Source organism: Pholcus phalangioides, unplaced genomic scaffold (genome assembly GCF_987345545.1).
Source record: "Pholcus phalangioides strain wild (caught in Gottingen) unplaced genomic scaffold, Ppha-v1.0 ptg000007l_1, whole genome shotgun sequence".
Lineage (NCBI taxonomy): Eukaryota > Metazoa > Arthropoda > Arachnida > Araneae > Pholcidae > Pholcus > Pholcus phalangioides.
Genome location: NW_028301600.1, coordinates 24040892 through 24112980, shown reverse-complemented (window position 1 = coordinate 24112980; position 72089 = coordinate 24040892). Strand labels below are relative to the sequence as shown.

Sequence of the window (72089 nt, the reverse complement as noted above, 5' to 3'; positions counted from 1 at the left end):
ACGTCAAAAAAAGACAAAAATATCTCAATAAACTTTGAATGATTATATATGGTTGTTCATCTTTCGGCTGATTATTATACAGGGTAGAAAGGAAAGTGCCTTGCTCATATTTTACTGGTGAACGGTTTATCCTAGAGACTTACTTCCAATTAGAAAAAATATGCAAATAACGTGTTGACCTCAGATATATGTCATTCATATTGCAAGGGGTTGTATAGTAATTAAAGCAAAATAAAAATAGCTTTTTACAGAGACACCCCTGAACACAATGAGAAAGTTATTGCCCTGTCTCTTCTGATGCCAACAAAAAAATTGCTCGTTTCTCAGTACAACATTCACTGAAATATATGAATTAAAAAATTGGAGAAAAGTAGGGAAAAAACAGAATAAATGCGAGTAAAACGCTTTTTACCACCCTCCCCCCCCCCCCCAATCTCAGGCCTAGACGTTATTTTGGTGCTTTTTCTAACTGGAAGTATGCCTCTAGGATCAACGGTTCGCCAGTAAAATTGCGGCCAAGGGACTCTTTCCTTACTACCCTGTATAAGTAGTAACTAATTTCATCTATAAAGAATTTACCAAATCACGGCGTATGTGATGACATTAATCAAGACTTATAAGTAAAGTACCAGAGATCTAAATGCATTCGTTAATTAGTGAAAGTAATTAGAATGAACGAGCTGAATCATCCAAACATCACGCAAATTCTTTGTAAGCTGTCCCACAAAAAGCATCATTTTTCCTAATGTTAAGTTATGTCTTAAGAGGCGGGAGAGACATATGACGGGAGTTGTTCCCTTTCTTTTAAAACTTTTGCATTTCAAGGTCTAATGATGGGCGATGTCCAGATTCCAGTACAAATTCACACCAGCCAACTATTATGAAGGCTCCTTTAACAATTATGAATTATCCTTTCACGTCTATGATTTTTTTTTTTCTTGCATGATTTTCGTACACGAACAAGCGCTTTTACTGTTTACATTTTCTCTCGTACATTTGACATAAAATAAGATTATACGATAAAATATAATCAGGAGGAAAAAACAAATGCTAATCCAATATTCTGAAATTTCCCGAAAACATTGAGAATTATAAATAACTCAACTTAAAACCGCATCTTGAAAAATTGTTTTTGAGCATATTATTTTAAATTTTGAATACCTTAACTGGCTTATTGAGCCGTCACGGAAATAGATCACATACCAAATACTTAATACCTCAAGAAGTGTAATACAGAGATAAATTTTAATTGAATCTGCTAATAGATCTTATCATGAAAAATCCAGTGATGCCCTATTAATATAAACACGTCTTCAGATTCAAGTACCAAACGAGTAGTTCTGTATCATGACGATGAGTAAAAGATGTTCAAGTTCAATTTAAATTTGCGGTCATGCCCATGCGTATGTGTGAGAAAAACCGAGAGAGAGAGAGAGAGGACTTCTCATTTTTTTCTTTAAATTTCAGTAGTACCGCGTAAACGTAAACCTGAGCCTGGATTGCACCATTTTTTTAACAGATAAACTGACCTTAAAATGTAACAGCCTAGCTTGGTCATTTTATTACGTGTGTAAGGGAATGTGCTTAAAAAATGTAAAAACTGGTTCGTTTATAAGCATTTGAAGAACGCGTGGAGTAAAATAATGTGCATAAAGGAAAAAAAAAAACGAGCAAAGAAAAACTCACGTGTTGCTGCGCTCTCGTTCTCATGAAAAGCACACTGAGGTCTTTGTATAGAAACGCCTAAAAGATATTTTGTGTTTTTTGAACCACTTTCATCATTCAATGAAATGGCAAACAATGAAAAAAAATTCATGAATAAGTTACGCGTCTGTTTCTCTTTAAAAACTAAAAAAAAACACTTTTTAGTCTTCAAGTCTCTTTTAGAAAGGAGTTCATTGTCTTTTTCTCGTGAAATTAAAATTTCCCTTTTAATTATACACGTTTTTTTTCCTTTCTACATTATTTATCCATTATTCCCATTATTGGAAATCCATTATTTTCAATTATTCACGTATAATGAAGGATTCTACAATATGCAAAAAGCAAGTTACAAATACATATACCAAGTCTACAACAGGCAAAATGCTCAATGAGGTGACTGAAAAAGATACCCATAAAAATATAGATGCCAAATATATCTAAAATTCAGCATCTCAATATAAGAGCAGTTATCACGAAAAAACTAATAATTATGATAAAATATAATACACTACCCCATAAAAAAATTATGGTTGTCCTATTCTAAGTATGAATAGCTTCTAAACTCATACTATATATTTCTTTTTAAATGTGCCGATCGTGTTAGAAAAGTAATAATTTTAATTTTTATCGCGGACTAAAGAAATGGATGTATAAGGCCGAAATTTCGAATTGATCTGCTTTCATTGTTTATCAATTTCTTTGAGAGAATGTCAGCAGCAGAAACGCATTAGAGATTGCACAAAGTGATAGAAGCGAATGCCTTCACTGAGCAAAACATGTGAGTGCTCGCGTGTGTGTGTGGAGAATTGTTTCTACAATTCCAAGCATGTCGACAGGAATGCCACGGAGCATCTCGGAGATGATCTCAAAAGTGGATCTGAAAACTGAGACGTGGAAGGATAGGAGCCGCAAAAGAAGCTACACGTGGTGCAAGAGAGGTCACACACGAAATCACTTCAGAGCAGTTGACTGTACGTGTAGTTATTATTTAAGTGTGAAATTGTGAACCCGAACAACAAAAGAAGCCGTCTGGAACCGAGGCCGTCTTAAGAGCATCCTGGGCACCCGGGCAAAGTGATTTTTTGAACCCCCTACCCAGCGAGACATGTTTACTTTCGAAAATTTGAACTAGATTTCATTTTCATGGGGGCCCCCCTTCTGCACTTGAGGGCCCCAGACTACAGAAAAGATAATCATCAGTCCCAACGGAGCTGCTATTGTATGGTCGTGTGGTGATAGATAGTCAGTCATATTTATGGGTTTGTCGCCTGTGAGCGCTATATGAATTTTGCCGCCCTTCTCCCATTTTAGTCAAATTTTCTTGACTCGACCAAACCTCGACCACCCTTTACTATAGCCCGCTTAGCTTTCCCCACCACTCCTGCAAGTATGCATGCGTCTCTAAAATAGCGTTACCAGGCGTCCTCATTTTTGATGTCGTTTCAAGCGTCTTCCTACGTTTCGAAAAATTCTCCCTATTGGCTCTCCTTTTCCGGTTTTCGGAATTATTTTCCTTTTTTTTCTGAGGAAAATTTTTTTTCCACTCAAAAAACATTGATATGAGTGGTTTTATGTTTTTTTCCCCACGCATTGACCAATAGCCATCGAAGTTCCCAGATTTTTTTCTGTTTTTACTTTTTTTTAGCGTTTTTGTTGGGAAACCTATTGCTGTGTGTGTGGTTTTATTGATTGGTTTTGTAGCGCCATCTGTTGTGGAAATTGGGAAAAGTGGCATTATTAACCCATTAGCTGCCACGATCCCCATTTGGAGATTTTGGCATTTTACGTGCTTTACGTTTACAACTTTTTGTGCATGTATATAATTTATCCGGCCAAAAATTTCAAATAAAATTTGGCAGTTAATGGGTTAAGGGTGCGAGCACCTTTCTTTTCTTTCTTTTTTTTTTTTTCAAACCGAGCACAACTCAGGTCTATCGCCATAGGCAATTTACTACCTAGTGAGTTGTGCCGGAAGTGTAAGTGTGTGAACCTAACAGTTTGAGTGCGTGTCTAGTGTTGTGTATGATTTTTCAGTGCTGCCATCTATATCTCAGAAGTGAAGTGAGTGATGTGTAGTGACGGAATATTTGTACTGTTTGTAGGACTGTTGCTCTCTGTGGCGAGACTTTTTAACGGGGAGATCGGCTCACATTTGCGCCTCAAAATTGGGAACCACAGAAAACCAACTTCAGCCGACCACCACTGTGGTGATGGTGGGGCTCGAACCCGGGTCCCCGCGATGCGAGTCCGTCACTATGACCGCTCGACCACCACAGCGGCGGGTGCGAGCACCGGCGTCCTCCTTTCTCAGTTCTCGAATCTGGTAACCCTACACTAAAAATTCACTCTTTCAGTCATTCACATGCTTGTTCACGCTCTAAGTCACTCTTTTGCTCACTCACGTGCTTGCAAACTCTGTAGGTCACCGTTTTGGCCATTCACCGACTTAGCCCCTAGCTGTTTGAGGAGAGGTGGATATATTGAGGGTTATACAAATTTCACTACCCTTTCTCCCATACAAATTTTCTTGACCACTCATATATATATATATATTTAGCCCCCCCCCCTCCCATAAATACGCCCCTGATGATAGTGATGGACTCGCATTGCGAGGACCCGGGTTCGAACACGACCGGCGGCACACATAGTTAGTGGTCGGCTGAAGTTCATTTTCTGTGATTCCTAACTCTGAGGCGCAACATGCGAACCGATCTCCCCGTTAATAAGTTTCACCTCGAAGAGCGCAACAGGCCTACAAAGGTACAAATATTCAATCGTTACACTTCGCTCAAAGTTTGAAAAACAGATGGCGCAAACTAAAAATTCACGCACAACACTAGACACAAACTCAGACTGTTAGGTACACGTGCAGACTTCCTGCAATGGTTAATACGTATAAATTGCCCATGGCGATAGACCGTAGATGTGCTCAGTTTGAAAGACGTCCCATCAGTGCTGCTGATACAGCGTGGAAATGTGTTTAGAGTGTGCTGCCAATATTTTTTAAAAGTATTGTCATCACTATGGCAAATCTATTTCATGTGAAACCGGCTCGTATATGTTCGCAAGTTGCAAAACGGAGAAAACAAACCTCAGGCGAGAGGCGTCGCCTCCAACGAGCAAAGTTTCAGGTCTGGACACTGATAAGCCATCACATTGTGATTGATCACTGAGATCGAACCATGACTCCTCAGCGTGCGAAGCTCTCACGATAACATACACACAGCGGTACTATAAGGATACGCAAAATTACTTTTTGTAGTCGAAACCAGTTTGGTGTCCCCGGAAATGATTATTCGCATACAAGAGCGTTTCTCAACCTTTCTGAACCCAAGGACCAGTAAGATGACTGAAGCAATTTGTCGGACCACTTGTGTCCCGTATTACGGGATATTCCTGTATTTTTGGCTGTTCCGCCGTTTTCTACTCAATTGTCTTGATTTTTCAACGATGCTTATTTTAATTTGTAATATTTACTAAATTCGTGAACGAAGATAATTTTCATAACGTATAAATTATATTAAGATAATTATGGGTACAAATAGGAATATTCATCTCACGTATTTGTCAGGTAATGGAAGTTCAACATTTTTCCCTAGCACTAATATTCAATTTCCTGTGATTTCCAGTAGCTCAAAATTTCCTCTCTCATTTCAGAAATTTCAACAACAATTGGCAATTTTGATGACTTATGTCGACATTTTTGGGAACAATTGGCGATGTCCCTTATTTAAAGTGTTTAAGATCAAAGTTTCCATATTTTCCTCGAGTAATATGGTCATCCGTTCATTTGAATGGTATTTTTTTCGTGAAATAATATTTTTGGTTTCTGCGATTTGAAAAAAACTCCTCAGCAATTTTGGCAGTAATTATCAAATTTCGAGGATGATGTCACTCTCCGCTATCCATACGAAGGTTTTGAACAGTTGGCTGTAGCGGAGATATACTTTGGAAAGAGAAAATTCAACTGCCTTTGCGGGGAATCGAACCCACATCCTTTCACTTTCCGGGTAAACGCACTAGACTACGAAGGCGGCGAACATCTCAATATTTCTTTGGAGCTCGTGTGCACCGAACGGGGCCGTACATGAATGGTCGACCTAACCAGCGCCTCCTAGAGATAGATGACCTCCGCACGGGTTGCCAAGTTCATCTGAAACGTCATTAAGACTACCTAGCAAGTTTGCCACATTTTCAACCACAGCATCCTATTTCGTTTCTTCTTATTTTGGCGTAGAATCTTCCTGGTTGGTTCACAAATACTGCATGGTGATTGGATGTGGGGCATAGAAATTGCCAATGCTGAGCCCAATAATTTTTTTCCCACACAACGATAATATTGACACGAGCAGAAAATTTTTTCCTGAATATTCTGAGGGAAAATGGACTACTTGCTGACGTCACGAGCAGCGTGTGGAGGCAGCACCTACTAGAGATAGAAGGCCTCCGTAGTCTGCTTGTGACGTCAGTAAGTAGTCCAATTAAGGGCCGTCATTTCAACTTTTTTCCAGGGGGGGGGGGGCAAAGCACATGTACTCAATGTATGTATATAATATTTATATATATACCACTTTTAGTGTATTTTCAAAAACCGGGGGGGGGGGCAATGGCCCTGTCCAATTTCCCTTAGAATATTCAGGGGGGGGAAAAATTCCCTGCTCGTGCCAGAGGAAAAGAAATGATCGGGCTCAGAATTGGCGATTTCTATGCCCACATCCAATCACTAAGCGGTATTTGTGAGCCACAATCAGGAAGATTCTACGCCAAAATAAGAAGAAACGAAATAGAATGCTGTGTTTCAAAATGTGACCAACTTGCTAGACAGTCTGAATGACGTTTATGGCAAACAGTGCAGAGGCCTTTATCACTAGGAGATGCTGACCTAACTCAGGCCAAAGCTCACAAAATACTCTAAATGGAAATAATTTCCAAAATCTTGTACCTGTATATCTTCGCATCAGCCAGCTGTTAAAAACCTTCGTACGGATAGCAGAGTGGCATCATCCTCGGATAAGTCGCCATCTGGTGGCAGTGTCAGCAACTGTGTGCCCGAGTGGCATGGTGGTAAGATACTCGTCTACCATCGTGAAGGTTGTTGTCTGGGTCCCGGGTTCGAACCCAAGGGAGGATATAGATAAGATATTTTCCCTAACGAACTCGAGGCGACCACCGTTAGACAGCGCCTTCACTTCCAACCCATCTCACTAATGGCAGTAAATTGCAATATAGCGATATGGTCAGAGTTGGTGTTTGGGGAAGTAGTAGTAGTGTCAGCAACTGTGAGCTTTGACCCGAGTTAGGTCTGACCGTTCATGTACGGTCCCGTTCAGTGCTCAAGAGCTCCAAGGAAAGAGCACGATGCGATTTGCCTTTGTAGTCTAGTGGTCTAGGACGTTCATCCGTAAAGTGAAAGGACGTGGGTTCGATTCTCCGCAAGTGTAGTTGAATTTCCTCTCTTTCCGAAATATATCTTCGCATCAGCCAGCTGTTAAAAACCTTCGTATTATCAAATTTGTCGAAAATAGCATTTTCTGGCTACAATCAGTGATATCCCGTATTCAGGATGGCAATTTTCCGCATTTTTCTCGATGAGGTATGATAAACCGGGCATTTTGCCTGTTGTGGCCTTGTATTTGCATAATAGGTCAAAATCCAGAAATTATGAAAGATAATTTCAGAATCTCTAAAAGCTTTCAAGAATTTGAGGGCCCGGCTCAGCCCCTATTGGCGCAAATGTTAAGATGCCATTGACTAGTTTCACTGATTTCGAAACAATGTTTTAATCAGGAATATTCAGTGAGAGATTTTTCAAATATAAAAAAAAAGGGGGGTAGCGAAGTCGGTTGAATTGTTGATTTTAGGTCGCGGCTGAAAAAGGTTAAGAACCCCTGCAATAGATAATGGTTCCGCATGTAAAAAAAACGTAAAAAAGTATCATAATATTGTGGGTCATCTTGTACTTTTTTTTCCCATGTCCATGTCAGAATCCGTTACTCTATTCAAATCTGCAATAGTAACCAAATCAGAAAATTGCTACGCAATATATAGTAATTGAATCGTGTCAAACAAAAGCGATAGGTGAATATTCAAGTTTTTTTGTGACAACACTTTTCTGTCAGTTCATAGATTTTCTCTCGCGTATGTGACATGATTGTGACAACAATGGAGTTACCGTTTTCTTTTGATACAGGGATAGAGTGCGATTTATATCATGTAGCACTATGATTATTATTTATTATGTACTTTTTAAATAATAACGTGTCAATCAATTCTTTGTCTGATATTGAGGACAACGAAGCTTCATGCATTTTCGTCCTAATTAATCGTCAGATAATTACTCAACAGCAGCGGTTCTCACACTTTTACCACTCGCGGTTCTCTTGGTCTAATCCTCATTTAATCTCGACTCCTGGGTGCTCTAGAACAGCGTTTCTCAACCTATGGTCCACGGGTTAACTTGATAATTTAATTCTAACTGAAAGAAAAATTTCTGTAGTTGACATTAGTAATATTCATATGAGTTGAAATAAAATGACTTTATACTTAGGTTCATCATATCTCACCGAGAAAAATGCGGAGAATTGCTATCCTAAATATATTGCCCCATAGGCGGATATAGACTTGGAAGTCTGGGGGGGGGGCACGGTTATTATTGCTGGGGGGCACGATGATGTCAATTCATACATACATTAGATCAGTCGACTCCACCTTTGACGCTGGGGGAGGGGGGGAGGCATCAGCGTCATAGATGATTACCGAATCCCGAAATGACGATTATGCATAATAACTGACAAATATGGTGAATCTAGTTCCATTTATCATGTTTACAAGAGATGCTTGGATATTTATGCATAATCACAGGTAAAAGTGATAAATTTAGGGAAATTTATTAAACTTACAGAAATGGCCTGTGATTATGCATCAATATCGCGAGCTTTCTGCGAAGTCCCTTGTAGCCACGACGCAGACTTTGAGAACCATTTCATTGAATTTACTCTCTGGTCATAGCTTGGACGTCACTTTATCCCAGTATTTCTCAACCTTTCAACCTTAAAGACCAGTAAAATGTCTGAAACAATTTGACGGAAACAACTAACTTACAGTTTGAGTGGGGTGACCATATGACCACAATTTTACGGGTCATTCTTTTATATTTGGTAGTACCAACTTTTTTATACAATTGTTCCATTTTGGCAACATAAATCTTTTTTTCAATACGTAATCTTTACTAAAATCTTGAATAAAGATGGGTTTCATAATTTATTAATTATATTATGGTAATAATGACTATAAATATTCATCTCACGTATACCGTTTTTCTCGTAAACCACATTGCAATCCACCACGATTTCTCATGAAATTTTGTCTTTTCCACCTATATTAAATGCATTTTCAGCAGTTTTAGCAATAATTATTGATTTTTCCGACTTTATCCACATTTTATATTTTGCCTTTATTTAAGAGACAATTTTCAGTATTTCTCTCAATGAAATATGGTCACCCCGATTATGATAAACGTGTTTTTGGGTTTTTTTGTGTGAATTGCATTTTTGTTCGACTACGATTTGCAATAATTTTAATTTTGTTGGAAATTGACGGTTAGCAATATTCCGAATTGAGAACCATGATTCAGTATTTTTCTCGATCAAATATGGTCAAGTATGAAGGCCTAATTTACTTTCTTTGAACCCATAAGAAATTATTACTAATATCAGTTGCAAAAAAATTGAATAATGTTTTATTCAATTAAAGTGAAATTATCAACTCTTCCTGCGAACCACCTGTTTCATCTTCATAAATCAACCTATAGTCCGCGGATCATACCGTGAGAAACGCTGATTTATGTTGTTTTTGCGACATCAGGATGTTTTTAAGACGTCACTTCTAAATGTGTTGTTGTAAACATAATACTGTACAAAATAAAGAAATCTAGTGAAATTTCTGAAATATTTTATATAATGTTCTCAAAATTAGCTTATTTTCAGTACTTACGCCAAACATTCACACTCAAAACTACAGTATATATTCAGATAGTTTTGGTTTTGGATATTGCTATGACTTATCTGTGCAATGAACTGAAAATTTTAAGGTACGCAAAATATTATCTGAAATATAAGAGTTTTCGTGAAACAATACACACAAAAAATTCTATATTTTATTTTCAAATAGCTGTAAACTATTAAATTCTAAACGTATAGTTAGGATTCTACGTAGTTTGTTGTACAGCTGATTTTATTTGGAAAGTTCCTGAAAATTTTCATAAGAATATCTTGCATAATTTTTGAGAAATTTAGTTTTGTATGGAATGAAAAGTAGCGAGAACAAATGAATCGCCAAAAAAAAAAGTTTGAAAATTGCTTGTTACCTTTGAAACTATAGTTCAGATGATTTGAATCAGTCATAACTTTGTTTTTACTTAGTTCATAAATAAGAATAAAACATTTTTGGATTTTGTGTAAAAATATCTTTTAAATAAATTTATATAACCATTTTCGGCAATTTTCAAAAAAATTCGTTTGAAAAACAATTTGAACGTCGTTAGTTGCCTTAAGGGATGTCACGACCCTCGAAGTCGAATTTTCAAAAATGAATTCAAAAATATTTCATTCAATTGGAAATAAAATACTAAAAATTTCGTGACAATCGGTTAATTTGTGCTTTCAAAATGAAAGAAAGAAGTAATAAATTATAGTATAAATGTGTATACAAGAAAAACACTGAACGTGATTTCCTCAGATTTCAGTTTTTGAGCTCATCCGCGAGATTAAAAAAAACCACCACCCCAAAAATTCTGAAAATTTTGCAGAAATGTTGATTCGACATGTGTTAGCAAAATGAACCTCAAACTTGGCTATCTGATCATTAGTTAGAATTTTATGAATTTTTAAAAATATATAAATTTTCCAAAATCTAAAAATTCAACACTATTTAAAAAACACTTCCCATCAGTCAATTGCTAAATACGAGATCCATTTTACTAACACATGCCGAATAAGCATTTCTGCAAAATTTCAGAATTTTTGAGGCGGTTAGTTTTTTTTTAAATCTACGGATGTGAGCTCAAAAACTGCAATCTGAGAAAATCGAGTTCAGTTTTTCTTGTTTACGTTCACACTTTTTTCATTATTTCTTTCATTTATTATGAAAACAAATTAACTGATAGACACGAAAATTTTAGTATTTTATTTGCAAATTGAATGAAGTAGTTTTTGAAGTCATTTTTAAAATTCGACTTCAAGGGTCGTGACACCCTTTAAGAAACGCATATTCCCCTCTTCCCGAAAAAAACGTTTCCACAAATTTTAGATTAGAAATACGAGCAAAAAGAGCCAAAGCCGCTCTTGTTCCGACCGTTTTGATTCGTTTGGCAGATTCTATTTCGCGCTTCCATTATGTCAAGGCAATCCTGAAACTGTCACTCGTCGACCTCATCGTAACCCTGTCAAATCCAGGATTATCACTTGAGAAGTGAAGCAGCCTGTGATGGCCATCATCACCCCACAGTTGTTTTTCCAACATTTTTTTTTTATTCCTCTCTCTATCGCTTCAAATTTTATTTTTCTTTCGTTGATTAAGTCTACAATAATCATTTTTTGAAATTATATATTCTGCTGCAACCGATTTGTATATATAGTAGTGTTCTTTAGATTGATTATCATTAAATATTTCAGAATTCATTCTTCAGAACTTAAGGACATTTGTGTTGAGTGACCAAGTACTGTAATACCCCGAAGTTACGCAATAGGTGGGATCATCGATAACTGCTTAAGTCGAGTTAGTTTTCCATAGAATGGACAACATGAAATTCCAACGTGTAAATATTAGTTAATTGGGACTAAATTTTAGGATGAACACCTTTTTCTTTCTCACTATGACTATAATTACTATAACACTATAGTACTCTTCTATAAAGCCTCAAAAATTTAACTTTTGTTTTGACTGCAATCCGATCCGGTAAAAACTATTTAAATTAAATCTGTATTTGTGCACTCTCTAAAATCAATGGAAATGAAAGTCATGTGTTCATGTGCCACTATGAATGTTCTGATAACACCTTGCCCCATCGAAAGAAATTAGCTGCACGTGTTTGGAGGTAAGAAAACGAATTTCGGCAATGAGTTGAAGTTAATTGAAAATTGCAGACCAGGCGCATTGTCATCAAAGAGCAGTACATTGAACAAATTATTTTTTAAACAGGCATTGGACTTCAGGTATAAAATTCTGACCTCTGTGAAAATATGACATATCAAAAAAGCCTTAGGATTCCATCAGAGGCGTTGGATCCGCTGTGCAGTGCCGTCTTAATGGGCCTACCCGGGCCTCAAGAGAAGAGGGGCTTCACAAAAATAAGATCCGGTGGAAATTTTCCAGAGCAAGCATGTAAATGTATCTTGCAGGGCATCAGAAAAATCACTCGGCCCGTTGACCCATGATGCTCTTAAGACGGTCTAGTGCTGTGGGTGCTCGAGCATCCACAGAACTGAATTGATCAAAATTTCCTACATACATAAGGCTCAAGACGAGCACACAGGTTTGAAACACTTCCGACGATTTGGGATTCCATTTTTGAATCCCGGCAAAACGTTCATCTTTATATACTGTAGCCCAGGGGTTCTTAACCCATCGTCGTGACCCAGAGGCTTCCGACATTTTTGTAATTCAAGTATAATCACGGGATTGTTGCTGCGATAGTGGAAATCATTAAGTGATAATCAAGAGAAAAATGGTTTTATTCGATGAGAACATTATATGTAATGAAATTACACTGTTTTAGTGGCTACAAAGGAGTTATTAAGCGTAGAGCGAGCCAGATGGCTCGCTCAAATCCAGGCCATTTGAGCCCTCCCCCAATAAATTTTGTAAGGGGGGCTGAGGGCCCACCTCCAATAATTTCTGAAAAAAACCTGACACAATGCACCTTCCCTCTCTTGCGTACGTGCTTAAGTCCCGTATATAAGGGACGACCAACGACTTTCAGCCTCCCCAATATTTTCTTCGTGTTGGCACCTCTGACCACAGTCCTGTTATAAATACACTTAATGTACCACTGGTTTCACTAATTTCGAAAAATGAACAGTCCCATGTGTCGCGAAGCTGATCTTGTTGTTCATTTTGGGTCGCGGCTGAAAAAAGGTTAATAACTCCTTTGTAGCCTCTAAAACAGTGTTATTTCATTACATATAATGTTCTCATCGTATAAAACCATTTTTCTCTTGATTATCACTTGATGATATCCACTATCGCAGCAACAATCCCGTGATTATGCTTGAATTACAAAAATGCGCATTTTTCACAGAAAATCGCGTAACTTCGAAATCGTGCACCCCGGGGTAGCACAGCATAAGTCGGTGTATCACTGTACAACAATGGGTAACATTTTTAACTTCTGCAGTTGCAATAATAAGGAAAGGAGAGCTATTAACGAGTCAAGAGATGGGGGAACTACGATTCTTTCTCCCTATCTGGTTGGAAACATCCCTGGAAGTGACTAATCAGAGAAACTGCGTCGAGTTCCTTTCCTTCAAAGGGAAAGAAGGGGGGGCCAATTTCAGAAAGATGGCGACTCCTACACGTGGTAAAAATATAAGAACGCACGCGTCTGTCGATTGACGCCATTCACCCAAGATGATTTCCTGTTACTTCTTCTTGGTTTCATTTTCGTATGTATGGCGAGTAATTACTTGGAACATACTGCGCTAGGCTCCAGGAAAGTCCGTAGACTTGAGAAAGGAAGAAGCTCAGACAGGGATACAGAGACAAAATGCTTCCCAAAGAAACCCAAAAACTTCCAATTGTTCAACTTATATGCAAATAATCAATATGAAGTTTTCCAGAGCCTTGTGCAATGCACAGTATTTGTAAACTGGCCACGTGACACATATTTAATAACATTTTTGTGTATTTCAACTTTTTTCTCGACACTTTCATAAAAAAATGTCCCGTTTTTTTTCCTGTTTTTCAACGAAGCTTTCCTGATTTTTTTTAATTCTTTGTAAAATAATCATTACGATTATGACATAATATAACCATTTATCTCACATATTTGTCACGTCACATCCAAAACTTTTTCCCTTGAAATATACAAGGTGCATAGGGCGCATGGCATTTTACTGGTGAATCGTTAATTCTAGAGGCATGCTTCCAATTAGAAAAAATGTCCAAGTAACGTGTAGTACTCAGATATTCATGTTTCAAGGGGTTGTATAGTTATTTAAATAAAAAAAACCTTTTTATACAGTCCCCGTGTGCCCAAAAACTCAATTAGAAAGTCGCTGCCCTGACTCGCCTTTTGCCAACAAAAAAATTACCACTTTCTAAGTGCATTATATTCGCTGAGATATTCGAATTCGAAAAACAGTGTAGAGTTGGGGAAAAACAGCATTAAATACGGGTAAACCATTTTCCCTGCATTTAATGCTGTTTTTCCCAACTTTTCCTTCCGTGCATATATATTTTCATATTCACTGTGATCGACAATATTAGTCCTTTATTTCCCGCCATAGGAAATTTTTAAGCGATATCTACTTTTTAACTTTTCTCGCGTTTGGCTACTCTTCTGGAGAGCATTGGTGATGTCCAGTATTTTAGATCTTCATTACCCGTATTTTTCTTGATGGATATTGTCAGTCTTGGTTGGTGTATATGGCAAATAATGCATTGCCACCAGTGGCGTCGGAGCCGAGGGTGCAGTAGGTGCCTCCACAGTATTTTTAGCAGCGGTCTGAGCACCCCAGAATTAATTCATAAATCAAAATCACACACCTGTATAAAAATCAAGTCGAGCACCCTCAGGTCGAAAACACTTCCAACGCCTTCGATCTCCACATATTTTAGTTGGTTATTTTTTTGACAAAAAGGTCTGTATCTGCCCATAATAGCTAATTTATACGATTCTAGAGTTCTTTTGTGGAATATCCTCCACGGAGCGTAACAACTTCTCAGTGATAGACATGGAAGAAAAGTTATTCAAATCAGCCGTAAACTATGGGTTCTTGTCTAATTAGATCTCGTGTGCATAAAATAACAACAGTCGACGCTCGGTTTACGAGCGGCTTGGTTTGTGAACAATTCGTTTTATGAACAACGGAAAATGATTCGGTTCACGAACTAGTTTGGGTTTACGAATGTATGAAAAGGACCGAATATCTAGAGAAGGATATTATGAAGTCACGTGGCTATTTTTTAAAATTTATTTGAGAGAAGAGTTAGTTGAAGAATTTGATTTCATCAGCGTTCACGCCCGAAATAAGGCTCTTGTGACCTATGGATCAGCAGGTCATTTTAAACGTCAAGAAGCTCTACATCAGAGAACTTTTTCAAAAATGTTTTACAATAATTTTTGGCATAAAACTAACGGTCAGTGACTTCTCAAAACATTATTGTAATATTCTGCATTATATACTGCAAATTGCATATTTCATTTGCTATCATTTATACGCTATAGAGCTTATTATAGAGCTTAGCAACAAATATTTTACAGAACTATGAATTTGGCTTGGAGAATATTGTGGACAGATATTGTGTTGAGGGCAGAGATTTTGAGGTCTTTGACATTGTGATTATAGATGAGATTACCAGACGATAGATGATACCAGACAGGACCCTAGCACCGTTTTCATTTTGTCTCTTTCACACTATGGTTATTTCTTCAGTAACTTATTTTAATGATTTTCATTAGTTTCGCGTTATGCGCAGGAGTTGCTGCAAAAATTCCCACTAGAAAACTTAGGGGTGCCAGGAACGGATTAATTTATTTTGCATTGATTCTTATAGGAAAAAACTGTGTCGGTTTACGAACGATTCGACTTACGAACGGACTTCAGGAACGAATGAAGTTCGTAAACCGAGGGTTAACTGTAGATGCGAAACAAAAAAAAATCCTGGAAGTTTGTTTCTCCGTGAGCTTAAATGTGTTGACAAGAAACGCATGTTTTTTCGTTATTGTTTTATATATTTATTATAGTACAATGACCTCTCGTGATATTGCGCATGTCAGAAGACAAAAAATAAATAAAAATAGTAATAATAATAAACGCGATACACAACTGACGCGACGACTCTAAGTACGAATATATATCAATTTAATTTTCAATAGCGGTTCTAGCAAAAGCCTAAAAAATTCGAATGCGCATTATAACGAGGCCTATATAACTGCAGTACATTTTTCTTTTGCAACTAAAACTATATAGCGTAGATCAGTGTGGCCTTTAGGATTGAGTCGTGTCAGTAGGGCCGGCTTTGACATGTGTAGGCTCTAGACCAGGGGTTTTCACCGCATGATACGGAGCCACATGTGGCCTACAGCTAAAAACATTGAAAGGCGATTATGTTACAAAAACAATTTGATAAAGCGCGGTATGAGATGTTTTTCAAATTCAAGTTCAAAAAATTCTGGTTTTGCCAGAGATGTTTGGGGGTGGGGGGGCGAAGTGCTTAAGTTGCTTCATTCTACAGAGCCTGGGTGTCTCGCGCTTTCTCCAGATTCATCAATAACGTTGTGTATTTGGTAAATTAGTTTTATTATCATAAGAATGGGGTCCCGAGAACTTCCTGAGGGTCCCCGATTTCATATATTCTAGGAGAGAAAAGTCATCCTCCAAAAAAAAACCAAACATAGTTACAGAATCTAGAATTTCTGAAAAACGCGATAATAAAAGAAATGATTTCAGAATTTTCGAAAAAGATAATTTTATAAATATTATGAATTGATGGAAATTTATAATTGATGTAAAAAGTGATTTAATAATGAATGAAAAACTGATTTATTAGCTAGTGATAAATGTAATAATAATCACATAATTACCGAAAGAGATAATTTCAGAATCATTTGAAGTTATTCCAGAATAAATAAAAAATAATAATCAAAAACTATTTTTTCCGAATTATTGAAAGATATTATTTCGGAATTGATCAAAATTAAAATTAATTAAAGAAACAGTTCCTGCATAAATTGAAGTCCCCTTAATATTCTTGGGCAAAGTTGATCAACTCTTCTATAAATTGAAGTCTTCAGTCGTTTTGAACTCCCCGTTCCATTCTGGGTCCCGTTGACTTCTGTTAGAACGCCACTGTACATTACGTTCCTTTTGAATCTCAACTCCACCTTGGAATTTTGAATATGAGTTGGTAGCCCGCGGTCTTCTTGAAACGATGAAACGTTTCAATTTGGCCCGCAATGATTGAAAGGTTGAAGACCCCTGCTCTAGGCAATACAAGAGTTTGGGGTCCTCTACAACTAGAGACTTGGGTGGTGGTTTCTGTTTGCTTTCTGACGCCATAGAACAAGACCAGTTGCTCCATTGTACAGGGGAACTAAGGTCCAGTCTTTATAGATTACAGTAGGTAATTTGAAAGGTATTTTTGTAATTTGTAGGTATTTGAGTTTTTCTTCAAATTTAGCATTATTTCTCTATTTATATCAAGGAAAGTAACGTTGCTTTTTATAAATTCAACTTAATTACACTATCAAAAACAGCTTCGGTATTTCATTATCCATATAATAATTCATTTTTAAAAAATCTATATTTACAATAGGAATAAAGAAATGTAGTTATTAATTGGAAATTTAAAGAAAAATATTCAATACAGCTTGATATAAGATGCAAAATCATTATCAGTCTATATGAAAATATATCATTATCATTAAAATAATTATATATATTCAATTCTAATATCTCATAGGTATTGATATTCAATAAAATGGTTGTATTTTTACTATTATCTATTACTTGTTTTAATTAATAATATAACCTTGGAACGAGAGTTTTGATTAATCATTTTATTATTTACTGACGTCATTAATATTTCTTATTATTTCGATTCCTCCCATAATTAAAACAGATTTGAATTAAAAAAACAATATTTATTCATTATTAGAAAATGTGTTGCAGATACTGGGAATAAATTCAGTTTGAAAAATAGGATTTCATCAAAAAATAACGTGGCATAAATTACCGAAATAGCTTATATTAGCTTATATTACCGATTATACTCAACAAAGTCGAGTTTTTTTTAAAATTTGAAATTTTGAAATTAATTTAAGACAATCACATATTAAAATTCCAATTGAACTATGGGATATGATCCGTTCAATGAGTTGAGTTCTGTGATTATATGATCATCCTTACAGCATTGGCATTGATAAATAAACTATAAAGTGGCGTATTTATTAAGTTAATACAAGTTTAAGTTATAATATTATTTATTAACAATATCAAAATTTTCTGGGCATTTCTGATTTTATTTCTTGATTCAATTTTATATTCTTTGGTTGTACTATATTTCGATTATCCAATATTGAATTCTATACAGGGTGATTCTAAATTCATGAGACAAATTTTGAGAGGTGGTTAGGAAGACACCTAAACAAGCGTTTTTGATCATAGAATTTGTGGTCGAATCGCAATAGCAAAGACGGTAGAGGGTGTTTTTATCGAGGGAACAATAGCACTTCACAAAAAACAAATATATTTTTCCGATGGATTTGCGGCAATGTGTGTCATCAACCATTCGATAGTACATATGCACCTTCGGATTAGATTGGAGTTTGTATTTGGTGCAAGGACCAACAAGATTATGCTGCGCCAAACAATGATCAAGCGGTGAAATAGCTTGTGGTGGAATTTGCGATACCCAGGTAGCACCGTGAGAAAACCAACCACATTTCAATACACTGCATCCTCGAATAGTTGATTGCACTTATTGCAGCAAATCCGTCAAAAAACATGATATTAAGTGTTGTTGTGCACTCCACTCTCTAAAAATACCCTCTACCGCCTTTACTATTGCGATTCGACTGCGCATTCTATGACCAAAAATGCTTGTTTAGGAGTCTTATATCACCTCTTAAAGTTTGCCCCATGAATTTAGAATCATCCTGTATACTCTAATTTCTATCAGTTCGTGCTTTATTTTGAACCAGGTTTTTCGGAAAAATGAAAAATTTTCGAAAGGTAAAATTCACGAACGTTAAATGTATAAAATTATTGCAGTCTTGTGGAGCCTGTTTTAAAAAAACAACCTTTTTTTAATGTGTTTTTAGTCATTAATATTATAGTAATGACGTTTTATGACTGGAAAAATCCCGGCGGAATATATTGAGAGAGATAGGTGGCTTTTTTTTTGGGTTTTTCTCAGCCCAAGATATCAAGGAAACATTTATTTTCTGGATATTATGCTGAGGTGAACTCGGAAAGTCATCTTGCAAGAGGGCCTGGGTTCATGTCCCGGCGGAGACAAGATGACTTTTCTTTCCGAGTTCACCTCAGCATAATATCCAGAAAATAAACGTTCCCGGAAAATATATTGAATTATATATTTATATGATACCGAAATTTTTTTTAGGAAATTATGTGTTTTAAAAGCTACAAATATTCTTATTACGTATTCCAATCATTTTAGTTTTATTCATTTATGTATTTCAATTTATGAATTTTTCCACAGTTTGAGCAATTTGTTAAAAATAACGCCTAAATAATTCATTTCATTGGATTCTTATATCTGCTTACAGTTACAATAATTTAATTTTTTTATTCAAAAAAATACGTCTGGAAAAATCCAGTGAAATTTACCGAAAATGGTTAGGACCCCTTTCGCCCCGGTTTTATATATTTTGTGGGGGAGGGGAATTCACTATCTATTATTTCAGAATATACAGGGATGCTGAGATATATCCATAAAAAAAAATTTTAAACACAATTGAATGTAAATTTACCCTAAAATTGATGAAAATTCGGAATTGATGAAAGAAATAATTCCAAAATCGAATTAAAGTCACAATTTACAGAAAACAATTCTAGATTTGATGAAAATTCCGAATATTAACTGAAGTAATATATATATGTAATTTCAGAATTGATTAAAATACAGAATTAACTGAAGAAAAATATTCCAGAATTTATGAAAACTCAGAATTAATGCAAGTAATAATTTCAGAATACAAGAAAGCCTCCAATATTTTACCGTGAGTTCGGGGCCCAGTGCGACAGCACCTGTCGCCCACCCCTTAGGGTGGCTCTAATTATAGCATAATTTACTGCCTCTTACTCATGATAGAAGCTACGAAAGGGGGAGGATTCTTCTTTTATGCACCAAAAAGTAAGAATCTTTAAAACCATGTTTTATTATGAATTTATTTAAAATATTCAATAATAAATGAATAGTATCAGACTATTTCTTTCATAATAAATGAAAGAAATAGTTTCAGAATTGATGAAAATGGAAAATAAATTAACGAAATATAGTTTCAGAATTGATGAAAATTCAGAATTTATTTCAAAAAAAACAAAAACAAAACAATTCCAGATATGGCGTGAATTCAGAATTTTATGAAAGAAATATATAATTCCAGTATCCCTAGAGATGAAAATGCACAGTTCCAGAATTAATGAAAATTTAGAATTCATGAAAGAAAAATTATTGTTACGATAAACGCGGGGCCCGGTGCTACCGCACCTGTCGCACACCCCCCTAAGGGCGGCTCCGGTAATAATAATAATAATAATAATGCATTCCTTCTACTCGTGAAACAGCTTTCCTGTCTCATTTTATTATTGCTCGTATAAGTCTCGATCTCGTTTTCAATAAGATTCTTTTTTAAGAAGTATATATGGACGACATTTATATTTTATATATTTCAGTTTTGATTTTATAATTTCATTTTAATTTTGTATTTTTTCGTCGCCAAACCAGAAGCCGATGATTGTGGCCCGGATGTGCTAATTGCCAAAAGATGGCATCGCGCACGTGCGTCAGTTTCTCTCTTTTTTCTGTTGTGCTCGAATGCTAGACAGCAGTGCTCCGGCTCTTCTCAGCTCAAAGATAAGCTACATGTCACACGCGCTGCACATCTTTCTTGTGGTGGTGGATTTTCTGTGATTTTTCCTATCGTTTCTGGATCTATTTTTTTTGTAAAAAAGACTTTATTTTCGTTACCTCTTTCTTTATTTGTTAATCGCTCGCCGTATCTTTCCATCCCGCGAGACGCGTTTAAGAATATAAATATGAATTTCTGATGAACACGTGGTGGTGTTTCGTATTCGGTTAAACGAATGGATTAAACTTGACGGTGAGTTAGTTATTTGATCTTTCTTTCTTAATACGGTCGGATCCCGTTATAACGAAACCCGAGAGACCGGAGAAATTGCTTTTGTTGTAACGAAATTTCGTTATAAAGGAATTCCAGGTTTTTGCATTGTTCCTAACTTTTCTGGGGGATTAGAAAAGTTTTCGTTAAAATGAGATTTTTTTTTGCTATAATGGTATTCGTTAAAACGGGATTCGCTTGTATCGTCTTTTATTTACTAATTTTTCGTATTATATTGCATTTCTTCACTTGAATCGAAAAAAAGTTGTTCGAGAAAAGCACTCTGAATGTTTCCAGGATAAATTTAACTTTCATGTAATTACTGTTTTTTTTTATTCTGGGGATAAATTTTTTTTGTTGGAAAATAATTTGATTTTAACTATTCAAAATTTGTTCTGAATATTTAGCAAGCATTTTTCAACAAAAATGCATTATTTTTCATGGAATTTAAAAAAAAAAAAAACAGTAGTTACGCTGAACGACTTTTTTCGACTTTCGCCAATGATTGCAATATAATAGGAAAAATTAGTCTTTAATAAAAATTTATCAACATTTAAAGATCAACAAAAGTTTAATTGCATTCCAACTTTTCAAAGTTTGTTCTCAATAGTTAGTAATAAAATTTGTTGATCTTTAGATGTTGTATGATAATAGTCAATTTTACGGACTATTTAACCCTTTATATCCGACGTTGTGAAAAGTAGAATAAGAAGAAAAATACAAATAATTAAAATAAAAGTATAAATGTAATGATAGTAATAAATAGTTGTCATGTAAATTCTTTGGTAGGTAATTTTAGTTCTAATTAAAGACAAAAAAACAATGCTTTTGAAACACACACAGTTTAGTTGGTTCAAAACAAATTATCTAACCTGGTACTTTTTTAAAGTACCGTCCGGGTATAAAGTATAGACAATTTTGTAGTAAATTTTTAGGTTTTGTTTTTTTTTGAAAGAAAAATTAACGTATGCACCGTAAGCCTCTGAAATTATGGTTTTTAAAACGTATGAATAGGATAAGCAATACGCGACAAGTATTATTTTAAAAACGTCAGAATAAACCAAATTTTTAACAGTAAGCTTGTATAATATCATCCATTGATCTGTGATAACGCTTTGAAATTCATAGACTAACGTGAAATTCTGAAAATGTATGGATTGGCCAAGAAATACGGAAAGTATTATTTTGAAAACGTCAAAATATATTTACGATTTTAAACATACACATATAATATCATCAATTGATCGCTTTGCAAAACGTTGAAATTCATTCATGACAATATCAATTTTTTTTAAAATTTTACTCTGTGTGTGTGTGTGTGTGTGTGTGTGTGTGTGTGTGTGTGTGTGTGTGAGATTAATACCGGTTTTGAAATTGTTTCGTCAAAATTTATCGCTGAATGATTGTCAGAAAAAGTAATATAACCGCAATAAGTGTAATTTTTTTCCGTATTGATTGATGAGTTTGAATTTACTATGAGAGCTGCTTTGTACGAGCTCTCTAGTGATAAAGTTTGATTCGTTCCGAAGGTTAGTTTCATCGTGACACAGAAATTAATCTAATTGAGATACCGCAGTAATGAAAGAGATTTAGCGATTTATGGCTTGATTACAGCGCAGACCAATCTATTCATTCCGGAAATATTTGTCTCGCTCTTGTCAAAAATATCTGTCATTTCTAGGTTGATTAATATTGACGCGCTTGGAGAAGCATGCAGCCATAAATATAAATCTGTATATATATACATTAATTGGAATCAGTTTTTCCAGATTTTTTCTTATGAATTATGTATCTATTGTACTAATTAAAGATTATGATACTATTACTGGGATTGTGAATTTGCACAATAGTTACTTATAGTGAATTTCAACTATAGGCGTCGGAACTTGGGGGCTGAGTCCATTTGAGCTCCCCCAAAAATTTATGAATATACAATGGAACGTACCATTCCTCCTCTTGCATACGGGCAGGGAGTCCCATATATATACGGGACGAATAGCGATTTTCAGTTCCCTCAACGTTTTCTTTCTGTCAGCGCTTCCTATTCCAGCGTATGTTCTTTGATGGAAGTAGAGCTTATATGAATTTGTGTTATAGGGATAAAAAATAAAGTTTGTCTCTGGCATAAATAGTGCCAGAATCGGTTGAAATATTGTGTCCCTTATGGTGTGCTGTTAGTATTGTACTGTAATTTATGTAGCAAATAATATGGAAAAAGGTTTATCAACAAATAGGTTCTCACGATTATTTTCAAGTGAAATCGGTGTATTTTGATAACTGTAAATATCAAAGAGAAATATTCATATAAAATAGTAGCAGGGGCGGCATTTTTGCGCGAATGCGCAAATAAGCGCATTCCCACCTAAACAAAACTTAAAAAAACATCGTTGCAGAGGGATTTATCGGTATATCTAGTATCGTTGTGTAGCTAGGTTTTACTGTATAATACTTTTGAAATACTATTCAACTCTTTGCTATTCAAAGCAGTGGCACCGAAATAAAGAAAACATTGAGGGGGGGGCTGGAAGTTGTCCAGTACAAAAGGGGCACAAGCCCTTATGCCAGAGAAATTTGTACTTTGCATTGTACCAATTGGTGTATTCCTTAATTATTGGGGGGAGGACTCAGCCCCCAGCAAATTTTATTGGGTTGGGGGCTCAAACAGCCTCAGACCCCAGGATTGTTGCCTACGATTCAATGCTCAATACACCTCCTTTCCCGCACTTCCAAAAAATTCCGCCGGTCTTCTACAGATAGACCGGACATAACCGGATTACATCTTTTCTAGTTACATCCATCCTTCGGAAAGGTTCGAAATCGCATGGTTTCTCTTCTTTGTAAAGGATCTTTTCACTCTTTATCAACATTTTTTCAGTTGACTTTTCTTTCGGCCGAATACCTCAGCGACTTCGGATTCCTTCTTGTTCATGTTCCAATAAATGCTCCTTTCGGCCAACACCGTGCTAAACATAATCATATTCTAGCGTGGTGCTGTTTCGGCTCAGGAATGTTTTGACTGGTCGTTTCTGTATACTAGTGGTTCTCAAAATGCGCATTGTGGCTCCTAGGGTCGTCACGGTGATCTTGGATATTTATATGTGTGTGTTCGTTGCTTCAAAGTGGTTCTTTATTAGGCTGCTTTGGAGAGCCTTGGATGAACGTTGACTAGGGCAAGAGTTTTCAAACTTTTCCCACCCGTGGTGCGCCTTTCCCTAATCAACGCTTGTCTGCGGCTCCCCAGAGCAACTTAACAAAGAATCTCTTCGAAAAACCTTTGTCAGTGCCACCATTCCGCGGCGCACAGTTTGAAAACACTTGGAGTAGGGCAAGGAAGCCGCGGGTGAGGAAAGTTTGAGAGCCACTACTGTATACTTACATCTGTTCTCCTTCAGCCTGTTATCGGAATCTTCTGACGGATTCCTCTACTTGCAAACAACGTGCCATAAAAACCACTATAAGCTTTATAAGCAAACCAGCTATTAGCTTTATGCCATTTTTCTGCAGCGCTCGCATGCTTAAAAATTATGTTATATTTTGCGTGTTTTGAACCGACTATTGTAATTTAACGGCCCAAAATATCACCAGAAATGTCGACACTGTATTAGTTCTAAGTTTGTCTCTGACAAAGAACACCTTACATTTTTGGGTTATTTATTGTCTGTGTCTTTCTATGGGATTAGACCTGTGTTTCTCAAAGTGTGCCCCGCAGCTACTATGGGCATCCCAACTTTTGTGAACGACATTGCGGCGAGTTGTTGGCATTTAAGCTCATGACTGCCTATTTAGTGCTTTGAAGTGGTTCTTTTTTTTAGGCTATTCTGGGGAGCCGTGGATTAACGTTGTCAGGTCAAGGAAACCATGAATGGCAAACGTTTGAGAACCACTGCTCTAAATCATCGGTGTGATCTACCCCTTCCCCAGAGGGTCGTCACCTACACTTTGCGAACCACTGTATTAGGGTAATTGACGTGAAGACAGAAAACTCTTTTCAGATAGTCGTATCCAAGGGGTGGCAAAAAAATTATTCCCCTCAGGTGGCAAAATTTCTAGGACAGGTCCTGAATAGTAGCCTATCAGAGCTGAAATGAAAATGTATAACAAGTGGGGGCTACATCAAGCCCGATGCTTATAGGGAATCAGGGACGTACGCACTTTGGAAGAGCACAACTAATTTTTTAAAAGAACTTTCAGTTACTAACATTCAAAAAAGATTTCAATTAACAGAAATTGATTAAGATAGTATATTAAGAATAAGACAACCATAAGTATTCTTATGGGCATTATATAATATTCCATCATGTATATATATTGTTTGTAATTGCATTTTTAATTGGGTTGCTGTAGTTTTGAAATATATGACATCCATATCTCTCTGTTATGGGCATCTTTTTCTCAGCCACTTCGTTGGGCATTTTGCCTGTTGTAGCGTTGTATTTGTATAAGGTATTATCTTTCGACATTTTATTTATCTTACAAAGATGTTTAAAAATATTTTCAATTTTTTATCGTCTTTGGGTGGCACGGGCCCCGTATGCCCTTTCCTGTGTAAGCTTCGTGGAAGAAATCAATCGTGGTATTATAAATGAAAAAAAAAAAAAAATATATATATATATATATATATATATATATATATCAATTTTTTTATAATAAAACAAGGTGTCAGTGCTTCAACTATGATATTGTTTATGAATATTCGTAATTATGTAACGAATTTGCAAAAATCGTTCGTCCCTCAAAAAGCCCCCTCCCACAATGGGCGGGCACCATGACGGACCAATAGCGTATTCGAATTTCCACATTTTCCAAGTGTTAAAGTTTATTATTTCATAACCTTTTCATGTGATATAATACTGGCATGATATCAATTATATGCCACAAAATAGATGGAACCCATATTAACGAGTATTTATGTTAAAATTTGACAGTCATAAAAAAAATCATGGCCTGACATAGGGCAGGCTGATAGGGCCCAAAAAAGTCCGGACTCTAATTATTTTTTATCAGTCACCTCGTTGGTCAATTCTCATGTTCTCTTTAGGATTTGTATTTTACTTTATAAATTTACCAGAAGGTACCCGTGAAAAATCCTGACCTAAAAGCTCTGAAAAACTTCGGTTTAGGAGCCTCTCTAGGATCGGGACCTTGATAAAAATAACAATATCAGCTGGAGATTGAACAAAATAGTGTATTCACACCAAGAGATGGCGTAATCACATTTGAAATTTGCGGAGAACCTTTCAGAGAAACTTTCCCGATTGCGTCTAAGATTTAGGAAAAAGCCTAACAAAGCAGTTTCTACAGCTAAAAAACCTGTGTGACTGAAGTATCCCAACAACTGAATACCATTATAAAGATTTATAAGAGGTCTCAAAAAGGAGATAAATAAATAAATAAAAAAGACGGCCATGAAAGCCATTTCCCGACAAAGCGAAGTTCTTGAATAGCTCGGAATACGTCCAATACGCTTACACACCGCCTCGAAATTCCATGAATCGCATCAAAAAGCAAATTGGAAGAGCTTCAGGGTTCATTTCATTGTAAATCACCGGAGTAAAAAGAATTTTCGAATGCTAAATTACAGGTAATACTGTACACAGCTACTGGGGAAGTAAGGTAGCAGCACGCACGCACATTAGCCGTTAACATTCAACACCTCCCAGAGGCGTCACACATGCGTATTGCACGTTTATATATTTTTAAACGATTCGTGTTTCGTTTATGCAGTAATTGCTATTCTTTTGTTGATGGAGAAATGTTCGGACTGACAAAAATCTTTCGAATAGAAGATTTCAGGAAAGAAAAAGGTGACATAAACCGGATGTGACGCGTGAACATCTTGGGCGGGCTTCCAGACGCACAACCACGTCTTTAGATAAATGCTCCAAAACGACGACGCGGGGGCAAAAAAATGGATCACGAGCCCGAAGAGTTTTTTTCCCCCTTATTACGTGTGTGTGTGTGTGTATTTCTTTGGTGAATGAAGTCCAACATTACATCGCTTCAGTTCGTAAAGATTTATGATGACAGCAGCTTTCAGAATGAATTCTTGCCCCCCCCCGCCCCCGAAATTATAAAGTATTTAATCTTAGAGGTAGAGCATTTTTTTTCGACTGTTTCTTTATTGTATTCAACACGAGATAAAAAGAAAATAATGCTATATACTTACAATATCTATTCAGACATGATGTATGTAACGCCCCGAGAGTTTGCTATAAGAATTTTAAATCGAGAGGATATTCATTTATCTATTTATTTTGAAGGTTAAGGAGGCAATGATCTTTATGTTTTTCCATGTCGACGAGTTTAAACAAACGTTATTGTTAAAGACTTATCATTCTTATAATTTATGTAAGCGAAGGAAAAAAAAAATTAAGAATTAGATTTTTTGAAGCAGGCTTAATTTTTTTTTTCTCACATTGTTAAGCTTTCATTGGGAGTTTTCAAAATCTCGTCTTTTTGTACAAGATGCTTTCCATAAGAACTTAGAGCGAAATCATGAAAGATTAAGAAGTGCAGGTACAACAAAAAAAATATTTTTTTTCAAAGTATGTCCCCTCAGATGATGTGCAATGAATCCATCGTTTAATCCACAAAGCAAGTAGAGAAAGCTTTTTACGAAAGTTGTCTCAGTCAACCCTACACAGCTAAAATAATTAATTATTCTCCTCGGAGCTTCTACTTCAACGTCGGAAATAGAAACTTCATGGTGCAAGATCTGGACTGTAAAAGGGTTGTGGCAGAATTTTAATATTGCATTTACACATATGTTTCAGTTTCAAAAAGTTTGTGACAACACATATCGAGAAAGCGTCGTGAACTAATAGAAATTTCAGTTGTGCAAGATTCACTGAAGCAGCTTCCAGATAAAGCTTTTTCTACTTGCTTTGAAAACTGTATTGAACGATGGGACCATTGCATATCATTGAGGCAACATATACATAGAGAAAAAATAAATTATTTTTTGCTGTACCTATATTTTTTGATTTTTTATGATTTTACTCCGAGTTCTTATGGAACGAGCCTTGTAGAATTTATGTAATCTCTTTGGTTTTTGAATTAATTGACGAATGATTTTGACATAAGCAAAACAAATGAAATTGAGATGGTGTGATATTTGGTCAGTGTGGTAAATGTGATAAGTTTTTCATCGGTTACAAAAAAGAATTGGTCTTTTTGTTGCTTTTAGAAATGAATCATACGCTGATTGTCTTCCATACAGATTTTTTCCTAATGCAGTGGTTTTTTGAAATGTTTTTGAACTGCACATTTAGGCACGGTCAGAATCTCCAAGTTGAAATTATCGAATTTAATATGTATATACAAATTAGCCCATTACTTTCATTTCTTAACAAATGGTAATACCAAGTACCTAAAAAAAATGCACTTTTAAAAATATCCAAAACATGCTAATTACTGTACGACAAAATCCAGACCGGACATCTCGATAGACTTTCAACTTCCTCGCGTTTCCATAAAATTATTATAGCAATATTATAGAAAGTCACAAATCAGAAGCCTCGGAAAAACGCTCTGAACTTTATGGATAGCCAATATAATGGTTAAGGAAAGGGAGCGAATGCGTCTAAACACTATGCTCGACCCGAAGTGGTGCCCTGATATGAATCCAGCGTAGATTTAGAAAAAGAGTCAATGTCTGGTAGTTATATTTTTCTTTTCTGGAGGGTTCATCCTATAAATATATATTTATATACACGCGTTTTTTTCTCTCTCATTTCTGACTAACAGAAGTTATTCTATTTATTTTCAAGTCCTCGGCGCAAGACGCTTCTTTTATTCATTTAAAACACACACTCTCTCTTCCTCTGTCTATGCTATACTCTGATATTGTTTTTAGAAAGAACAAAAACGTTTAGACTTGGTTTCTTTTTTTTTTCTCTACCCGTCTGTCTTCATAGAATGAGTAATGTTTTCATTGACCTTCATGTTAGCGACTTGACATGATGTAAGGAATATTTGTTTAGCCCTTTTTTGCATGTATCATCTCGGTCAAAAACAGATGATATCACCCCAAAAAACGAGCTGAAAAAAACGTGGAATAACGTCTGGAATTTTTTAAACATTTCTTTTTCTTCTGTTGTGTTTGATTAAGTTGGATGTCAAAAATTCTGGGTTGTTTATTTATCTTACGTTATGGATCCCGTTCAAGAAATTCCCACTTGAAAACGTTTTCCCGTTTGAGCAGTTTAATTTTTGAAGCCACGATTGTTTTGCTATGGGATGAAATTTCAAGAAATTCCTCAAGCTCCTGGTTTTATTTGTGAAGAACGCTTTCAGAAGTCATCAAGAACAGAGCCATTTTGATGACTTTTGCCCCGGACAAAGAGATGCTGTGTGGGTCTAGTCTCCCCTCCCCCTTCTTGAAGTATCAGCCACCCAAGCTAAAATCTTGCACGTTATATTGAAAAATTCTACATTTCCACACTTTAGTCTCACGTTAATACAAACCTAGGCAAAGGCATGTGCGTCTGAAAAAATTATAGTTTCTATGCCACCCTAATTAAGAAAGAAAGAAATTCCTGAAGGATTATACTGTATATATAAACTCGAAAATTTCTTTATGAAAATTGTAATTCCGTCATAATCCTTTTGTATACGATAATCGCATTACTGTGCATGCTCAATTTAAATATTACGTCCATAGTACAGAAAATTATCTCATCCATTGGAAAAGAAATCATAGATTATTTTCAAAGCTGGATTCGATTTTGGGAAAAAAAAATGCATTCGAATTGCAAATAATTCAATATACGCCTTACAGGTAATTCAATTTAGCCTTGCAAACCTTCTACTGCAATTGGTAAATAGATAACTAAGGTACCTGTTGGTAATATGGCCGTGCTAAGCTTTGTGGTTTTTTCTTGAGGTCCGTTTGAAAAATTCTAAAAACAGTTGAAAATACAAAAATACCTTGGAATGTTATCAAAGTATGTGTTTTCATGGAAATATTTTTGAAAAATTGTGAAAAGTCTATATTTTGACCATATCCAAAACTGTGATAGTAACATGGCCAATGAAGTTGCGCGTTTCCTTAGTTAATTTAATTTTAATTAATGAAAAAAAATTTTACTAGAACTTTTTAAAGAAAGAAATGTCAAATTGAGCAAAACATTTAGATAATAAGCTGCAAAAATTTAATTCCGTAATTTCAGAACTTGTAGTACCGTCAAATGAGATGACTTTGGTATGAATTTTGGGCATTTTCTGTATTATATTATCCCGTATGAATCAACATTTTTTACTAAAAGTTACAACGCTAGAGAGTGAAAGGTTTTTTTCCTCTATATTTTTATGCAAGGATGCTTGCTTTGCAATAGATATTTTGCCTATCGGAGCGTACGTTTAAATCTCACCCACTTGGAAATAATTCGGTACAAATAAAAAAAGTATAAATACCAGGGCTGGGACTATTGCCCGAAGCATGTAAAAATTTTGACCGGGAATGCATTTTTCTCGACCATATGCCTGAAGCGGGCATTTAAAAAAAAATAAAAAATTTGAAATTTTTTTTTTCTTAATTTTTTTTATCGACGATGATGCAAGTGTTCCTACAAGCATGCGTGAAATTTCACAGAAATATTTTGTTTGGAACCCATTATGCAAATGTGTAGTCAACGTATTTTGATCTAAGTTAATGGGCCCTCATATACTGCAACTGGGCTTAAAATGAAATAATATACTCAAACTCCGCTCACAAAATTGAATTATACACTCCAACTGGACTGTTCTGTAAAACGAAAAACCTCACTTTCAGCGAAATAGTATATCCTAATGGTATTCATGGAAGAAGAAAACAACTTCTCAGTTTGATCGAAAACGCAAAAATACATTTTTCCTAAAAAATTATGTTATTACATGGCCTCATTATATAGTATATAAAGTGTCCGAAAAGGATAAAAATTCTGCAACTGATTCTAAAGTTGCAGAAAATATCTGTGCAGCATTTTTTTTCTATACAAAAGTATTGGAAAAATATGGGGCTTCTGCTGCCACTTATCAAATAAAAAAATTTAACTGCCTTTTGTAATTTTTTAAGTAAAGTTATTTATTGGTTTCAAACTGGTGTGCAGTATGAAAACGAACAAAACGTGTTATACTATAGATATTTTCTGTGTTTATGCTGCATACTGGTACAAATTATATGGTCCAAAATATCGGTTAATACGTTTTTTGTTTGACGCTACATTTTTGTGTAAAAATCAAAAAAAAACTTAGCAACCGGTACTTTGGCACATAAAATTTATACCGCCATACACAGAATGAAAATTAAAAAAATCATAGTTTTTATATCACATGTTGTTGATTTCCATTCTGCACATCAGCTTAAAACCAACAATCATTTTATTTTGAGAATCATAATATAGTTTTGATTTTATTCAATAGGTGACAGCAGGAGCTCTAGCTCAAAGCGGTTTCTCTCGCATATATAATAGCAAAGTATGAAAATTATGAACTGTAATAAGTCAGAAGGTTAGGATTACAATATTTTTTCCCCACCTGTTCTCAAATTGTTTCTCCCATTTATACCAGTTCGTGAAAACTCGATTTCAGCGGTCTGCAATGAGAAAAGGTTGAAGAACACTGAACTATAAACCGGACTAGGCTTTTAGTGCCAATAAGCAATTTTATCCATTGCCTTAAAATTCGACCCTACTGAATTTTTTTCAAAATGTCCTAGTTTTTATTAATGAATTAATTTTATAATGAATTTACGTTATGTTCCGGTTTCTCAGTCGCATGATCTGGCCAAATTAACCTAAACCAACGCCTGCCGTCCGGTCCCGTATCGTATATCGGTTACGATTCTATAAGCGAGGTGAACTGTAACATCGTGACTTCTTTTCCAATGACAACAGTGATAACCTGATAACATTATTTTTTAATTTTCGAATCTTTCAAAATTTTGATTTAAAAAAATATATGCCACTTTCGATACTTTCTATGCAAATTAATTTGGTTAAATTAATTAATGGTTTTTACAGTTTTTATGTTCAAAGTAAGTGAATCCAGTGAAGATATATATTTTTCGTTTATTCTATTATTTTAAGTTGCATACCCGCCGGGGGCATGTAAACTTTTAGAGATTTGTCCAGCCCGGATAAATACATAAATTTTGTTTTTGTTGAAAATATTTAAACTACTGGAAATTATTTTATGTGTACAATGTAAATCTGCATAGTCAAACAGCATGCGGGTGTCTTTTGGGAGGTTTATTTTTCTATATATCTCTCTCTCTATATATATATATATATATATATAGAGAGAGAGAGAGAGAGAGAAATAGATAGATAGAATCGCTCACAACCCCGGACTGATGCAAAGCACTTTACTTCCATCTTACTTCCATTACCTCAAAAGAGGTAGAGTTTTGTCGGAAAAGTTAGTAAAGGTTTATAGTGGTGGCTCCCCTTGCCCCGTACTCACAGGTATCGAATCACTCGCGTCGTCCTCCCCATGAAGATAGCCATCAACTCGATGCAACGCACAAGACATTTGACTAAAATGGATTCCTGAATCATTGCACGTGCGCCCAGTGGCGCATAAGTGCCGAACACCGCAGCCTGGGATTTCGAAAGAAGTGTGGAAAAAACTTGTGAACAAGTAAGAAGTTGTTGGCATGTTGAAGTGGGAGAGATTTGAGAATGGTCTAAGTACACAATGTATGCAAAATATATATATATATATACAGAACCTCTACTGTGACGGGAAACGAAGAAACAAAGCCTCCGTCCACAGTACTGGGCAATTTTGTTTCCCTTTCCTTTTACGGAATATGCAATATACACACACAGAAAACACACAGAGACTCCACTGCTACGGGAATAATCAAACAGAGCCTCCGTTGACAATGCTTTTCGTCAATATATGTAATTCATTCACATTTAAATTACTCACATATATTATTTTTTTTTACATTACAAAAAAATTTCCCTTCTTTATACTATTAGGAATGTACATAAACATTACTATAAGGAGAGAGAGAAAGCGAGCGAGCGAAGTCAGATGAATACCAAACCTCATCTTTCAGCTCTAACTTCAGATATTTACTTTATTTTTTCATGATATTCATCATCAAAAAATTTAGTAGTCTGACATGGATATTTTCTTTTCTCTCATATTTGACTAAAATAAAATCCCCAACTCTGATGTCGAGCCTAATTTGTCCTTCATCAAACTGCTCTGTAGTAGGAGTTAGAACAGCATGTTTATCTTTCATTTGTTGTGGTGTAGGAGCATTGATTTCAGAATCTTCTGGCATGAAAAAGCTACTTATACTTTTCTGTCTCTTATGAGGTTTATTTTTTTTTGTTCTACTATGATTAGCACTCCTGATTGTGAAGCCTCCTAAGGGTTTAGACTATCCAGGTCATCAATGGTTATTCCTCTTCCAGGAGAAATTAATATAAAATACTGTCCCCAAGTCACCCCACAATTCTTGAACACTTCATTAATCATACAACCATTAATTGATTTATTTAGATAATTTATCACCCACTATGGAAACAATACCTTCCAAAGCAAACCCCCCCTCCTTCTATCAAAACTGTAACTACTAAGCTCTGTAAACAAAGTTTTGTAATGCTTTCATGAAACCTTTAAATACAGGTTATGATAAAAGTGGGGAAAAAAAGAAGGGATAACTATGAGATATTCGGGCACAATTTTTAATCATGGAGGCTTACTTTTGTGGCTGGACCTAAAATCACCTCTTCATTTCATTCACAGTAGCTATGGCGTCGTGTAAAGTAAAAAAATTAGAGTATTAGTACCCAAGTCACTCCATTTGACCGCAAATCACTGGAACGAAATTCGAAAGATTTTTTTAATGAGTTTATAAGCAAAACTTCTAGGAAAAAATTTTATTCTGATTGGAAAAGCACAAATAGAAAATGAAGAAAAATAAGAAACTTCGTGCACGTACTTTTTGTATTAAAAAATTGTTTACATTCACGGATGACCAGCGAATATAGCTAACATTGCCATAAAGCCAACCTATCAGAAATTAATCAATGCGCACGCACAATCCATAAAAAGCCCTATATTAAACACCGGTTTCTGGATGTATCCGAAAAAACATTTCAAATAACTTCATACAGTGAATCAGGAATTAAAATGACAATGATATGAACATTATCCGTTAGATTTCATTCAAAATAACCAAAATGCTAAAAAAAATTTCCATTCCGGGCATCTTAAAAATGATATATATTCATCGTTAAATATTTCTTTAATATCCAATAACTTTTATTGGTTTATAGAAATGATAAATAGAATTTGTTTTGAGACGTGAAAGTTTTCTGAATTTATGTTCGCACGTAAAATATTTTCGGTAACAGAATTTACGATTAAACGCTGATGTTTATTGCATTGAACATGGATGTGTGTAAAAAAAAGAGAGCCCGGGCATTTCTTTTTTTAAGAATCTACGCGATTTACACTGCCGGTAGATAGATAACCCCGCTTCCGTAGGTTATCAAAAGGTTGTCTGGATACTCAACCACAAAGTAAAAATAAAATAGGGAATACACTTTTCTTCTCACTCTACGGTACTGAAGTTGAATATTGCGTGAGAAAAAGCTCAGTATCCAATTGGGAGAGACGCTCTCTTTATTAAATCTTGACTTTTTCCGGGAGCTTTAAGTCGAGTGTTTACTGCTGGCGCTAAAAACTTTCATGTTTTATGTGTTTAAACTTTCTTACTCGACGATCTTTTTAAAAGCATGGCGATGACTGCTTCAAAAACAATGTTAAAGTATAATGAAATGCCGCCCCGACTGTATGATCTAGATCTAAGTTATTTGCGTGTATGATAAATATAACAAGTAATTTTCAACTTCTGAGTTATCATGAAGTTTTGGGTCGTCACTACAACCATTCCCCGATATCACGGCGCCACTCGTTAAAAACATTTTTGCAAACTTTTTTTTTTTAATTTATAACCGATAGAGTAGTGCCTTGCAATTCAAGTATCAATTTGACATTCGAAGCTCTCGGAACTATGCATGTGCATGGATGAAATTGTCAGATGCCATTTCTTATTTACCATTTTTTCTCACTAATTTTCAATTTTAAATTTTCAAAAAATTTAAGATTAATGCATCCATGGTAATTTATTTTTTTAGTAAAGTTTTAACAGGGGAATTATATATACAGAAAAGAAGTCCATTGAAAATTAACGAAGAAATCAGAAATAAATCTTCAAAAGGTAGAATAAAATTACAGATGTCATATTAACTCAAGAGTATAGCATTCATGAATCAAATGCGGAATTTTTTTAGTGATTAAGTGAGAAGATTAGGAGTGCTAGGATGTTTGCAAGAGCAATAAATATTTCTGACAAAAATGAATCTGCAATTAATAAAGAGTGTGAAAAGTTCCTTATCACTTGGCTTAGAGAAAAACTGATCACAAGAAAGATACATCAACTCGGGCAATTATATGTAGTAAGGCTAGGCAAGGTTAGTTCTAAAAAATTGCAGAAGAAAATTTCGGAAAGTAGTGCTTAGATCACAAAACTAAATAATTCAAAGCAGGACGAGGTTTTACTAAATGGAAGATAGAACAAGCATCCATAGTGTTCTCAGACAGTAGTTCAAACTGTTAGAACATATAAAAAAGCTGCAGAAAAGTTTATGGTCAAATTTTTAAGATTCAGTTAAGATGATTTGGTTAGATATTTCAAATCTTATCAGTTTCTCATCCTTGTTCAAACAAAGAGGATACGAGAAGAAGCAGAAAATATTTAAAAAAATTCCCTTCCAACCTCAAACTTCAACTGGTAAAATGCATTGCATTTACAAATAAAATATGCAAAAAATGCAAATGTGTATTTATAATTATGCAATGTAGTAAAATACGTGAAGTAGAGTTAATAATGTGGTGTATTTTTCTCCGTATAATATCCGTTAGGAAGAATGAGGAAGATCCGATTAGTTATCCATTTATTATTATAGCAATCTATTTTCTATAGATTTACATGGGAAATATTTTCCGGCGATTCAACGTTATGTACGCGATGTATTAGTGTATATTGATTTTTTTCTCTCCACATGAATTTTCAACTGATGTCACTGGTGACTGAATTATGGAGATAAGACTTTTCTATAGTGTCCTTCAAAAACTCCACCTCTCACCATTAGTAGCACTTGACTGCATAAATCCATGGAAGAAAGCGCTCACGCCCAAGAATTACCGATGTATATTGTTCGTGTCTAATGTTTTCATTTTAACGCCGTCTCAAGCTAACCAAATTCATGAATTGCATATTTCAAGATGTCCTTTTTCCTTCTTAACCTAACTTGAAGTAATTTCAAGTTGCGTTAAAAGTGGTATTCGGTATTCAAGGTTTTGCTGCAAATCAACCGCAAACAAAAAGATCGTTTTGGTCATATAGTGTAGTTTAAAAAAAAAACTATACGAGCCGGAGACAATCATAGAATGGCTTTCAAATACACGGTATTTCCCGTATAAACATTTCTTGTCGTATTTTTTTCTAGCATTCATATACGTTTTTTCTTATTTTCAGTGAAATGGTATTTCTATTATTACCCATGGAACATGATGTTTTTCAAAATATTATTTAACAGACACTAAAGTTCGGTTCCTTTGGTTGTTGCTGCCACTAGAGTTTATGATAAATTCGGACGTAATAAATAACAGTTCTATGAATATAAGAAAGAAATTTTCTTTTCTATGGGATAATAATAACTGTAATAATAATAATGAAAGGAACCGCGAACTTTGCTGTCCGTCAGCAGTAGTAATGGTCAAAAGGAGAGGGTTATGTAGCAGTGGAAAGATGCGAGACAACCAATTCGTCATGGTTCCCTGTGACAATAAAACAAGATAAGAAAGCACTGACAGTTCTAGGTCTGTATAAGGGAGGGAAAAAGATTCAACTTGAACAATATTAGGATACAATAGCAGTCCAAAAAAGGGTTGAAGGCAATAAGGGAGAAAAAATGAGGAGACCTTTTATAATATATATAGCCGGTGGAAAATAAAGACGTATAATATACTTTTTAGAGCCATAGTTACTAGCAATTGTCTAGCTAATTTTCAGAGACTTGCCCCTTTCTCACCTGATCCAACCATCATATTATATAGAATCGGTGGCCAGGTTTTTTGTTTGCTTTTACCTCGAGGGGTTTTAGCGGCTAGCAAGAAACACCGGTGTTTTGTCATCGGCTGGGTTGGACGCCCTTACTATTCATTACGGGACGATAAATTACGTTATAAAATATGAAGAAGGAATTACTACTGTATATATTCAGAAATTGGATGTCGACCTAAATTTGTTAAACGCGTAATCTGTTAAGTTAACTACTTTACGGTTAACGAAACAACAAGGGCCGCGGCGATCAACTTTTCCAGAGTATAACCCCCATCTCAAAAAAAGTAGACCAACTTCTCTATTTTTATTTTATTTAATCATAAAAAAAGTGTTGAGAAACAAAAGCGATATAATGTCGAATTAGTAATAGGAACACTTTGTTGGGCAATCAAGGTTGAGTCGACGTCCGTTCATTAAAAGTTTCGATCTTTGAGAAATGATGGGCTTTAGGGTTATTTCTATTATTAATGATTTTTTGTTATACCACTACATTTAGTGAAATATGGCAGATTAAACTTAAAAACTGGCAATATGAAGATACAGTGCATCCAATTTAAAATTATACCCACCGGAAAAGCATCATGTAAGTATCAATAAGCCGTAAGAAAAAAACATGGCTACAAAGATCGATCATTGATCATTTTTTTCGCACTACGGTCATTTTCTGCACACGAGGGCTAATTAGACCGGGCCCTACAATTTATTGCCGATTCCGAACGGCAGGCTTGTTTTTTATACTCGTCGAGGAATTGGTTCGCTAACCCCTCGATGGGGGACTCCTTGAGGTAGCAATTTTTTCCTGCGGTCTTGTCACCGTTTATATTGTACCCCTGTGTCGGGAAATGTTTCTGACAAGGACGAACCGGGTATCGAACTCGCGACACCTCTAAACATCCTTTGGTACTTTAGGTGAGTATCTTATCGACCTGGGCTACCGCGCCCATGGCTACAAAGTGTGAGAATGATGTTCCTTCATATTTTTCAATGCAGTTGTTTTAAATTTTCCCACAAAGACTAGTCCGGACTGGTACGATCTGAAGATCTTTGCAGTCGTTGTCCTTTAGAAACAATTCTGTCTGCGAATAAATTCCTTTCAGCATTGTCATTATAGAATTCGAGGCATGACAGGTTTCAATGTCCCAGCAGTCACGCTCATTCTCTTCAAGTAAGGATATGAACTACCTGGCAATATCTTTGTAGGCCTTTGCGTCTAAAATGTGTCGCAAAACACAAGACCGATTATTATTCAGTGCTTTATATGGCATACCAAATGCCTATTTTCTGAAGATGAAGAATCGATTCGACGGAAAGATATGGGTTTTTGTCGAATTTTGGCTGTAGATATATACAGAGTGTCCATGCTTAAGGTATCCAAAAGTGAGAGAACCACACTTTTAGATATGAAAGTGCTGTACCGTCGATAGAGCGTACTGCTCCAAGGTTTTTTTATCTAAGTTTTGTTCCAAGGTCACGCATGTGCACTATCGACAGCTGTTTTGAGACACTTTTTACAGCACTCACGAGCCGACTACGAGTCAGAATATCAAGTCACAACGTAAAGTTCAGTGCATGCTTCGACTAGCTGAATTAAATCAATGACGTGCGTTAAACGCTGTTTATGAATTGATTGGAATGTGGAGCATCTCACATACGTATCAACATGCGTATCTCTGCAGCAGTTGATTTAATAACTCCTTAAATTCTACTAAACACTTGGTAAGAGATCGAGTACCGTTTGGAAATCTGCAGAGCTACTAATGGTACTAACAATGAAATTTAATCACTTAGAAACAAACTCTCGAGAAGTTGCTCTTTTAAATGCAACCGAAAAATTTATAGCTATTTATAGATTTTAGTTTTCTCTCTCACTGTAAGCCATTACTTTTGGATACTTTTGGCTGCCCAGACACCCTGTATATTTAGATGAAACCATGCATGATCTATGAAAAACACTTAGTTCAAAACAGATATGTCCTGATTATACAACGTTTATATAATCGAATTACCAAAAAAAATGATTAGGATTTAGTTAGGTATTGTGTTTTTTCGATGTGGGGAGTATGGTAGAATTTCGAATTAAGTTTTATTTGCTTTCGAATGATGCAGTATATTTCGTATATCAATGATTATCCGATACAATCACTATTTCTGAATATGAAGAAAAAAAATTGTTTCGAGAGAAACGATGGTTTTTGTTGGATTCAGCGATTCGTCTCGGGAAGATAGGATTTGCTTTGCTAAACCCCAGTGTCACCTTAAATCATTATGGAGTTGGTGGATGAGTTTTTGCTGTTTTCGGCTTTCTAAATTTAGCGGCAATTTTTTCTGACTGTGTGTACTATAGTGAACGTTGTGGGGTTTAAGAAGTGGGAAAAAGAATGGAAACTCAGCTGAGTCAGTGCTGTCATTATGGGGGCTAAATTACGAGCTAAAGCTAAAGTATCGACTTCCTCTCTCTCTTTTCTACATATTTTTCATGTTTTCAAGCAGCTCCTCCCTTCACATTTAGAAGAAAACTACTCATTTTTATCTTTTTCTCCCGCTGATTTAAAAAAAAAACAACTTGGCTTTAGCTCAGTTGTGTGACATTAGTAAAAGTTTTCTATTTCCTCTCTCTGATGATATTTTCAAACGTTTAATTGATGCGTTATGGCTGAATACATATAATAATCTCTTCATAGTCTTTCTTTTTGATGCGTGTGTGTGTGTGCACCATTTTTACACTAAAGTATCAAAAATGTCTTTGAAATATTTTCTAAAAGTTCAATGTCAAATTATAAATGGTATTCTAATCTATCGTCTCAAGTCACTACTTGAAAATATTGTTGAGAAAGGAATGATCATAGTACATGGTAAGCCAAAAGTCATATTAGAAATTTTTAATAATTTATAAAATTTTTAAAAACGGTTGCACGAGTGAGCAGTGCACCAAAATATATGCCACGAATACCGATCTTATTTGAAAAAATTGAAACAGTCGATTCCTTCATTTCTTATCACCCAAACTCAACTTACACAAACTGTTAAAAGTCTGCAAACGTAAAACTAGAACAAAGTCCAGTGGGTTTTAGTTTTCCCTGTTTGTAAGTATCTATATCTCGAAAAAATGCTTTAAAATTTCAATTATTACTTTCTTAAAGCGTCCTTCAGATATACGTAGTGCGAATCGTAGCTATCAATCGATGCCATGACCAAAGAATTACAAACGAAAATATATTTTGGAGTCCTTTGTCGTCAAAATTTACAAAACTATAATCTTTTGCATTGTCTTTAGCATTTAAATGAGCAAAAAAAATTGTAATATAATACTCATTTAAAAGAGTTGGAAAAAAATGGTTGCATGTTGTTCTATCGTTTCCTCACCAATCTTACAACTTGATGGTTATTTTTCCACTTGTCAGATGGAAAGATTTAGCTAATCCTGATGAGTCTCAAACCGGAAGAAGATTTCGTTTATGGTAATAATCGTTTTACACGCATCTGTCGTAATTTAGGAGGTTTAGAGTTTAATTCTCTCTTGTTATTAACGTCTCAAGTACTCAGTAGTTCAAATCATCATGACACAAGACACTGGCTAGCTGTTGGAAAGGTTTCATATTTTATGAGGGTTAGGTAATACATTCATACGTCAAGTTCTTGTTCCAACACGTCTACATCAATCAATTATTTTTTTAATGATTAAAATGTTAATTACAATGTCACGTATTATGTGTAAAAAAATCGTATTTATAACAGTAAAAAAAAATCTATCCTACAAATAAAATTCATCTTTATGATTTCAACAATTCATTCGACATCTACTGATAAGACAAACATTTTACACAGCAGTGAACTGATAGCAATCGGTATCTGCATGTGATGGCGGTTTCTTAACACGTGCTTTCTATATTTTTTTGTTTTCGAAAAATTTTCTTCGTTTTGCACATATAGTTCTAGGAATGGCATAAAGAAAGACTCCTTCGGCAAAAACTAGTGGAACCTTGAAGACAAGTCTATTTTGTCATGTGGGGACATTCTGGAACTTGTGGGGATCTACAGTTATACACAAGGCGCCGTTTTTTCTGCTTGGCTGCATTTGGCCGCAGTTATCCGAAGATATCTCTGTCTGATGAAGGAAGAACCCCTGGTGTATGTCATTTGATAGCCTGTGTTTTCTCTCAAAAGCAGGGCATAATAAGGGCGTTTAGCACTGAGTTGAGCTGAGAAATGACGGTGTACAGTATAGTATACACATGGGAGACGCAAGCAAATAAACTACACGAGAAGAATTTCTTGGAAAAGTGTTACATGGAATAATAACGAATTGAGAAAATCAACGACGCTGGAAAAATTATAAATTTTTCTCAAGTCCAAATTCGCGTGTTATATAGTACTGCATCTCTACTTCAATTGACCAGAAAATATTCCATTCTTCTGAAACGTCTGGGAAGATATTTGGGAGCATAAATACCTCGTTTATCACAGCAATGGCTTAGAATGTTTGGAAACTTTAAAACACTTTAATCGGCAATCGGACGTTGACCTTTAGTTTCTTTCATAATTTATGCATTATGCAGATAAAAAACAGGCAACGAAAAAAGTGGTTAAACTCCCCTGAAACAGCAGTAATATGATGAAAGAAAGACACTTTTGAAACTAACTGATATTATAGACAGATAGGGTGATAGGAAATTGTCACACGAAGTTGTCGTTTTCCGCATTTGAATAATTCGTTTATCTTTTCGAACTCTAGCGCAATTAAAAGACTTGAGTTGGTCTTTTTTTTTTTGGTTGGCTGACGCCATGGGGTCAAGGAGACGACAGACTCACACCAAGGAGTGTTTGTCAAATTCCTCATTTATGGTGAATAGAGTCATTTATCTTACTTGGGTATTATGGATATACACGAACACGAGTTACTCAAATGGATTTACGAGCATCTTATTCAACCGCATGACAGAGAAAGCTCTGTCATATTTGATTGGCAATCAGTCTAGGCAAACTTAACACACCAAAGTCATATAATCTGGTTGTTTTAGAAACTTACGGTATGCTATAAAGATATTTCCAAGGAAAAAAATTGTGGAATGAAAATAATCGGTTGAATTAAATTTTTATAAAAGGTTGTTATAATATAAAATTACATGGATGAACGATTCATTAACTTGATCCGGTTGATTCAAAGATATATGAATGCATTGATTTACGTGAAAAATATCATTTCTTCGAGTTTTTTGCGATCTAGTTTTCATTACTGATTTTCATCAACGATATTTGACTTCTTTTGTGTATATTGAAACTTTTTCTCAAAAAAAAAAATCATTTGGTCCAAACTAACGGGAATTTATATCAGGTATAATGCTGTATATGAGTAAAATAAATTTTATTTTAAATTAATAAATTTTGTTTTTTGTCAAATCATATCCTTGTGCTCTTGTATATAATAGAGCATATTCATACTGTGAAATCAATCGAGAGAAGCTATCCATACTTACATAAGACAACAGTAATTTTTTTATAAGCAGTGTATTTTATTTTATCATAATCATTTGTTTGTGCTAGTTTTATTTTTGTGTATTTGTTTTCTCGTGATAATTGCTCTTATTTTGTGGTTGCTGTATTTTTTTATTGTATTTGACATCCATATTTTTTTTTTTTGGGCATCCCTTTTCAGCCACCTCATTGATTTTTGCTTGCTGTGGCCTTTGCATAAGTATTTGTATTTGTAAAAATCTATCTTTCTTACAGCATTTCCAGGAAGTCATTCGAAGTGAGACATAGTTGGTGATACAACACTTGAAGAACCAAACATGCTGATACCCAAATCTACGACATTGTGTTTAGCCATTTCAAAAAATTCACAGAAATTTGTACCGGAACAAAAAAAGCTTTTGACGTGAGTTTTCAGAAAAACCACATCAAACATCGTATTCATTTCAAGTTAGTATATTTTTTCGCTAAAATGTGTTTTTAAACATTTTTGTAATTTGTATCATGTTGAAAATGTTTGCTTTGTGCCGAGTTCTGTGGTAGCTAATCCAACATACCGTCAAGATGACCATTGATGAAATGGGAGGATTGTCAAGTCGCTTTCCTGTCTTGGTTTGCTGACTAGAGACATTAACAACTAGCATTGTTGTTTGACAGTTATCAATCGCAAATGTTCTTTGTACGAAGAAAGGACAAACTTTCTCTCTAACCTTTTTCAGCACCAAAACAAAAAAGTGTATTTCAAGTATATTTCCCACTGTTCAGTTTTGGAAACATTGACGTGGATCCTATGTTCGGACTCCCAAAATACTCAAATGGCCAACCATTACACGCAGATTACTTGAAAGTATTGCCTGGCTTTGATCCAAACGGCATTGCTGACGACGGTTTCGTTAGGTATTTTTCATCTCATGGCTATACACAACGGGTGAAAGCTTCTGTTTAAAGGAAATAATTGTCTGGGAAGGCATTTCAGGCCGGCAGGTAGCCAATGGAACAATTTTGCTTTTCAAAAAACAACAACAAAGCATAGGTAAATTGCTTTCGAAGAGTATCTAGCCCTTCCCTTACCATGTGTGTGTGTGTGGGGGGGGGGGGGGGGGGAGAACAAATCGTCCAATACCACATTCGAGTCTTTATAATAATATTTCTGTTTAGGAAGCACCATTGTGTTTTACGTTGCTTATTTTTGAGCAGCGTCTGGCTCATTCGTCTTCGCTTGTCTCTCGACTCACTACGCGCTGGATATTTCCGTTACGTTCAGCCAAAAATCTTTATTCTAGGCCAAGTTATTAGATAGATCTGTATTTGGCCCATCCCGGAAGACGGGTAACTATGCTCCAGAGACATTTCTGTTTCGGGTGTCTCCACCTATGACCCAAAACGAAGAACTATGGGTATAAATGACATAAAAAATGAAAGGTCGTCAAGAGTCTTGTGTGCGGAAGGAAGTAAACTTGGTGAAATAAATAACTACCATCGGGTAGGAAGGAATATTACCAGACAAAATAATGAACGGGTTTTTTTAAATAGACTGTAGTGTTGTTGTTGCTGCTGAGAACCTTTTGAAAAATGAAAAACAAGGGAGGAATTGAATAAATACGAATATATAGCCATGAGCTTCTTGCATGGTGGTGACATGCTGTAGGGCTTCATTGTGTCAGTGAATGATGCTAGAGTACTCCATTATCCCAAGATTTTGTGAAATCATACGGCCGTCTTCAATTACGTATAGACATAAAGATACAGAGTAATATATCTCGAAGTTACGCGATAGGTCGAACCGACAATAATCACTTAAATCGGGGAGTAATTTTGCATACAAATACATTAAATATTGGTTAATGGGAACCCCAATGGTTTTCAAAAAAAAAATCACTAATGAATTCTCATTAACTGTAATGAGTAATTAACTAATGACTGTAATGTTAACATAACTCGTATTCAAATTTATCCTGGAAAATCGATTCTACTCTTTCAATGTTCATCATGGGCTAACTGAATTTTGTAGGGATATATTCATGATAAATAATCTCTTTCTTAGAATTAATGAAGTTTCATTCAAAAAAGCATTTAACTGTATGGTTTTTGCACATGACGTGATCTTTCAGTTATCTTTAAATGAATGAAACAAAGCATTATTAAATCGAATACTTAGATGATGGTAACTATAAGAAATAATATACAGGGTGATTTCATAATTCCCCTTGCCGCTTTTCACTGGCGAACCGTTGATCCTAGAGACGTGCTTTCAATTAGAAAAAGTATTCAAATAACGTGTAGACCTCCGATACGTCTACACGTTACACAATTTTATAGTTATTAAAATAGAAATTTTAAGAATTTATATGGACACCGTGTCTTAAAAAACCCAATTATAAGGTTGTTGCCCTGTCTTTTCTGAGGTCAACAAAAAATCCACGTTTCCAAGTGGGGATATTTGAATTCAAAAATCGGAAAAAAGTGGGAAGAACAGCATAAACAGATAATGCTTCTTTTCCTCATTTATGCTGTTCTTTCCCAAGTTTTCTCCAATTTTCAAATAGTTTAACGAACATTGCACTTGGAAACGTGGAATTTTTTTGTTGGCCTCAGGATGTCTGTTATATTATGTCCTTTCCCATCTTGGACTCATTTTTTTGGCAGCAGATGATTTGCAACCAGCAGCTTGGTCTTTGATTTTGTTTCTCTACTTTATAATCGTTCGAAGATGACACGGGGACATTCAACTGTTTTTCAAGATCAACTTTTCGTCATTAATTTAAAATTGTTGTCGAATTCTGCCAAAATTTCCAGGTTTTTTCCCTAAGAGAAAGCGCTTTTCTGGACATTACGAACGGTGGATTCAATCCAGCCAGCAAGCACAGCACCACAACAACAGAAAATTCTGCAGGAAATTATCGACAGAACTTACTGTGTATGTGTACAGTATCTGTTTCTTCTCGGTGGACCTGTACCCTCCAAATGCTTACAATGGACTTTTTTATCCTCTGGGGATACGCTGAAAACATTGGGATAAAAAAAATTCTTAAAGGACGTATGGCCGTCAAAACGATTGAAACCTGTTTCTTTTGGGGCTCGCCGCGTCTGCGTATTCTCAGAAACAAGTGACAAAGAAATCACTTAAATGTCCACTCTAAATGGCCATCAGCCAGCTATCTGGCTATTTTCGTAAACGCCAGCAAACACCCTAAAATTTATGCTTTTTGCGATGACAATATGAAAGAAGAATGGTTGCAGTAACGCGTTTTCGCTGCATACAAAAATTGCACGCATTTGATAGATATGACATTTTTTCAAAAGATTCGTAGTTCGAGTCGAAGTGCGTCGAATAAATGAATTATTTTAACATTGAAATGTATAGGAACCAATTGCGACCGAAGGTAAACGTCATACAAACGTGAACATCGTATAACTGAGTAACGTATAAACGAGGTTCCATCGCAATTCCAGCTCAGTAAAGGATGGTTATGGCATTGGCTGTAAAAGGGAAGATGTTCCTGGTATGATTATCCTCTCGTGCATAGGGAATAATGATGTATAGTGGTATGACAAAAATTCAACTAGAGTTGTTTATTGTTCATCGGTAACCATTTACCCAATCATCAGTTTAAAAAATCTCTGTATTACTTTTGCATTTAAACATTAGATATTTAACGAATTTACTGACATTGGACAGTCAAACATGGATTAAGTCACGCATATTATGTACATGGTACGGAAGGGAACAGCCAGTTAGAAATCGATATACATCTTTCTGGCTGTGATTTTGATCGCAATATTTTTACTCGCTACTGAAATTCTCCCAGTGTTTTTCACTCTCTGAGAATAGTACACTCTATTTCGTATATTGTACGCTATTCCTGGATAATCTATGGAGATATTACATTTGAATCAATTTGATTAGCTCCATTATTGCCTATGATTAATCAAACATTGGACCTTAGGAGACATTCGATCGAAGTAATTCTAGAAAAAATTATTTTCTTATCGGAAAAGTGCATCAGGTGAAAAAGTGAACATGTCGATGACGTCAGACTGGCAGCCACAACACATAAAAACAAAACAAAAAAAATTAGTGTATCAACCAACACTTTTTCCACCAATATAATTTTCTCAAATAACATCAAAATAGAGAATCTTGTTTATCGCGAAACTTTTTGATATCTGTAAAAATGTGATCATTTGTTAAGTCTTACTAAATTATGCAATTGCATTGATTGATGTAAATAGACGATTAATGTTCATGTTCATTCATCCTAATGAAAAAAGTTCCCATTCAGAATAAAGGGCACGTTAAATTTGTATTAGTGAAAACTCGATTTAGAAACCAGAAACGAAAAACTAGTTAAGTATAAATTCGATATACGGGTGTTGCATGGGGTAATAAAACCCTCAACGATATTCAAGTAGAAGACGTGGAGGTCCTAAATCTTTTAAGAAATGTATGTGCAAGCAAAGTACCAGGACCAGATGATATCTATCCCAGGGTCCTCAGGGAATGTGCTAATCAATTGTTGGGGCCAGTCGCACAGATATACAGGAGTAGTGTTGCTGAGGGTATCGTCCCAAGAGATTGGAAACTTGCTAACGTTGTCCCGATATTTAAGAAGGGTAGTAGAGAAGCGGTGTCAAATTATCGTCCAGTGAGTTTGATGAGCTCCCTCTCGAAAATTTTGGAAATTATCATCAAAAGGCAGTTTGTGAAGTGGATAGACGAGAATAATGTATTGTCGGATAATCAGCATGGGTTCAGGAAGGGGAAGTCATGTATAACTAACCTCCTTTGCTTCCATGATCACGTGACTAAGGCTTTGGGTAAGAGCAAAAATGTCGACGTTGTTTACATTGATTTCTAGAAGGCGTTCGATCGGGTCCAACATGGCAAACTCTTGAAGCGTTTACACGAGATTGGAATTGGGGGCAACTTGCTGAATTGGATAGAATCGTGGTTAAGAGATAAGTCGCAACGAGTTATGGTGAACGGGGAATTCTCCGTCACAAGTGGAGTTCCTCAGGGAAGTGTCCTTGGCCCCATACTTTTTTCACTTTTTATCGATAAACTCGATCAGGGTATCGATGGGATTACTAGCAAATTCGCAGATGATGTGAAGCTAATCGGGAATGAAAGCGATAGGGATTTGCTCCAGACCAACTTAAACAGGATTTCAGCATGGGCAATTGAATGGAGCATGACGTTTAACGTTGATAAGTGCATGGTCGCTCATTTTGGTTCGAACAACCCACGGTTCTCTTACGAGTTGAATGGTGTCACTATCCCGGATGCAACTAGAGTCACCGATTTGGGAATTCTCATTGACGAGCGACTTAGGTTTTCTGAACATTGTTCAGCGGTGGTCAAAAAAGCGAATAGAATGCTTGGTCTCATTTTCAAAAAGGTCTCTTCGCGTTCTCCTAAAGTCATTCTACCGCTTTTTCGAGGCTTTGGCATGGACCATGAACTTTTAGTACACCACCAATCGACTGCTTTTACAAGGGGACACCAATATCGATTGGTGAGGGAAAATGCAAGGTTATGGTGTCGCAGGGAATTTTTCTCTAATAGGGTTGTTAATAAATGGAATAGTTTACCCCCGGAGGAATTAAATTGTAACACAATTGACACGTTTAAAAAGAAATACGATAAACATATTGGGGTAAATCGAGAAGCTATCCATTCTTAGAATAAGACAACCATGAGTATTCTTTATGGGCATTGCATAATATTTTATCATGTGTATATATTGTTTATAATTTGTGTTAATTGCATTTTTAATTGGGTTGCTGTTTTTTTTTTAAATATATGACATCCATATTTTTATGGGCATCTTTTTATCAGCCATCGTTGGGCATTTTGTCTGTTGTGGCGTTGTATTTGTATTTGTATTTGTATAAAAACTGGACGAAGTTAAAAGTAAGTAAAAATGGACTTGAAAACCAAGTCCATTGAAAAATGCAACCCATATCTGCATCTCGTTCGGCTTTCGGACTTTACGTCACTGACAATCTCGTATATGATAACAAAAATATCGCTTCTATGTTAAAGAAAAATGTCTCTATAATGTGAAATGGAAAATAAAATCGGGTTTGGAAGATTCAATTTTTTTTTTCCAATAAGAGATTGTACTGGGCGTATACGTTTAGGGTTCCCATTGAGTTAGAATTGATGAATAAAGGGGCGTCACTCTGAGATTCCAGAGGTTATGCAAATGAGAGCGTACCGAAAACCAGTGCACGTGCTGCCTATCTTTACACGCCCAACTGAAAAGAGTTCCATACGAAAGAAAATACAATCTGATTAGCTCTAAGGGAAAAATATGCAATGACTGATATCGATACAGTCATAACTATTGTAAGAACAACAAAATGAATTAGTTAATATATCGGTTCTTTTTGAGAGATTTGGTTCACTCTGAAATAATTGTTTTGCGGCTGTATTTTTATTTGAAAAGAATAATAATGATGGAATACGCGTTTATCTTGTATTTGACTTTCCCTCGTGTTATTAAATAATATTCTAAGAAATTTTCGCTGTCACAAAATGTATGAGGGAATAAAAAAGTAAATAAGAAAAGAACCAGACGCTATAAAACTAGAGCGTATGTACTTTTTAAAAAGCCTTGATTCAAAAATGAGTGATCTTTTCATCGCTATCATTTCCAGAAGTCGTTTCTTCACCTTTTCTCTGAGTTCTGACGTTCCTGAGTAAACATTTGAATTATTCTTACGCATGATTCACACGGAGTGTAACCGTGACGTTTTTTCAATTAATAAACGTTCAGCGCAAAACTTTTCGTCGTGTTTAAGCCGTGTTTCGCGCCTTTTCGTTCGGTAGTATTTATTTCATTTATTTCTCTGGCATGTGTCCCTGTTCCTACGCCTTGCCAAGATTGTAAAATGCTCGCTCGTCTAACGTAGGAAAAAAAGGGCAAGCACATCTTTCTCAGTCTCTTTGCTGGCAAGATTGCTATATACCTTACCCCCCGACTGTACAGTCAACTTCAAAAACACAAACACACGACGAACGAAACATTCCCAGATTGAAAGCACCGAGAAAAAAGAATGAAAATGAGAAACTGGAGATGATAAGAACCAAAATATATTTTCCTTTTCTCATCTAAGTCTGTTTAAAAAAAAATTACTTTAAAACGTTCTGTCATTTGACGTTTATTTTTCAGGGGAAGCTATATATATAATAAAAATAAAAACGTTTTCAGTGTCTATTTTGTCTATTTATTTATTTTAAATATTTTTTCCTCTATCTGTATTCATTCGGAGGAAGAGAAATGGGTGCTGAAACATTAGCTTCTAGTTAGGATAGGAAAAATAAATAGTAAAATTCAGGGTTAGTTGCTTCCAGACTAGCTCAAGGTTTCACTTCTGTATGAAAATGATACCGCGCTTTTTAGGTTAATAAGTGAAAATATTAGACTTACCATAAATTTGGAGGTCTGAAAACCGACTTCTATCTAAATATTAATTTTTGAAAAACGCAAATATTTCAGAGATGTTTCTTGTTCCACAAATTCAAGAAGTTTCGGTTTATTTGTTTAGTTTTCACAATTAATATAACTCGAGGAAACATCGTCGGTGTTATGTGAATATGTGGCAAATTAGACACCAAAAAACAGAAAATGGCCATCTAATTGCTTAGTCTTACATATAGAGATTTTGCAATTCCTTAGAACAATTCAGAGTTGAAACTTAATGCAGGAAGTATTTTTTTCAAACTGATACCATACGTTTCAAGGTGTTTTTTAGCATTGATTGCTTACTGTAACCACTGTTTTTCACATGTATTGTCTTTATCTCATCCATCAACGACAAAAATAATATAAATAAATGGTAAAAAAAATAAATAATACACACCTCCGCAAGGTGATTCCTAAAGTGTGAAAATAGATTTATGTCCGTTTGGAGACGGTATCTTAATGCGATTTCAAGGTAAGCAATTGTAAAAATCCGGAAATATCTAATCATAAAAAAAACAAATATATATTTTTTTAAATTAAAAAAAAATCTCAGTGGTATTCAACTTAGGAGAAATTCTATTTGTAAAATCGAATTTCGAGGATAAAATATGTAACATACGCAAAAATGCTAATTATTCCTTTTGTTTATTTTCGGGAATTCCAAAATAAGGTTGCGTTTCTCATTATGACGAGAGTATTATTCAATGCGTTAATATTCACGACTGACTTGAATAGCTAATTTATTATTCACTGTTCTTTCGAGTTCTTTCATAACCTCATTTTTTGATTTTTTGCGGCAATGAGAAATATGACTTGTATTGATTCGTATTTGATATCCTCTCATTACAGATAGATAGCACAACTATGAGTTTTCTCAGCCATTCTGCTATTTTTCTTTGGTGCTTGATTGCGTCAGTGTTGTGTGCCGCTAGAAGTCGAGAGCCACATATTGGCCCAAAACATCGAAAAAACTATTTTTTCCCTTACAGACCAGAAATATTTTACGACAATAAAGTACTGCCGTATAAAAAAGAAGTCGACGTGTTCATCACTAAAGGCCAGCTGCAAAGGTATTTGATTAAAATTATATTTTTCTTTAGCTCATTATTACAATACTTGCTAGAGATTTGAACTATTCTTAATTTAAGATCAGGGAGTTTTCAAACTTTTCTGAGTTGCGAACTTCCCCGTGCCCATGGACGTTCTGGTATAAGCTCAGACTTGAATCCAGTATAATAATGCCAATCTTCGAATGCAGTTCTAGTGAGGAGTTTCATGGAATTGGTCCACCAATAGCTCGCGATTATGAAATTGGTCAGCATGATAACACCCCCAGGGGGCGGTAGAAGCTACGGGTAACTACGGGTAAGACTAATCCATAGGATTCTATGGGTTAGATTGCGTTGGAGGGTGATGGGATAAAAAAATTTCTGAAGGGGGGATGAGTCAAAAAAGGTTGGGAAACTATGATGTATATCAGTGTTTCCCAAAGTGGGCAATATCGCCCCCTGGTGGGCGATGGAAAGGTCCAAGGGGGCGATAGAAGCCACGGGTATAACATAGGATCCTATGGGTTCGCTTGAGTTGGGGGGCGATGAGAGAAAAATTTCTCTGAAGAAGGGGGCGATGGAACAAAAAGTTTGGGAAACTATGATGTAGATGATGCATTGGAATTTCCAGAATTATTCCCGAACACCGTTATTATGTCCAAATCTAACGAAACTTGTGGTATAAAAGAGAAAGGCAAATACACACACTTTTATATTTGTTAATTTCATGTTCTTGAAAATCCCCCCTTCCCTAGATACGACAGCAACCATTCATACAACGCGGCATCGAATGCGACTCGTCTGAGCCATTTGCTAATCAGAAGAGGTCCAATTCTGATACTATCTTGCAAATTGAAGCCGTTTATACCGAAGCAACTTCTATACCATTGTTGCATTGACTTTCCATCTGCTTGAAGCACTATATACAGGAAGATTCGCTGAGCTGGCGTTTTATACTGAAATCTTTTAGCTCCCTTTTTATTCGAACAGTGGATTGCGCAAGTGTAGGGTATCACCTTATCAGCTGACGTTCACTTGTCGCATCAACGACACGTGGTAATCCACTGTCTCTACTTCGCTTAATCGCATTGTTGTCATTTGTCTAGTTACAATACATTTAAACGACACCAACACGTGAATACAGTATAAAGCGAACTATCCAGTTTCGAGTTGACTGCGATGCGTGGCTGGAAAGCTGACAGTCGTCCTTTTTAATCTGATGAATATGTTTTATCTTACCCATATGACAGTAAAAATTTTCAAAATACTTACATCGCCCCAAGCCAGCTCACGACACTCTTGCCTTATTTCATTAGCTACCTACAGTTATTATCGAAAATAGGTGATGTGTGGCCACAAAATATTGTGACTCGACTGTGTAAAAAAGTTTTATGTATGAATAAAATGGTGTTATATTTATATGAGTGTATTGGTGGGTCATTGGTCTTGAGACGAGTACAAAAAAAAAGTGTCTCCCTCTGTTTTGAAAGCACTTCTGAAAATAGTGATTTTCCGTCGTAGTTTTGACGCTGATCGAGCATCCCTGCATGACGCGCCAACGCACTAGTAACTCAGTGTTTAGTTGGCTTTCATCCAAACAGGGTGATATCCAATTGTGATGCTCGCAAAAGAACCACGTTCTTTCTCGTTACCAGACTGCACTGCTCCGATGTCGCTACCAGTGTGACGAAAACCCAGAGTCATCGAGAACACCTTTAAATATACGCGTTTCAAGATCCATCGGTCTTTGTTCGTTCGGCGAGCGTGATTCTTGGTGCAAATGCGCAAACAGCCATTAAGCTCTCGAGTTTCCAGCATGTTTTGACAGTAACAAATAAGCAAACGCCCCGTTAAACCGTACAGCTTCCACACAGGGGGAAACACTTGGCAGAATAAAGCTCACTCGAAACCATTCCCGCTTCCCTTTCCAACTCCCGTACATCATTTAATAAGAGAAGCCATCACAGACACTAATTCGAAAAATCACTTCGATGCTTTTGTGATATCAAACCTGAGACTCCGCCCTTGATGGTATCTGACCCGTCTACAGGATCAAGGGATCAGGAATAGCATGAACCGATTTTGTTTTCAAGGTTTTGATGCCTGTGTGGCTGCCAAGTCGGTTTCTACGGAACAATTACTCATTTATTCGTTTACTTTGACAAAAATTCTGTTCTACCATAAACCATGGAGCTGAGGAATAAAACTAAGCAAATGAGTTTCTAGACAGATAAAGATGCATGAACAATTGTGAACTATCACCCTCACAATGGCGAATGATGGAATATATGCCTTCTTATATAAAGTTATGGTTCCGGAGGAAGTTTTTATTTACATAAATGACGCGAGTTTTGCGTGGGCACGATGTTGTAGCGCTGTTACTGTGCCTTGACTATAAAGTATATTTATATGAATAACTGTTCGTGTTTTTGAGCGACTAAACAAAATTAAGATTTCTGCGCGGTAGCATTTTGCATAGTTTATGAAATCGAATGCCTACGCTATGACATAAAAAATTAAAATCCGGCTTATTTAGAATTAATTAGATGAAATACAAATGTACTCTACTGCTAGCAATGATGTTTGTTGGATTTAGAGGTTTTCAAGGCATGGTGAACACGTATTTATATAGCACACACATATCAAAAAATTTTCGCTACCCGTGTTAGTTTCGTATCAACATTTATTCCTTTCCAAAAATAATCCTTACATTAATTCATTTATAGTAGTAATTTGGAGATATACAAATCTATATATTATCATTATTGCTATAGTGACCCAATAAGACATAGATGGCAAAATACAAACGTTCGTTGTAACCTTGGGGTTTTAACAGAGAAACGAAAGGGAAAGAATGAATGTATTTTTTAGCTACTAGTTGATATGCGCAGGCCATGTTATACTGGGTCCGAAATGAAGTAAGTTTCTCCCAGTTTTACTGATGAAAAAGAGCTTTCTGAACATAAACGTTGTGTCTATGTATAGTCGGCATGCCTGTTCTATTTATAAAAATTACAGCATCTCTAGTGGAGAAATAAGCTAGCGAATCTAACTCGATAACGAATCAAGATAAGAAAAAAAATTTAAATGTAAATCTGTACACACAGCATTATCAAATTATTAGGAATCGATACCAAGAAATTGCAAAATCCGTGATAATAACCCGTTAAACGTCAGTGTAAATTAAATGTATGACTAGGCTCCAAAGCAGTTGTATGTCATTGAAGCAGCATCTCTAGAAGAGGCGGATGCTCTTCTCTATTTCTATGCGGTGTTGATTGAAGCTGGTGAACGAAACTCGAGATTATGCAAATAAGATACAACAGTATCAACTGTTCATTTCTGGACTTCGAATTATTGTTTTTTTATGTTGTATTTTAAATCAGCAAATCGCTTGTAAGAACTCTTTTGTCTTATTTTAAATGTATCAATAGCAACGTTTCTCAACCTATGGCCCGCGAACTAGAAGTGGTCTATGACTATGGTACAGATGGTTCGCAGACAGACATGATTATTGAAATTCTAACCAAATGAAAAATGTCTTTATAGTCTTTAATGTCTTTATGTCTATATTAGATACATATTATATAGATATATATATTAGATACATATTATATAGATATATATATTAGATACATATTATATAGATATATATATTAGATACATATTATATAGATATATATATTAGATACATATTAGATATATATTATAGATAGTAATATTGTTACGGGATCAAATAAAAATTAGACCTTCATACTTTGAGTACCATATCCACGAAGATTTTTAACAGCTGGCTGATGCGAAGATGAATTTTTGAGAAAGAGAGAAAATTCAACTGTCCTTGTGGGCAAACGAACCCACGTCCTCTCACTTGCCAGGTGAGCGCCATAGACAACTAGACTACAAAGGCAACGGATATCACAATCTTTCCCTAGAGCTCGTGTGCACAGAACTTGACGGTACATGGGCGGTCGGACTAAACCAACACCATATATAGCAGAAGGCCTCCACACGAAGCACGTGACGTCACTGAAGAAGGTCATCTCACCTACAGCCATTGGATATACTACAAAAAAGGGTAAAGATATCGCATGTGTCCGACTGCTATATCCAATGGTTATAGGTGAGATGACCTTCTTCAGTCACGTCACGAGCTTTGCATGGAGTCCTTCTGCTATAGATGGTGTTGGTTTGGTCCACCCGTCCGTTTATTGAACGCTTTGGCCTGAGTTTGGTGTTGACCAAACTCAGGCCAAAGCTCACAGGTTTTTGCTGACACCAGATTGCGACTTATCTGAGGATGATGTCACCCTCCGCTAGGATTACCAGGTACCAGGTTCGAACACTGAGAAAGGAGGACGTCTGCGCGCACACCCTTGGTGACATCGTTTTCTCAATTTTCGCAACAGATGGCGCCACTCTTTTCCAAAAAAAAAAGGAAAAACCCCCATCACCACAATAGTTTTCCCCAACTGAAACAGAACCACTACATATGTTACGGAAATTTGATAGATCCGGTTATTATGCATAATCACCGGCTATTATCCAAAGTTGCCACCCATTTTTGTAAATTTAATATATTTTGTTTTCGCACATTTACCTGCGATTATGTGTAATTCCCAGCTCGTATTGGTAAATATAATAAATCGTCAATAAATTATTTAAATTTACCGGAAATTTTGCTCAAACTTCAGCCCAGGATGATGGAGTCGATCAGTGATGTTGCTTATGTTTAAAAATGTAATTAAAATATGCACTTATTTTGAAATTCTTCAATTTTATGCATTCGAGTGCATCAACACCATGGCCCTCAGAAGGGTGGGGCTGACGGGGCTAAAGCCCAAAGGGCCCAGGAAGATTATCATCATTTTGTTTTTTGCTTTTTCAAGCAATAAATTCACTGCAGAGAGGATCGTGAAAAGTCTGGTCTGGGTAGGGTTGCCAACTGTCTTCTTTTTTGGTGTCATTTCAAGCGTCCTCCTTACGTTTTAGAAAATTCGCCTTTTTGTCCTCCTTTTCAAGTTTTTGGAAGTATTCTATTTTTCTTTTCAGGAGATTTTTTTTTTTCACTCTGAAACATATATATTTTCATTGGCATGAATGTTTGCGTGTTTTTTCCCCCACAGATTTTTACACGCTGTGACCAACGCCCTCAAAATTTCCAGACAAATCCAAGTTGCCCCAAGCAGGGCAGATGCTATTCTAACCATGTCCGAGCTTTCCCCAAGATAACATAAAAAAGACAGTAGGAAAAACAGCTCTGAAAGAGAAAAAACGTAATATCCATTTTGAAAACACCATTCTTTGCTCAATAACCGCAGATTTCCTGTACCTATATGTGCGGGGGGGGTTACCTATTTCTATTTTATTCGCACACAGAAATAAAAAAATAGGATACAGACAACACTCAATGCTGATTCCCCTGACAAAAAAAACCACTTTCCCAAAAGATTTAAAAACAATTCTGAGGGTATAGGAAGAAAACCCCTTCCTTGCTCCAGGCGAAGTAATAAAACTGACCAGAGACGGTGGGCACAATTCATTAAAATCGAGGGGAGACAGATCGTTATTTATTTTTCTGTTTTGCTCCAACTCATATGGCCCTGACAAAGGAGGACACATGCGTGCGCATCATTAGTGACGTCACTTATCCCAATTTTCACAATAGATGACGCCACTATTCCGACCAATAAAACCGGCCACAACAATAAGTTTCCCCACTCTGAAATAGAGCTGCTAAAAAAAGCAGAAGCAGAAAAAATTCTAGGAACTTCACTGCTGCTATTGGTGAATGCGTGTGGGGGGGGGGGGGAACACAAAAACACTCATATCAGTGAAGAAATATGTTTCAAAATGGAAAGAACAAAAAATAAAATAAAAATATAAATCAAAATAATTCCGGAGACCTGAAAAGGACGACAAAAGGGCGAATTTTCTAAAACGTAAGGCGGACGCTTGAAATGACACCAAAAAAGAAGACAGTTGGCAACCCTACCCAGACCAGACTTTTCACGATCCTCTCTGCAGTGAATTTATTGCTTGAAAAAGCAAAAAACAAAATGATGATAATCTTCCTGGGCCCTTTGGGCTTTAGCCCCGTCAGCCCCACCCTTCTGAGGGCCATGGTGTTGATGCACTCGAATGCATAAAATTGAAGAATTTCAGAATAAGTGCATATTTTAATTACATTTTTAAACATAAGCAACATCACTGATCGACTCCATCATCCTGGGCTGAAGTTTGAGCAAAATTTCCGGTAAATTTAAATAATTTATTGACGATTTATTATATTTACCAATACGAGCTGAGAATTACACATCGAAGAAAATACTAGAAATCGCAATACTAAATATGAAGTATATTGTAACCAAAAAAATGAAATTTATGACAAATTTCCTAAAATTGCTGAAGAGCCGGGACTACTGCAGCAAACCTCAGTGAAATCGCTGAAAATTATGAATCAGTGGAAAAGTAAAGGACTACTGCGAGTCGCAGTGAATTGAAATGTAGTTAAAATACGTTGAACACGACAAAATATGTAAGATCTAAGACGAGTATTTATAATTTTAATCATAACTATCATGGTATAATTTATAATTTATGTTATGAAAGTTATCTTCATTCACCATTTTAATTAAAGATTAAAAAAGTCGAAAATAAGCTTTCTTGAAAAAAAAGCCGGGTCAGTTGTATGAAATCGGAACGGACAAAAGCACAGGAATGTCCCGTAAAATACGGGACGCATGGTCACGTTGTTCTTGCGGTAAGTTAGAGGTCCGTCGAATTGTCTAGGATATCTTACTGATCCTTGGATTCAGAAAGGTTGAGAAACGCTGATCGTAGCCATTCATTTCCCACAATTTGAAAATTCTTTTCAACTTCGTACTATTATTGAGAAGTTCTTTTTTTCTGCGTTAAATTTATTCCTTTTGAATTTTAACACCAATTATCTTTAATAGACTGGATATGTCAACACTTCACTATAGGTTATCGTATATCGTCGGGGATCTCCGCCAGCGGTAAAAGAGATGGATACGGACCCTGTATAAACATTTTAGACCAATAATAAAAATGAGTGGCACCAATAAATAAATCGCAAAATAACAATCGTACCAATAATTACCTCAAGGACAAATCTTGCTTAGTAACGAATCCAGTCTATTTACATTCCCAAGACACAAAACATCATCGTTGCGTAGTTATGTTGATATTCTATTCACAATAACAACGTGGTATTTCTCTACTTAGAGACTGATCAAATGAAAAATCTATTTCTTATACCGCGTCATTAGTCGCGTCACAATGCTGCAAATGGTGAAAAATATGTGAAACTAGCATCTGTAAGTGTGTGATTCATAATATATTTGACAGTACTTATTTTACTGTCTTTTTTCGATGTGGCAAATAGCAGGTAGTGTAGTTCATGTGTAATGTGGTTCATGATCATACGTGCCTGTACTTACTACATATTTGACGGCTATAAATCGTGCAAATACTATCTGCTGCTTTTTTTTTTTTATTGTTTATTGTTTTAATTTTTTACATAAATACAAGATTAAACAAAAAAAAATCAGCCAAGGGGGTCTAGAGATCCATACTGGATGATACATTGCAAATTTATAATGAATAATAAGGAACACAGTTACTTATTAGTAAACAACATCATGAATGAATGAACGCCAGGGTCTCTGCCACCGGACTTATCCCGTTGCCGAGATCTCTTCCAGCCCAGCATCGTGGCAGAGTCTGGAACAAAGTGAGTGCACCTAACAGTCTGAGTGTGTAGCTAGTGTTGCGTATGATATTTCAGTGCTGCCTTCTATGCTTCAAATTGTGAGTGAAGTGTAATGATTGAAGATTTGTAACGTTGTAGGCCTGTTGCTCTCTGTGGCGAGATTTTTTACCGGGGAGATCGGCTCGCATTCGCACCTTGAAGTTGGGAACCTCAGAAAACCAACTTCAGCCGACCACCACTGTGGGGTTCGAACCCGGATCCGCGCATCGCGAGTCCGTAACTATAACCACTCGACCACCACAGCGGCAGTAAACAACATCAACAAACTAAAACGAAATATTAGAAAAACACATACGCACACAAAATTGGGAGGGGGTTTCAAAAAAAAAAAAATACAATGTCAAAACAAAACTTTCACATAATTTGTAGTATTTTTGGCAACAGCAAGGAGTGCAATTTTATGAAATACGCATTGCATGATTTTCAGGTAAGTATATGCAAATATAAATCAATATAATGCTTAAGATCAAATAGATTCATAATTTAACTGATTGAGGAGCATAGGCAAATCAAAAGAAACTCTCGATGCCACTGATTGAAAAAAATATATTGCTTCATGTGTCTTTTGAAAGGTAATAAGTTAGTAATGTTAAGAATAGCAGGTGGTAAAGAGTTGCAAAATTTCGGGATGAGGTAAGTAAAATGCTTCTTCAGAAGAGTTTTGTGGATGAGTGGTAGAGAGTATATATTGTTCAATCTATTTGAGAAGCGGGAACTGTTCAGAGGTAAAGCAAATTGTCGTTTAAAAAGCATTCCAAGACTGTGAAAAAGTTGTTTTGAAGGAGTCAAATAGTCACTTGTGATAAGTCTTATTGCTCTTTTTTGGAGTTTCATTATTGGTGTAAGATTTGAAATGAAGTCGCCACCCCAGATAGCTAAACCATATAACAGAAGGGAATGAAATAATGAGTAATAAAGTGTTAACATGAACGAGTGATCTATATATGGTTTTAGGTAATATAGTTTGTAAATTACATAGCGAAGTTTACTTTGCAGATATTTTACATGAGTTTTCCATCTGAGGTTATGATCAATATGAATACCTAAGTATTTAACCGTGGAAACCTGTTCGAGACTCTGGCAGTTACAAGTTGAAATGTTTTGACAATTATTATTGTGGAATATCAGATTATGGTTGAAGTTTATATTAGTCATAGAAGAGAAGTACATAAACTTCGTTTTTGTTACATTTATTTGTAAGTCGTTACTGATAAACCAATTACGAACTATTAATAAATCGGCGTTTATCGAATTTGCAAGTGAATGGTCGTCATCAGTTGAATAAAGCAATACTGTGTCATCTGCAAATGTTATGATTTTACCAGTTTATTCAATGTTGCAAAGGTCATTTATGAATATGTTAAATAATAATGGTCCCAGAACAGAGCCCTGAGGTACGCCTTTGATTGTTTCTAATGGGTTACTAAGATTATATCCAACTTTAACTATTTGAGATCTATGACTAATAGATCTATGACTTTTTCGATGCAATTCGTGACGTATCATTACCACAGCGATCGAACATTGTCAATACAATTTAAGCTATTCTCTGTACCATTCTATTTTCGTACACAGAGTATCATTTAGTATCGTTTTAAAAATCAATAATCATATTTTTCATATTTTCAAAAATTTGAGAGAACTTTTCAACTGTAACGTCAGGGTGGATTTGACCCTCTCACCGGCATTGACGAGATATGTCACCTTCCTAAAAGCCATTTATTTTAAAAAATGACAATCCCTGATATATTTTTTGTAAAGATGATTTTTTTCTCAATGAAGAACATTTTCTTATCTCTCTTACTAAACTGGTGGCAGATGGCAGCACTGCACATAACAAGCATTACACAGAAACAAACTTCACGTCAGGTTTCACTACTTCACACTCGCCGAAAATCGGAAGAAAACCTACTTTATAAAAAAAAGACATGGCTCTTTACAGGGGTTTACTGATTTCTGTTTGCCCGTCAAAGGGTTAAAGTGAGTCTAGAATTTTGGGGGCCGTGATCGACAAGTGTTTAGTAGATTAAATTGTGGTCTTGCCTTGTAGCGTACAGTTGCTTTACCATATATATACCTTTGACCTTTGAAGACCGGACACGTCTCTTTATCATATATCTATATATCCATATCTCTCTTTTGTAACTACAGCTACAGAGCGTTAGAAAGTTCCTTGGACGTAAAACTGTTTAACGCTTATTATTATAACGTTTTTGTGCTCGTTCTTACGGTATACAACAACCGAACAGTAAAATATAAAGATTCTCGTGAGCGGTACACTATAAAGTAGTGATCCCCTATTTTATCTACTGTGAATTCCTACTCGTAACCCAAACATAATTTATTTTACTATTTGTATTTCACTCAGATAAGAATTTCTTTTGACGTCACTAAAAACCCCTAGCTCTATCGTCCACCAAAAATAACGAATAATCACTTGAATGCATGCTGCGAAAGTTACTGATGATGATGGTGTCTACAAGAATCCAATCATTCGGAACTGTTATGCACAAAAACCGGAAAATATGATTCGTATGGAAATGATTATATGTTGAATGTAATATATATGTGTGTAAAATTCAGCTCATTTCTAAAAATGATAGTAATTCGACTGTCATCAATCTTTCTTCGAACTATAGTTGAAGCTTTGTATACTTTAGAGGTAAACTACCCGAAATTCAATATGCACGGAATACTTCACATAAGAATCAAAAGAAAAATACCAAAAAAAAAAAACAGTTTTCCAAACGAGTTAATCTCAAATCTAAAGGAAGTAATTTATTTAACGCATTTTTTACTGTATTTTCCAAATGAAAAAATAAATACGCGAAAGCAGCGTCTTATATATATATAATAAGAATTTGAAGTTCTGCTTTGCAATACGATAAAAGACCGGTCTCAAAATATAGAGATCCAGTTTTTGATTTGAACAATTTTTATCATACAGAAGATCACTGACAGTTTCATATCAATCATGTGTTGATAACAAGTTTATCTGAAGTGTCACGAAAAAAACTGAGAAATCTTTCCTTTAATTGTTACCTAAGAGAGTTACCCAATATTTTATTTTACGATTTAATATTTATGTGTTATTTTTTTCTTTCATCACACAGATTGTTTTACGTGGCGGATGGAACATACAACCGACTATCGATCACCGTAACACCGTGTTCCAACACAGCACCTTTAGAATTCAATTTGTCCCTTCAGCCTCTACCGAGATCGTGGATTGAAGACAGGTATAAAAAAGGTAAAGGAATAAAACATCATAGACGAATGTCGTTTTAGTGTATATTTATAACACTCGGATGAACGAATCCAAGGATGAAGTTTGAAATCAAACGTCACACACACACACACACAACAGCGGATAAAAAAAAAAAATTATTATCTTTAAAAAAATGTACTAAATTGGACTTTTACATTTTCTTGTAGCAATCTTTTTCTTGAAGCAAAATTTCTTCTAACGTTGTTGATACAACTCTACTTTGCTAGTTTATATCAATAACTACGCACTGTAAAGGGTCGATCAAACGAAACTCGTTCGAGTGGAATGAAATCCACAGAATCGATTAAAGTCACCTATAGAGAAACGAGAAAGCACTCGTGATCATAAGAGAAGTCTCCATAGGCGTTCAGACAGGCACCGAATTGTTTGAGACGACAGATACCCTCCGTTAAGAACTTTGGTCAGTTCACTGCAATATCATATTGAGCAAGCTGCATAAGGACATCATGACCAAGGGATCCGGTATGTTTCAGCGTGATTGGCTTTGTTCCGTGCTGTCTTAACGCATTTGCCCTCCCGGGCACGGCCCGAAGTCCTTAAGAGTAGAGGGGGCCTCACAAAAATGAGATCTGATTGAAATTTTTGAGAGTAAGCATGTGAATTTGTCAGAAAGTCATTAAAAAATCACTTGACCCGGGGATCAATGGTAATCTTAAGACGGCCCTGACTTTGTTGCACTACCATGTTCCGACCGTCTCTTCTTAAGAGAAAGGCTCATCTTGAGAAAAATGCTCTCCTTAAGGAAAAGGCCCCTCTCTCTTTACAGAAAAATGTCCAGTATATATGCTATGGTCCATGTAATAAATGCGTTCTCATGAAATGCCCAGCAATTATTCGGTCACTTCACAAACTAGCCAGTGTCTGAATTCTGTGAGAGGTGACCGTCCACTTCACAAAGAGAGTCTGAAGTTTGACACAAAACTTCAGACTTGGACCGTAATATTAGAAATTACTCAGAGGAATGTTTATAAGGTGCAAGTGCGTCTAACAATGAAAGGGTTCCGAGGTGACGTCTTCGAAAAGTTTTGAAAAAAATTACCACTGATTCTACTCGGTTAAATATGCACAGAAATATAAAAAATCCGGCAGAATTATTATGGGTTACTCAAAAAAAATTATAAATATTAATATTTTGAACAACACAATAGAGGCCAAGAATGAATTCAAAAATCCCGCAACCCCCTAGAGTGTCATTCCTACGTCATTCAAACAACACAAGATCATGGAAAAAAGTGAGCTAAGCCAACACCTCCTAGAGATAGAAGGCCATAAACGTCATTCAGACTACCTAGCAAGTTTACCACATTTTGAAACACAGCATCCTATTTCGTTTTTTCTTATTTTAGCGTAGAATCTTCCTGATTGGCTCACAAATACCGCATAGTGATTGGATGTGGGGCATAGAAATTGCCAATTCTGAGCCCGATCATTTCTTTTCTGCACAACGATGATACTGGCACGAGGAGGGAATTTTTTTTCACTGAATATTCCGAGAGAGAATGGACTACTTACTGACGTCACAAGCAGACTGCAAAGGCATTCTATCTCTAGGAGGTGCTGGCTAGGTCCCGTTTACATGGGAAATAAAATATCCCGGGAAGTTACCGGTAATAGGAATTTTCGCTACAACCCGTTTACATGGCGTTTAGTTTATGCCGGTATCTCCCCCCTCCCCCTTCTTTTCGGAAGTCGTCACTGGTCACGAGGGTTGAACGGAAGTGGTTGGCTCAAGATGGCTGACTATGGAGCTAACAGTAGTTTTCGCCGCACAAAGGATTATGGGAGATTACGGCACAAAGGATTATTAGAGAGAGAGGTCGAAGTCACCCACTATTATTCTGAGCCGTCAGAAAATCGTAGTGAACCGACCGAATTCCTTATTTACGGACGGTATCTGCCTTCTTTTTATGAAATTGTGTGCAGTCTGAAAATGCCTTTGACTTTTTCACACAAATTTTGGCTTCCATATACATTGCTTTGTTCTTTTCTGCAACGCTATCCGTATTAACAAATCCACTCGAACGGATTTCTTTTTTGATCGACTATTATATTTATAGATCCTTAGATCTAAAGAGAGCTATCAACAACGCCAAAGAGGAACTACAGAATTTCTCAAACCACCCATTAAGTTCCAAAGATGAATGCAATAAAATTATACATCAAGATTACACCACTTGTGGTTTGACCACAAGTGGTGTAATCGTCACCTGATCAAAACATTAGTTTCTTTTGATATGGTATTTCCTAATAGATTATTATAATTACGACCTTTATACGGCGATCTTCACCCGTAATGGCATCTGAGCTATAACGGGTCAAGTAAATTTTAACAATTTATAGCTATTCTTTTTGTTTATACGTATAATAAAACACCTTCGTTCGGTTTTGTTTCGGACTGTCAATTTTTTTTTTCAACCAATTCGAAAAAGAAAATGAATCTATAGGAAAAAAATAGTATTACATTTTCATATTTCGGGCCTGTTTTCAATTTACGTGTTAGACACATTTGTTTCTGTTTACCACGAAGTGCTGAAGAAGAAAAGAATGCACGTATATAACAATTGAATCGGGGTCGAATATTGACCTCTTGGAATTGATGCCCGTCGGGAATACGCTGCCGTAATAATATACACAATATATATTTAAAAAAAAATAGGATCTTGTGAATGAGGACAAGATTATATTTTCATCACTAATCATGACAGTACGATCTCAGAGATTGTTGGATCTGATAAACGTTAAAGCATCATTTGTCATACGAGCAGTTTTTCTTGTTAGGTTAGACCGCTCTCTACGTCTCCTTATCGATTTTAGAATGATTATTTTAAAGCTGAGATCGATTGTCATAAATCTTTACATGTGGGTTGGATGGATGAATATCGTGTGCGTGTGTGTAATATGATTTTATTTTTTTTTACCAGAACAAGGCCTACAATAGAAAAATAATTGCAAGGCATTGAGCGGCAACATGAAAGTTACTGTCCGGTGAAAAATAACATGATATTCGTAGAGTTCTCCGTTCGGCTTAATTTCTTGATTTCGTTGTAATGTTGTGGTAACATTTCCGTTTTGAAATTCGCATATTAGTATTATGGTTAACCCACCTGCTATTTCGCGTTATGGTAAGCCATTCCGGTGTGAGCATGCAGCTCAAGGATTTACATATGTACACGTTTTAGGAACATACAAAAAGAACATTTCAGGTCACTTCCACACACAAATGATTGTAATCACATATGTATTCGTTGCTGTTGTTGGTGGTGCTTTACCAAGCTTTTTGATTTTTGAGATTAGAATAAAATAGAACGATTTTTTTTCACACACTTTTTTCGGTGTCACAACAGTTCAATGCGAAGCAGTTCAGCGCAAGACAATTTAGCGCAGTGAGAATTCAGCGTAATACGATTCAGCACCGATGATTCAGCGCAGTAATTGTTCTTTTTAAATAACAATTTCGAAGGAAATTGTTATGCAAATTGTTGAGAATTTTTTTTTTTTTCACGCAAATATGATGTTTCATATAAAATGTATCATGTCATAAAAAGTAGTTACGCTTGCAGCTGAAAATTATGTGCGTAGAAATTCATCTGATATTTCATCTCTCCCCTGCGATTTCTTCGTGTTGCTCTACCAATCCTGGTGTTTTCGAAATAATTTACAACAACATGTAAATCTTTTTTCATTGTCTCTGTAGTACTCGCTTCTAACAAATTTTCAAGCTTTCCAACTACGTCTCTGGCTGGTACGAATGATAATATGCAGCTATTTTTTTAATATTCAGTGCAAAATCAGTATCGAATATTTAACTTGCAATTCTCTTGTCTGCACTCGACGCCATAAACACCGTGAGAAATGGAAAAAGCATCCTCTTTGGTTGCCTTGTGATAGCGCTGAACTGCCCGCGCTGAATCGTTGACACTAAATTGGCTCACGCTGAGTTTTCGTGGCGTTTAATTGTCGTAGATTCACTTTTTTTCAACACCCATCTCATGATTTATTTTTCTTACGTCAGATTTGTTACACGAGGTAACTTTGTCCTAAAACTGCTTTCCAAACACTAAAAAAATGGTGAATTTGGAATGATGTGTTCATTAATCATTAATTTGTCAGAAATAGAAGCTACTGTACTTGGTTAAAGTTTTTAGGAAAATTAACAGGAATAACTCAGGACTAAAGAAATAAATTTAGTTTTATTTAATTTTCCATGTACTGATTTTTCAATTGAAATAATTATACTTTTTTAGATCCTGTTTTGAAACATGCGATGCTCGAACAACCGTTCGAAGACTTACCTCACTCGCTATCATTCACTGGATATGACCGAAGATCTTACGTAGACATGATAGCACCTAGTGGTATTTACGTGTTGGAAATGAACAGCAAAGCCACCATCAGAGCCAAAGTCATCGTCACCCATGACACTTGCAAGGAAAAAGTCTACCATCCAATTTTACCAACGATGAAGAAAGTACAAATAGTGAAAGCGAAACGGAACAGAGTTTTAATATCGTGGAAGCCAAGTCTTTCTAAGAAGCCAGTAGAATATTGCGTGACGTCCAACACCGCCAGGAATTACCATACTTATTGCGCGGCTGAATCTGATTTATTCGGTTCTCGAACCGAGCTACAATCAGCCGACGTTGGCTTTGGATTCCACTGGGAGAAGATGCCAAAGAGAAGCAATTCTTTCGATACTCAATTGTCAAAGAATAATGTTTCTATGGTGTGTGTTGGAAAGAAAACGTGGCACATGTTCAAAGGACTCGAAAGAGGTAAAACTTACTATTTCGATGTCTTCGTTATCGATGCAACTACCAATGCTACAAGCGCGTACGTAGGTGTGAAAGCGTCTATTAAACCTACGAGCAGACATTTGTGGATAAAGGAAGATATCCTCACTACACTGACGTTGGATAAAAACAATGGATATGCTGCTGCTCTGAGGTACCAAGGAGGCAGAGGACCGGGTGAGTACAATTCTGTATGCGGTAATACTAGAGCACACAGTCCCGATTACATGTGCAATATTGCGGTAGCATTGGAAGTTCTATTGGGCAGGCACTGCTTTCTCTTTCTCGCTAATCTTTTGGGATTATAACCTTCTTTCCCACAATCCTCTTGCGTGTGGGAACCTCTAACGACTTCTATAAAGTGGGATTGAAATGCTAGTCCATGTAAACGTGTTTTAGCGAAAATCCTTGAACTCGGTTTTAAACAAGCTTTTCCCATTTCGCATGTAAACGGGCCTTAACAACTGCTACAAAATTTATAGGCACTACGTCATACTCTTGGTTCGAAAAAAGCGTGTTTATACATCGCATCCCTTACGGTTCACGGACAGCATGCGTAAACTTTATCTTGAGAAGAAAACAACACTCAGAGAGCATGAAAGTGGACGAGGTGACCTATCATTGTTTACTGATAAAAGAGAGTTGGAGAAAGCGATAAGGGATAGTAAAAAGGAGGTTGAATCTGGGTTTTCAGATAACATTGGCTCTGACCCAAAATCATTTTTAGACGTCAATAATGGATGTAAGGGGACAGTTGCCCCCCCCCCCCCTCTCGATAGGGTAGAGAGCAATGTAGGCATGTGTAGTGCTTTCAATGACTTCTTCTCGTCAGTCTTTAATAGTGAAGGCGATATACAAAGTACCCGTCTGGCATGGGATGACAAAGTCCTCAACGAAATTCAAGTAGAAGATGTGAAAGTCCTAAAACTTCTGAAAAATGTATGTGCAAGCGAAGCACCAGGACCAGGTGATATTTATCCCAGGGTCCTCAGAGAATGTGCTAATGAATTGTTGGGGCCAATCGCTCGGATTTACAGGAGTAGTGTTGCTGAGGGTATCGTCCCAAGGGATTGGAAGCTTGCTAATGTTGTTACTTAAAAAGGGTTGTAAAGAAGCAGTATTCAATTATCGTCCAGTGAGTTTGACGAGCTCCCTCTCGAAAATTTTGGAAATTATTATCAAGAGGCAATTGGTGAAGTGGACAGACAAGAATAAGGTATTGTGGGATAATCAGCATAGGTTCAGGAAGGGTAATTCATGTGTAACCAACCTCCTTTGCTTCTATGATTATGTGACTAAGGCTTAGCAAAAATGTCGATGTTGTTTATCTTGATTTCAAGAAGGCATCCGATCGGATCCAACATGGTAAACTCTTGAAGCGTTTACAAGAATCGTGGTTAAGAGATGGGTCACAACGGGTTATGGTGAACGGGAATTCTCTGATTGGAATGAGAAATTCCACTTGTGACGTCTCGTCACAAGTGGAATTTCTCAAGGAAGTGTCTTCGGCCCCACACTTCTCACTTTTATCGATAAACTCGATCAAGGTATCGATGGGATTGTTAGCAAATTCGCAAATGACGTGAAGCTAATGGGTATAGTCCGGAATCAAAGTTGAATTTCAATGGTATCACTATCCCGGATGCAAATAGGGTGACTGATTTGGGAATTCTCATTGAGGAGCGGCTTAGGTTTTCTGAACATTGTTCAGCTGTGGTAAAAAAAAGCGAATAGAATGCCCGGTTTTATTTTCAGAAAAGAGTCATAAATGATGTATCCTAAAGTCATTCTTCCGCCTTTCCGAGTTTAAGTTCTTCCTGGACTGGAGTATGCCGTAAGGTTTTGGAGACCATACTTACGGAGGGATATAGAATTGGTTGAAGGGGTGCAGAGAAGAGCTCACACGTGGCTTGAATTATGCAAACACCAAACATGACCCCCGCTCTGTCCCTTGTGGGATATAAGCAGGCTACCTTGCGGCTGGGCCATGCTGGAAAAAAAAGAAAGAAAAAACCCCACCAGCCACCAAGATCATGGGCCGAACGCCGGCCGACATTGCGCCACCGGACCTCCGACCCACGCAAAGGACGACAAACACTAACTTGAATTATTCAAAAACATTGGATGAACGCAGGTGTCGAGGAGATATGATCGAAGTGTTCAAAATTTTCAATGGGATGGATAGAAGAGACCATGATTTATTAATTCGCCGTCAATTAACTGCCTTTACAAGGGGACACCAGTTCGATAAGGGACAATGCTAACTTATGGTGTCGCAGGGAATTTTTCTCTAATAGGGTTGTTAATAAATGGAATAGCTTACCCCCGGGGGTAGTAAATTCTAACACACACAATTGACACGTTTAAAAAGAAATACGATAAACATGTTGAGGGAAATCGAGAAGCTATCCATACTTAAAATAAGACAACCATAAATACATTTTATGGGCATTGTATAATATTTTATCATATATTGTTTAGTTTTTGTAATTGCATTTTTAATTGGGTTCCTGTATTTTAGAAATATATGAATCCATATTTGTTATGGGCACCTTTTTTTTCAGTCATTTTGCCTGTTGTGGCCTTGTACAGTGTATTTGTATTTTATTTGTATTAGAAAATTTCGAAAAAAATATTTTGTCTTTAAAATTCTATGTACGTACGTAGGCTACATGATAGAATGATTTTCAGAGGAAACTAATTTTTGGCGCACTGCGTGGAACTTGAATCTCAAATAGATAACCCCTGATGATATAAATACTGAATTTGTCAGTTTATGAGGAACTCATTTCATTCCGTGCACCGCCCAGGCTCTATCGACCATTGTCAATTTTAGCCATTGCCCCGGATGAGGGGGCTGGGCGATGTTGGGTGCTTTATTATGCATATAAAAATATAAAATACATGAACATTGAATATAAAAACACATTATTAAAAAAAAGAAGTATATACAGATTTAAATATTTCTATTATACAATATACAATTTATTCCGATGAGCTCTTCTGATGTCTTTTTTAGCTTTATTGAGCTTGAGCCCTTTGTTTTTCTCTGTGGCCAAGCGCCAGGTCCTGAACCACGTTTTTCCTCATTGGCTTGTTGGCTCGGGTGAGCCCTCCACCGTGGCCAGGCCAGGTCCTGGACCACCATCTCATACGGTGTCCGTAGGTTTTACTGCACAGTGATACCTCGGCTTATGAAGTTTCGGCTAACGAACGTGATTCCGGAACGAATTATCTTCGTTAAGCAGGGTTTTCCTAGGGTAGAACTTTTGCGCCGTGTGCAGCGTGAAAACGCTGATTGGTTAAAAACTTGAAATTCAGGTTTTTTGACCAATCAGCGTTTTTACCCTGCGCGCGCTGTAGGAACCTGCTTCTAGGAAAACCTGGCTTTAGCCGCCGTACCACTGTATTTGCAACGCGTGAGTTTAAGTGCCATCTATCTTTCACAAAAGACAACTGAAAAAAAATATAATTTTTTTTTACGCAGCTGTTTTGAGAGCATGTTTTCTCCGACTATTCCCGCAGCTCAGTGTTAAATAAATGCTCATATCAGTTTAATGTTATTTTCAATTTTCCAATTTTCATATAGCTATATTTATTTATATTTTCATAGGTCCAGTACTTATTTTCATACAATCTTGTAACAGCCCAGGTCCAATCTTGTTTACGGTCTCTGTGAATGGAGCAATCGGTGCCTCTCGTGATATTCTTCAAGAAAGAATAGTTGATATGAGAACACTCGAGATACCATACGACCATGCGATCAGTAACACCAGCTCTCACTATATTCTACGTTTGAAATCGACTACTCATATCAAACGGGAAGTCCAGATCCAATTAAGCTCGAAACGCCACTCTTTTCCTTATCCGATGCTACCACCGGATAAGAATGTGAAAGTTTTCGATACGCTGATCGATTGCGATTCCATAACGATCGGTTGGAGGGCTTCACAAGATGAAAAAGTCAAATACTGCATATATAAAAGTGCAGCACAAGACGAACTTATGCGAAAAGCATTAGCCGAACCAAGTAATAATTGTGAAGCACCTCCAGTTGCTAATGACACCGTGAGGACAACTGTTCTATGTAGACGCTATCACAGATTTAGCAAGCGAAGATTCAATAATGTGATCATGCAGAGAGTCAAAGATCTTCAGCCAGGTACGACATACCTTTTTGAGGTCCAAGTAACTAAAGTGAAAGGTAATATGCTTCCATACGAAAGAGTTTGGGCATCTACTTTGAAGACTTGCTCGCGTACCAGAAACCTCGGGTAATAGATATCGCGGACAATCAATACGCTTCTATATAATGTGTATACTGAAACTGTAAAAATACTTTACATACTTGATTTGATCATGCGATGAATCAACGAATATTAATCGCAAGACTGAAATGACAAGAATCTACGATAGAAAAAAATTGAATTTTCATTTATGTCAATTTATTCCAGAACTTGAAAAGTTTAGTGCATAAATGAAACTGAACTTATATACTTTCGTCTCGAACGTAGTGATGCTTTTTGTTTCATTAGATGCTTACGGCGTTGAACGGCTTTTTTTATTGCATACTTACTTTATGAACATACAAAGACTATATTTTTGAAATTGGTGTTTAGTCAATCAAGTATCACAAAGGTGTAAATACGGATGTAAATAAAAAAAATGTAAGTATTTATCCATTTGTAGTTTTTTTATGATATACACAGAGTTGCCAACTGCTACGGATTGTCCGTAGTTTCTACAGACGGCCTCAATTAACTACGGAGCTACGCAAGGCCATTGCGAGAGGGGACTTAGGGGGGTCTTTCTTTCTTTGGGGGTCTGGTCGTCGTCGTCCCCAAAATGTGAGAAAATGACCGAAAAAAGGGAAAAGGATGGCCAAATCTATTGTTCTATCTCTTCTTCTTCTTCCCCAGGTTACATTTGCATGCATAAATTTCAACAGGAATGCCGTTTTAACGTTTGCGGAGCGGCCGTTAGATGCGTTTCATGTTAGGCCATACATTCTTTGATGACAATTGTTTGTATTGGGGTGTGTACTATCACCTCTTACAGTTTTTCCCATCTTTTCTAATTCACCCTGTATACACTGCGGAAATGTGATAAATCGGAGAGAGAGAGAGAGATTATGCATAATACCGGAATGAAGTTTGTAAGTATGATAAATATGAAGAAACCATGCCGAAATATATCACTTAAATTCAACCACTTATCTACCGCACGTGATGGGTGTAATAGACACATATTTTGCTGTAAAAATGTATAAAGTATTATCAGTCTTTCTTCACGTTTATCAACATTT

At 36.1% G+C, this 72089-nt stretch overlaps 1 protein-coding gene across 1 annotated transcript; it reads left to right on the top strand.

Annotated features, from left to right (window-relative positions):
• Nucleotides 1-20519: 20519 nt before the first annotated feature.
• nord (neuron derived neurotrophic factor nord) lies at nt 20520-71462 on the top strand. The gene is made up of 6 exons (XM_089232881.1): nt 20520-20770; nt 42648-42839; nt 50711-50931; nt 61819-61955; nt 66239-66961; nt 70398-71462. Exons 3-6 carry the CDS (start codon nt 50726-50728, stop codon nt 71060-71062), a joined length of 1731 nt encoding a protein of 576 aa, XP_089089007.1. The 5' UTR covers nt 20520-20770; nt 42648-42839; nt 50711-50725; the 3' UTR covers nt 71063-71462.
• Nucleotides 71463-72089: the final 627 nt, after the last annotated feature.

What these genes read in the sequence shown, in the direction of transcription:
- nord (XM_089232881.1), top strand. Translation starts at nt 50,726, where the DNA reads ATGAGTTTTCTCAGCCATTCTGCTATTTTTCTTTGGTGCTTGATTGCG. An exon ending in ACTAAAGGCCAGCTGCAAAG is followed by an intron (nt 50,932 to 61,818) that starts GTATTTGATTAA and finishes TTCATCACACAG; the next exon opens with ATTGTTTTACGTGGCGGATG. An exon ending in CCAAGGAGGCAGAGGACCGG is followed by an intron (nt 66,962 to 70,397) that starts GTGAGTACAATT and finishes ATATTTTCATAG; the next exon opens with GTCCAGTACTTATTTTCATA.